The 72,089-nt window shown below is 33.5% G+C and overlaps 1 long non-coding RNA gene across 1 annotated transcript; it reads left to right on the forward strand.

Moving 5' to 3' along the window:
• Positions 1-6,393: 6,393 nt before the first annotated feature.
• LOC137210859 (uncharacterized) lies at positions 6,394-41,019 on the forward strand. Its single transcript, XR_010936753.1, has 3 exons — positions 6,394-6,508; positions 18,992-19,033; positions 40,856-41,019. It is a non-coding gene; the product is annotated as an uncharacterized lncRNA (long non-coding RNA).
• The last annotated feature ends 31,070 nt before the right edge of the window (positions 41,020-72,089 follow it).

Below are 72,089 nucleotides of genomic sequence, written 5' to 3' on the forward strand. Positions count from 1 at the left end.
CCCCACTTCTGTATAGTATTCACCTCTTATGATGATAGCAAGTTGGGGGAGGGATCACAGAAATAACTACTGAAATATGAAGTTACTGAAATATACTATTTCAAAGCAATCTTTCTTAGGACTTTGAAAAACTATATTATGGAATATTATATTCCATATAATATTATTATATTATTATTTTTGACCGATGGATGCTGAAGAAACAGATACAGAAGGTTAGAACAATGGTTAAATAGTTAGGTGGTAGAGAAACATTGAATAAACTCTTTTGTGATTTCTTGGAAAGCAGTTCATGTACCTAATGAAATCTTAGCTCTATGAAGAAGGTTAAAGACAAAATATTGGTAAAGATATGGGTTATTATGAGCTATCTGTGGCTACAATAAAGGGGCAAGGATAGAAAGCAGTTGCTGATTTACAAACAGAAAAGGAGGCAATTTGAAAAAAAAAAAAACAGCCCAGTAACTTGGGGACTTACAGGATTGGAAGAGGCAACCATCTCCTCCCGAAAAGTAAAAGATAAATGTGAAAAGCCATTTGAGCAATGCTGTATGAGTATGACCCAGTGCTGGAATGAACCATAAATGTGACCATGATTTATACTGGGACTACATCTGAATTGAATAAGGTGTCCCTAAGTAGGTATCTGCAAAGTTAATACTTTCAACTGAGTGAAATTGCTCAGGAAAAAAGAAACTTCAGAGATGGCTGTCTCACCAAAATCTGATCATATCCACGTACCTGCAATTAAGTTGAGAGAGCAAAAGCAGAGTGAAACAACAATAAAAAAAACAATTATCTATCTACCTATCTGCATATTTGAAAAGAGTGAACCTTAATGTGTACAAATTAAGAAAAATAATGAACAAGTGAAGGGGACCCCAACATGGAATACAGACTATAGCAAAATAATTTAACTGCATTACAAAATTCTGACATAAACATTGAAATTGATGGGCAAAAATGATACTGCACTAACTGTAGACGCTAAGACTAAACACAAAATGAAATATATATAAACACTGAACCCTAGGTGGTAAGTTCTTTCCTATGTGGATATGGGTTAACAATTCTAAAACCACTAAACATGTATATTGGAATTGAAGAAATAAGTGAATGGACGACAGATGGTAGAATCCAAATTTCTCACTATTTGAAGGGGAGGTTATAGATAAGCAAGGGGCAACAGCTGGAATGAAGCATGTCCTACTGTATAAATTTCAGAAACCTCAGCATGAGCTCATATTTAGCTCAGTATACATACAAATATATGGAGAAATAGATTAGCATATACAAATAAATTTCCTAGCTCTGTCCGCTAAAGGGCCTAAAAGTACTGACACCCTGGTAACAACAGCACATCAGTTCCCAGATCTTGGCTTCTAACGACATTTTTCAATAAAAGGAATATAGACTCCTAGGTGAAATAGCAGATTCTATGGTTAAGGTAAGGAATGTAAAAAATGGGCCTGGAGCATCTTGCAATAAAGAAGTAAAGAAATGGTAACAAAACAAATAAAAGCAAAATATATTACAATAATGGGGTATAACAATCACAAGAACTAACTGAGAGCTCTAAATCTGGAACAATTTGAGCAACAAAGAAAATTATATAGTATTAAATTATAACCTAAAGTATAAGATAAATATTCTTTAGTCCATACTGATATAAATGACTAATTGAATAAATAAATAAATAAGGAACAAATGACAAATTTCCAGCAGAAAAGAATTCTGAAAATTTTCTGAAGTTACTAACCTTTCAGGAGATGGAGCATAATTCCCCATCCCTTAAGTGTCAGATAAGCAAAGTTACTTTCTTCTAAAAGAGCTTTACAATTGAGTAACCTGACAAACACTATCCCAGCCATGTAATAAAGGTCAGCACCAGCAGTGATGTTATGTTGATAGCATAGCATATACCCTTGATGTGAATTAATAAGAATGGAACTTAACCTCTGTGGTCTTCATCCCCAAACCACAGCCACTGCATAACAATAGAAAAATATCAGATCAACCCAAAGTGAATGGCATTCTAAAAAATACCTAACAAGTACTCCTGAAAATGGTCAAGGTTATCAAACGCAAGGGAGGTCTGGGATTTCCCTGGCAGTTCAGTGGTTAAGACTCTGCGCTTCCATTGCTGAGGGCATGGATTCCAGTCAGGGAACTAAGATCCCGCAAAAAAAAAAAAAAAAAAAAAGTAAGGGAAGTCTGAAAAACTTTACCCTTTAAAGAATCCTAAGGAAACATGACAACTAAATATAATGTGTACCCTGGATGATATTCTGGAACAGCAAAATGACGTTAGGTAGAAACTAAGGAAATACAAATAAAGGTTGAACTTTAGATAACAATTAACATATCAATACTGGTTCATTAGTTGTGGCAAATGCCCCACAGTAATAAGGAAATCTGACCACGTGTATATAAGAACTGTCTACAATATTCTTCCAACTTGCCTGTAAATCTAAAACAATTTTAAAATAAAGGTTTATTACATGTTAAAAAACAAAACAAAAATAACTATGGATTTGAATGAAGACACATAGAACTTACAAGAATTCCAGGTTTACCATTCTAAAACAAATAGGTCAATGTATACAGTTTTTAAAATACTACTTTTTAACCAATCAAAACTAACATGGATAAAATTAAACACAAAGAGAATCATGTTTGATTTGTGTGTTTTGTTATGTATCTCTTAAAAGTTTACTCATTTGCATTGGGCACATGAGAGCACCACAATAACAGGAAAGAGATCACTTAATCAATAGCACATCAATATATTTACAATTATGCCGTGGTCACTAAGTTTAGAAGGTAATAAGACAGTCTCCGTTATTGCAAATATAGTTCATTTGTAAAAGCTATACCATTTAAGGAAACTTTGTTTCCCATTTAATGGTTTAATGATGAATAAATACTAACAGAAAGTAAATCTAGAACACAGAGGCTGCCAATATAGCATTCAATGCATGAGAAGTTTTTCCCCCTTCACTGCATTTACCTTACTATTTATCTGAAATCTTCTAGGGGAAAGGTTCTCAAGTGGATTCTTAAGATACAGGCTGTCATTGTTTGCAAGATCTCAATGCTACCGCCTGTAAAATTGTATACACAAACTGGTGGGAGTAATAGCCAGATAACTGCCATGCTGTTTATGAGAGGAGGTTAAGGAGCTGGCCACTGAGGAAATACAGAGAAGAGAAGCCATGAGCCAATCACTCTGAATGATAATTTTTAGAAAAGAAGTGACCTTTAAAATTAACTATATTAGGGATTATGTAAGGTATTCAAACAGCATATCATATCTTCTGACCCTGCAAACACAATTTGGGGGGGTCATGTAAAACTCAGAATACAGATAAAGGTAAAGGCTATGTACTTTCTATTTATTCTAATTTTTATTGCATTATTCCTATATGCCCTGTATAAAAAAAGCATTTCTCTACCCATGGAGTGTTCAAAATAATGAGATTCCTGGAGAGAGGAATATCTTGTATATTTTTGCTGAGCCTACAATTCAGGCCATACTCCAGTAGCTGCTGGTTCAGCACGATTCTGCCCTTTAGGATAAGAAACTTGTGAAGCAGGCTTCACTGGGTTATACGTCTTTTGCTTGGGGAAAGAAAAAAAAGAGGACAGTTTGTCCTTGGGAGTTATACTCTTGCCTATACAATAGGATGGGTTCTTAGTCACTGGATACTGAATTTGTAAAAGTCATATTGACAATAATAGTGCATATTATGTTTCAAGCTCATTTAATACGACATCTTCATGTCTTGATAAGGCATGTGTTACTATTTTTTCTATTTGCAAAAGATGAAACTGATGCACAGAGAGTTTAGAGTAATTATCCACAGTTACTCAACTATGAAGTGGCTGGGCACATATTAAAGTCCTATGAGCCTGATTTAACAGTCCGTGCTCATAAACCTGTATAATCATCAACATTAAAAAAATTCTAAATATTTTGTTATGAATAGCTAGGTTGTATTCCTGACAACTAAAAGATTTCTACTACTTCTCTGACTTCAACCAAATGAAACAAAATAATAAACCATGGCTACCAGGGACAAAAGCATTAGTACACTGAGATCAATTTAGTGTAAAATTTTTACCATCTTCAGGACTAATGTAGCACCAAGAAGACAGGACATCTGGAGAACTTAGGTGAGCGTAGTTCTGGTAGAGAGACCTAACTGTCAAGTCTGATGATTCAGCCCAACATCATAAGATTCAGAATGGAACTATTTCAACGCTTTGTCATGCAAGGGTGAAACAATTTACATTAGGAGAGGGAAGCACAAAAAGTTTAATTTTAGTGTAATCATCATCAACATCATCAACATCATTTAGTGTTTGATTCCCTTCTCTGGTCCTCCAGCTTGTACACACTTGTACTTCCTTCCCTTCTTCAGAGGCACAATACTTACATGGTCTATACTTTTCCTAAACTGTATGAATATTTATATCAAGCATATGATATAAAACAAAGGCCTGAATGAAAATTTAGCTACCAACTATTGTGAGAGGAAAGATACTCAGATGTCTTTCTGTTAAAACACAAGTTGATTCCCCAGATCTGCTCAAAATAACAAATGACAAGGCTGAAATCCATATGAAACTGAGCCCTGTGAGGCCTTCCTGGTGACAAGATCCCTCTTTGCCCCCTGTTTTTTGTTTGTAGGAAAAAGACTTTAGTCTCTTAGGTGTTCCCTGAGTTCCAAAGAGCAGACTCCAGCAGTTATTAATTAGAGACGTGATGAAATGCAGAAACAAAGGAAAAGCAATTAAGCAAGATAGCTTGAACAATAAATAGTTCTGCAATAAAATAGAGTCCTAGTTCCTCCTCAAGGGATATACATAACAGTCTGACTCCTATCTTTGAGCTGTTCTGTAGAAATTAAGACACCCCCCAGGTGGAGGATGGTGACTACATGCTGACCACAAGCACATAGACTCCAGATTGGTTGAAACCAGAAGGTTGATGATTAAGATTACTAAAACACCACCCTGTTAACTCACCACCAACCAATCAGAAGAAAGTCATGCACCCTGCAACCCTAACCCCTAATGCTACCTTTAAAAACCCTTCCCTAAAAGCCATCAATACGTTTGAGTCTTTTGAGCACAAGCTGCTCATTTTCTTTGCTTTGCACCCTGCAAATAAAAGCTGTACTTTCCTTTATCACAACCTGGTGTCAGTAGATTGGTTTTGCTGCACTGTAGGTGAGCAGACCTAAATTCGTTTCTGTAACCTGCACACTGTGTCTCTGGTAAGAAGCATACATTGGCCGTGATTAAATGTGAAAGAGTCCTTACTCTTCTCTCTTCCCCATTTCATCTGGTATGTATTAGCAGATGGCAAAACTGTGAGCTGTCTTCAACTTGGAAATTGAGTTGAGTTTGGCCGAGACAGCTCAACATTCCTCTGAGCTTGACTAAACTTTACACTAGTTTTTTTACTGACTCTAGGCCCCTGACCACCTTTTCTTATATACTTTTGGAAATTTGCAATTGTAAATTCTTTCTCTGTCCCTTTGAGATGTAAATCTTCTCTCAAACTCTTGCCAGTTTTACAACCCAGGAATATCTTTCTTAAGGAACTGGGAGTCATCCCTTTACATTATAATCATTAGGAAAAATAGCGGTCCAGTCTCTAGGTCTCTATGCCAATTAGCAAACACGCATGGTCTAATCGCATTGACCAACCTCACCCCTAATATCCTCTCGTACATTTGCACTAGCTGACTCCAGCACTTAAAAATTTTAGTCCCTTCTGTTTCATTGGAGTTGAGTTCAATCCCTCTCCCTTATTGCAATAGTCTTGAGTAAAGTTTTTCCTCCTGTTTAACTTGTCTGGTGCAAATTTTTTTGATAGATTTTGTTACAAATGCATAATATTTAGATAAGTGATTTATGGATAGCTTAATCTAGATACATTTCCCATATTATTACTCTTTCTTTTTTGACAAATGACTCCTCTTTAAGGTCTTTAGTGGACATCCACAAATTCTAAACTATTTAAAATCTATTTTTAATCACCATTTTAAACGTGTTTTTATTTGTTGTTGCTGTTGTTTCTCTTTATATATTCATCATATATCACAAAAAATTAGGAGAATATAAAAAACACACAAAACTCTGTTCTTATTTCTTTCTTTGTCAGTGTTGAGGTTGCTGAGTCACAGACTACATTCTTAAGCAGGAAGTTGTACATTCAGCTGCAAGCAAAAGTACACCTCATTCAAATTCCTCTAACCCACAGAGGCTTTTGTTAGTCATGCTGTAAGTCCAGATATAAGCCTTTTTAGGGCTTTTGACTGCTCAAAGATTTTATTAACACCTCATCTTCCTGTTTTCCTTCTTAACTGCTCTGGCATGTGTTTCTGTTCTGATGGCTATGACATGACTTCTGTCAATTCAGTTATTATATCCACATTTGAAAAGTAGAAGTGCAAGGTACAGCAACAAAGGTTGAAGCGTGGAAGGACTCCTTACAGTAAGTTTCTCCCTTTAGTAAACTTTCCTGGAAGTTAAGAGCAACTTCAGTTTATACCTTATTAGCCAGAATTAGGCCAAAAGACAAGCCCTAGCTACAAGGTATTCTAAGAAGTAAGTCTATATGTTCAATATCTATGGTAGATGAAGTTAAGAGAGAAAGACTATGAAGGACTTTGGAATAGTCAATATACAAAATCAGCTTTAATACTTTTGTGTTTTATCAGTGTTATGCTATATAATCTGCGTTAAAGTATGCATGTTTAATTTATTTATTTGTGTGTATGTTTCTCTCTCTCCTTCCCTCCCTCTCTCTCTCTCTCACTCACACACACACAATCACAATCACAAGTAAGCATCACTTTTCTATAGTGGCGATACTCTAGGAGGAGTATGTACAAAGCACTTGAAGAGGAAGCAAGGATTCATTCTTCCTAGACAAGACAGAAAGCACCTGAAAGGAAAGGTCATATTTGACTAGGCCTTGGAGGAGACATGTTCAGGAGCTGCAGAGAGAAGGGCAGATTAAAGGACATTGCAAGAAGGAGAATAGTGCATGGTATGTTCTGGGAGATGTAAGTAATTTAAGCTTTCCAGAGGTGACATTTTTCACACTTTTTAATGTAACACTTTTTAGAAGTGAGTCTTTTTTTTTTTTTTTTTGTATTTTAATTCATCTAATGAACCCTTGGCAAGATGAGGATGCAAAGATGCAAACAGTACTGAACTTTACCCTCAAGGAATTTGTAGTTTCACATAAGTTATGGCAGTAATTGTGAAACAAAACAGATATTTTGAAATTTTACTTAAGTGACCTCTGGTTTAAAAATATACAAACCTCATTGAGAAAATTATCCTAATGATAGTCTATATTTATTATTTTGTAACAAGGTAACAGAATGTTGTAATCTCCAGGTATCTTTTAAAAGAGTTGTTTGAAAAGGGATTTAGGATCATAAGATGTTAAAATTGTATGTGGTATTTTTGTATATATGGGTAAACTCAGTCTTGTTGTTGTCGTTTGTTTTATTTTCCAGATCTATTAAGATATAATTGACATACAGCACTGTGTAAGTTTAAGGCGTACAGAATAATGACTTCATTTACCTACATCATGAAATGGTTATGAATGTGCATATTTTTAATATAGATTTTGAGGCATTTTCACAAATGTATGCACTCATGTAACCATCACTCAATAAAGACATAGAACATTCCATCACCACAGAAAGCTCCCTCAGGTCCTTAGGCAGCAAATCCCCCCTAACTGGTTACTCCAGTCTACAGCTGATTTGACTTTTATCATTACAGATTATTTTTTCTGTTCTAGAAAGTCAAATGCATAGAATCATATACTATGCACTCTTTTGTGTCTCACTACTTTTACTATGGTGATCTTGAGATCCCCCCCCATAATGCTAGACTATTAGTAATTGGTAACTTTTTATTGCCCAACAGTATCCTTTTGAAAGAATTGTCCTAACCTGTGTACCCACGCATTCATAGGTGGATATATTGGTCATTTTCAGTACACAGTTACCATGAGTACATTTGCTATCAATACTCATACATGAGTTTGGTAAATATCTAGGACATGGAATTGCTATGTTATAGGTTAAGAACTTTTTAGTTTTATAAATAACTTCCAAGTTGTTTTCTAAACTGGTTGCACTGTTTACTCTCCCTTACATAGGGCACCAAAAGTATAGTTGTACACATCATAGTCAACTCTTGGTATTTCAGATCTTCAAACTTTAGGTATTTTAGAACATATATGATATATCTCATTGTGCTTTTTTTTTTTTTAACATCTTTATTGGAGTATAATTGCTTTACAATGTTATGTTAGTTTCTGCTGTATAACAAAGTGAATCAGCTATACATATACATATATCCCCATATCCCCTCCCTCTTGCATCTCCCTCCCACCTTCCCTATCCCACCCCTCTACGTGGTCACATAGCTGATCTCAGGAGCTAATTTCCCTGTGTGATGCAGCTGCTTCCCACTAGCTATCTATTTTACACTTGGTAATATATATAAGTCCTTGCCACTCTCTCACTTCGTCCCAGCTTACCCTTTCCCTGCCCGTGTCCTCAAGTCCATTCTCTACATCTGCATATTTGTTCCTGTCCTGCCCCTAGGTTCTTCAGAACCTTTTTTTTTTTTTTTTTCTAGATTCCATATATATGTGTTAGCATACGGTATTTGTTTTTCTCTGACTTACTTCACTCTGTATGACAGACTCTAGGTCCATCCACCTCACTACAAATAACTCAATTTTGTTTCTCTTTATGGCTGATTAATATTCCATTGTATATATGTGCCACATCTTCTTTATCCATTCATCTGTTGATGGACACTTAGGGTGCTTCCATGTCCTGGCTATTGTAAATAGTGCTGCAAAGAACATTGTGGTACATGACTCTATTTGAATTATGGTTTTCTCAGCATATATACCCAGTAGTGGGATTGCTGGGTTATATGGTAGTTCTAATTTTAGTTTTCTAAGGAACCTCCATACTGTTCTCCATAGTGGCTGTATCAATTTACATTCCCAACAACAGAGCAAGAGGGTTCCCTTTTCTCCACACCCTCGCCAGCATTTACTGTTTGTAGATTTTTTTTTTTTTTTTTTTTTTGCGGTGCATGGGCTTCTCACTGCTGTGGCCTCTCCCGTTGCGGAGCACAGGCTCCAGACGCGCAGGCTCAGCAGCCACGGCTCACGGGCCCAGCCGCTTCGCGGCATGTGGGATCTTCCCAGACCGGGGCACGAACCCGTGTCCCCTGCATCGGCAGGCGGACCCTCAACCACTGCGCCACCAGGGAAGCCCTGTTTGTAGATTTTTTGATGATGGCCATTCTGACTGGTGTGAGGGGATACCTCATTGTGGTTTTGATATGTATTTCTCTAATGATTAGCAATGTTGAGCATCCTTTCATGTGTTTGTTGGCAATCTGTATATCTTCTTTGGAGAAATGTCTATTTAGGTCTTCTGCCCATTTTTGGATTGGGTTGTTTGTTTTCTTGATATTAAGCTGCATGACCTGCTTGTAAATTTTGGAGATTAATCCTTTGTCAGTTGCTTTGTTTGCAAATATTTTCTCCCATTCTGAGGGTTGGCTTTTTGTCTTGTTTATAGTTTCCTTTGCTGTGCAAAAGCTTTTAAGTTTCATTAGGTCCCATTTGTTTATTTTGTTTTTATTTCCATTTCTCTAGGAGGTGGGTCAAAAAGGATCTTGCTGTGATTTATGTCATAGAGTGCTCTGCCTATGTTTCCCTCTAAGAGTTTGATAGTCTCTGGCCTTACATTTAGGTCCTTAATCCATTTTTTTTTTTTCTTTTTGCGGTACGCGGGCCTCTCACTGTTGTGGCCTCTCCCGTTGCGGAGCACAGACTCCGGACGCGCAGGCTCAGTGGCCATGGTTCACGGGCCTAGCCGCTCCGCGGCATGTGGGATCTTCCCGGACCGGGGCAAGAACCCGTGTCCCCTGCATCGGCAGGCGGACTCTCAACCACTGCGCCACCAGGGAAGCCCTAGAGTTAGTTTTAACATCATTTAAGCTGAGGTCTCTAACTTTGTTATTTTAAGTGTTTTGATTTTTCATGTAAATTTAAAAATCAGCTTGTTGATTTCAGCCCACCCCCCCAAAAAAAATTCTGCTTAAGATTTTGAATGAGATTGTGTTGAATTTATACGTTAATTTAAGGATAATAAACTTCTAAACCATTGACTTTTCTGATGTATAAACATTTTGTAGCTCTCCCTTTATTTATATATTCTTTAATTTCCCTCAGCAATATAATTTTATTGTAATGATATTACACTGATTTTGCTAAGTATATTCTTGAGCACTTTTATGTTATTGTATTTTTTTAATTTATTTTTTCAATTGTTTATTGCTGGTGTACAAAAATATATTTTTTGTACATTGACCTTGCCTCTATTACTCAACTAAATTTTATTATTTTGCTAGTAGTTTATTATTTCCTATCTTTATGGAATTTATTTATTTATTGTTTTTATGTTTTTATCTTGTTTCATGGGCTGTGATATTGAGTATGATATTGAGTATAAGTGGTAAAAGCAGAGTTTCTTTTTTTCCAGAAATTAGGAAAAAAGCATTTAGGCTCTCACCGTTATGTGTGCCATTAGCTATTGCATTTTTGTAGATGCATTTTATCAGGTTAGAGAAAAAACTTTTTTTTTTTTTTTCTTTTGATTCTGAAGTATTTATTGTCCTGATGGCACAGGGTGTTCACTGGGCAGCTTGGCTGCAGCCCAACTCCTCCCCTCCCCCCATGTGCTTTTACACATGTGTGTAAAGGAGAACCTTTTATTGTAAAGAGATTTTCAGTCTCTCGGGGAATAGGACCGGGGTTTTCTGGGGCCTCAGTCTTGGGCACTGGCTTTCAGAGTGGCTTTGTACTTCCCTGTCATTTCCTTGGGCAATGGCACCAGGCCCGGGCAGGGCACCTGCCCCTCCATGTCACAGATACACTCCCACAGCCAATAATTTTGGGGGCCAAAATGGGCTGAGTGAGAAAGCTGTTTTTTTCTCCTGCTCCTCTTTCTCGAGGGTTTCCTAATTCTTCCCCAGAATCTTTTTGATGTGCTCCACGATCTCCTTATTGCCCTTGGTCTCCTAGTTAGCAGAGAGTTTTTATCACAGAGGGATGTGGAATTGTGCCAAATACATTCTCTCTTTTGAGTAAATGTTCATATGATTTTTTTCCTTTATCTTATACATGTGATTTCTATTTTGTTTCTTTAAAGTTTTCACAAATTTTCATTCCTAAGACGAACCCTACTTTTTCATGATGCATTATTCTTTTTGATATATATTATTGTTTGTTTTGTTGAAATTTTTTGTATTTATGTCTTTTGTAGATAATGTTCTGAATTCATCTTTATTCTTATGCACTTGTCATCCGCTGATAACAGTATGACACTGACCTTATATTATTATTTCTAACATGATCCATCCCTCGTGTTTCTGTTCTGTCCTCCTCTGAAATAATTTATTTAAGATTAGGGTCAGTGCTTTACTTTTCAAAAGACAGATTTTTTCAAATTAGATATCCATCAAATGCATATGATTGGATGAGTTTTATTATTCCTTGGTCAATACCACGCTTTAATATATCTTAAGTAATTTCTTTCTAATTGATGGGTGAAAGATTAGACAACATATTTAAATATTTGCAAGATTAACACTTTTTATATATGTTTATTGCCTTCTGTGCTTCTATTTTATTCTTTTCAATCCTTTGCTTATTTTTATTGTGCTAATTATGATTTTTATAATTGTAATACAGAAACTTTGTATTCATATAGCCATATATCTTTTATCATGTGTCCTACTAATATTCTCCATAAATCTGTATGTAATATTTCACTTAATGCTATGTTTAGGAAAAAAGAAATTTCAAATTTATTTGTAGTCAAGCATGTCACTGTTACTAAAATTATTTTTGTAAAATTTAACTCCTTTTAAAAAGACTTTTAAAACATTAATATTGTAATATTTAAATATTTCATTTATTTGTGCATTATAAATTTGCACTATACACATGTATTCATGTTTATATTGAATCTATTTTCTTATGCTAAATATAAATATGTATTCACATATATTTTGATTAATTTTAGAACTAGTGAGACTATTGACAGCACTGAATATACTATAGAAATTTATAATTTTCACCTTAATTCCAAATATCTTAACTCTTTGCAAGTTTCTTATTCTTTTATATTTTTCTGAGACTTGTATTCACTGTCTCTACTCCTAAGAAAACCAAACATTCTACTACTCTTTCATCAGATTAGGGACTGGATTATTGTTATTTTAGTGTCTTATTATTTCTAGGACATGTTCAGAAGACTAAATGCTTAGTAATTATTAGCTAAGCTGCTTGATTTTTCTTAGGGATAAATTTTTATCCCATACAGAGAATCAAAATTTATTTTATTTGGTGCAGGTCTCAATGGCATTTCTGACTAATATAATAAAACTACCTATTTTATGCTGAAGCATGTTCACTTTGTAAACTTAAGCACATTTAGTGAGACTCATTTTATGACATTTAATGAAGAAGTCATTTTAAAATTTACCTTTAGAAAATTCATCTTATATAGTCTTGACCAGTCTTACTTTCACTTACCTCATATCTTGGGAAGAGCATATCATACATAAGTAGATACACACAGACACCCCTACTAAGGAGAAAATATGTTGCAATTTTAAAATAAATATTTGAAGATTATTTTTAAAACTTTGAAATTATGGTACTCATTAAGGTCTGCTTTTGTAAAAAGGCAGAAAAGAATTTTTTTTTGCAAAAGGAGTTCAGTATACTGGACATTTTATGAATTGATTAAAATATATGTGTGTGTGTGTATATTGTTTCTCATGATTTATTTATAACATTACTTGGAAATAAATTAAATTTGGGGAAGTTGCTTCAGGACAAGAATTTAGGGTTAGAGAATCTTTAATTTTTTTTTTCAAGTTGGAGACAGAATTATAAGTTACAGATGTTTATAAAATTGAAGAAAATTGTATAATGTATGACAAAACAGTGTGAGTCTGCTTCATCTTTGCCAAGGACAAGACTTTCCCCAACAAACTAATTACTAGCTCAGGCTGGTTATTTCCTCTTCCAGGGTAATTAATATTGCCTCCGTTCTGTCATGACAATCCACTGCAGCCTACAAAGGAGCTGAGCATCTCTTCTCTAATATCCCTAGGATACACTTCAAAACTTTGGAGGAAATAATTTTTATTTATCATTTTTTCTTTTTGAATTAATATGTCTATATCTTTGAATAGTCTCAGCTCATCCTCTTTACAGGTAACATCTCTAAGGGGTTTGAGTGTGTGTGAACCAAATTGGAGGAGGGTATAAAACAACTCAAATAAGAATTATTTCAAATTTAAAGTTAATTAAATCTCTGCATTGAGAATAATCAAGAACTTCTGTTTCCATTGGATGGAACATTTTATTTGCACACTCTTTCCCAATATTCTGAGATTTTTCATTAGTCACAGAGCTAACATATCTGACAACCAAGTGGCTGATATTTTTAAAATGATATTATAAAAGTGTTAAAGGAAACTTAGAAGAATCCCAAAGTCTAAACTTTTTCACAATGAGCTGTATATCAAATAATGTTTAATTATCTCATTTCTTATTATTTTAATTACTTTTTTCTTTGTCACTGTTCTTAGTGACTACACCCTCTAATGGAATATAGCTCTTAATAAGTAAACCTAGGGCTTCCCTGGTGGCGCAGTGGTTGAGAGTCCACCTGCCGATGCAGGGGACATGGGTTCGTGCCCCAGTCCGGGAGGATCCCACATGCCGTGGAGTAGCTGGGCCTGCGAGCCATGGCCGCTGAGCCTGCGCATCCAGAGCCTGTGCTCCGCAAAGGGAGAGGCCACAACAGTGAGAAGACCGCGTAGCGCAAAAAAAAAAAAAAAAAAAAAAAGTAAACCTAAATCAATAGAAAAGACCAAGTACCACTGACATAAATCTACTAGTGGTGTTCCTGATATGTTTTTCTGGTTAATTAACAGACTGTAATACCAAATTTGTTCATAAGCATTCAAAAACAAAAAGGAAAAAGTTAGTGAAATTAATGAAACCTGGTCAGTAAAATGAGTAAGGTATGTTTAATAAAACCAAAAAGATATCAAAGACTAATGAGTATATCACAAATTCAAGATCTAATTTATTTACTCATATAGAGTTCAATCGATACGTTGTGATTCTTCTAAATAGATAACTAGCAAATTGTATGGCTGTATAACAACAGCTCAATATGATCCAACCTTTAAAGATCATAAGTAATAAACATATACCGCTTAATGGTACTTTGTATCAGCTTTTATAATTAATTCTAATTCACATATGCATATTTAGAATAGTATCATCTGTTAACAATATGTTTTAAAATATTAAAAACTACCAAATTTCAACATCAGAAGTGATACCTAGAAATCTTAAGGGCCAGATGATAGGGTGTTAGAAATGACCTGGGTCAAGGTGCACATGCCAGGTGATTGTTCAATTGTTGTCAGTATACTTGAGTACCAGTTGTGTGTATTTCTTTTAATGACTTACAAAAATTACATTCTTCCTGTCATCAACTAATATGGAACATAACTTTAAAAAAATATTTTTACAATAGATATATATTTTCCCTAAAAACTATCTGCTTAGTCATAAGAGAAGTAAAGGTCCACAAAATAAAAATTGTATTACTTTAAATTTGTGATAACTAACATCATATAACTTCACAGAATAAAAAAATACAAGAATGTTCACTTATTTTCTGAAATTAAACAATACAAAACATATTTTCCATGGCATTGTATGTTAAATGTCATAAATTTAGTTTTACACAAATTTCCTAACAAAAAATTAAAATATAGAGCTATCTCAAATTATAAAATTACAAATAAAAACCTAACCTCAAATAAAGAAGAGTTACAATATTAAAGACAGAGTTACAATATTAAAAAGACAAAGTTACAATATTAAAACACTTTAGCTGTCACTCAAAATCAAATGCACTATACCTCAAAGACTTAGAAAATACTGTGTGACTTAGAATTTCTAAGCCAAGAGTTAACTGTTCCTGTCTCAAACTTTCATGACTCTTTATTCTAGCATTCCTTATTCTATCATTGCATATAATTTAAAAAATTATCCCTAACTTCTTCTTTCAGAATTTTGTTATCAAAGATGATATTATAACTTAAATTTACTCTACATTAAAACTGTTGAAATACTACCACAGGTCCTGCATAATGATTATTCCATCTGCCAACTGTCATTTTTCTTTTGATCTATGTGTTGTTATATACAAACTGTGTTATAAATTTCCACACACTTGGAAATTTTCCAGGTATCTTGCTTTTATCTAGTCTCTAATTTTACTGTGGTCAGAAGATATATACTCTATGTTCTAAATTATTTTAAATTCATGGAAACTTGTTTCATTGGTTAGAATATGTTTTATCTTGTTGTGTCTTATGTGCATTTGAATGGGCTGTGTATTCTCTTGCTGTTGAACAGAATGTTCTAAAAATGTCAATTAGGTTAAGTTGATTGATAATTTGTGCTAGTATTCTATATGCTTACTGATTTTCTTGTCTAATTGTTTTAATAAAAGCTGAGAGAAGAATGGAGAGATCTTCAACTATAATTGAGCATTTATCTATTGCTTTTTTTCAGTTATACCAGATTTTGTTTTGTGTATTTTGAGACTGCAATTGGGTGCATATACATTTAGGACTGTAGTGTCTTCTTGATAAATTGATCTTTTATTACAGTGCAATGTCCCTCTTTATCCCTGCTATTATTCTTTGAGTTCTACTTTGTCTGATATTAACATAATTATTAAGGCTTTCTTTGTATTAATGTTGCATAGGATATATTTTCTCCTATTTTAACCTATCTGAATCTGTTTATTTAAATTTTGTTTCTGTAGACACCATATAGTAACTTAGGTTTCCTTTTCAATCCAGTCTGACAGTCTGTTTTTTACTTGGGTTATTTGTATCATTTATATTAACTTCAATTTTTGGTGCATTTAAGTTCAGATTCATCATCTTAGTATGTTCTCTTTAAAATATTTTCCTCTTTTCCTGCCTCCTTTTGGATTAACTTTTTAAAAAATAATTTGGTATTCCACTATATGTACATAATTGACTTCTTAGCTGTTCTTCATTGTTTGATCTTATTTTTCCTGTGGTGAGGCTAGACTTTACAACATGTGTCTTTAATTTATTATAAAATACCTTCAAGTAACATTATACCATTTGCATAAATTGGAAAAATATGTGAATGCTTTTTTTTCTCCCATAAAATCACCAAAATCACAGGCAACAAAAGCAAAAATAGACAAATGAACTACAAACTTAAAACTCTGAGCATCAAAGAAACAATCAACAGATTGAAAAAGTAACCTATGAAATGGAAGAAAATATTTTCAAATTATATATCTGATAAGGGGCTTTTATTCAAAATAGAGAAAAAACTCCTACAACTCAACAATGATAATAAGCATAATAGTAATAACAATCCAATTTAAAATGGGCAAAGGACTTTGGCATGTCTCTAAAGAAGACAAACAAATGGAAAATAGGTATGTAAAAAGATGTTCAGCATCACTAACAATCAGTGAAATACAAGTCCAAAGCACAATGAGATATCATCTCACATCTGTTATGATAATGATTATTTAGAAAACAAAAAGGATAGCAAGTATTTGTAAGGATGTGGAGAAATTGGAATCTAAGTACTTTGCTGGTAGGAATGTGGAATGGTGAATCTGCAATGGAAAAGAGTATGGAGGTTCCTCAAAAAATTAAAAATAGAACTATCATATGATCCAGCAATCCCACTTCTGCATATATATCCAAAAGAATTGAAATTAGGATCTCAGAGATATATTTGCACTCCCATGCTCATTGCAGCATCATTCACAAAAGCCAAGATATGAAAACAACTTAACATCCATCCACATATAAATGGATAACGAAAATGTGGCGTATGCATACAATGGAATATTATTGAGCCTTTAAAAAAAGGAAATCCTGCCCTATGCAACAGTGTGGATGAACCTTGAGAGTATTAGGCTAAGTCAAAGGAGCCAGTTCCTGAAAGATGAATACTGTATGATTCCACTTATACTATCTAAAGTTCTCAAACTCACAGACACAGAAAGTAGGATGGTTGCCAGGGCCTGGGGAAAGAGGGAGTGGAAAGTTGTTCAATGATTATGGAATTTCAATTTTGCAAGATGAAAAGGTTCTAGAGATCTGCTGTACAACAATGTGAATATTGTTAACACTACTAAACTGTATACTTTAAAATTATTAAGATGGTACATTTTATATTTTTTACCACAATAAAAAATAATAATAGCAGAAACCCAGAATATATAGAATCTCTTTGTACTATCTTCTCAAAATTTCTGAGTCTAAATATACTCTAAAATAAATATTTAAGTTAAACAATTAAAATTAAAATCTAGATTTGAAGGTAAGTGCAAAAGAAAATACAGACAACTTTTTTTTTAACAAACGTGGAAAAGCATTTTTAAAATGACTTCTTGTAAATGATTATCTAATCATTCTCTATAAGCATTTCAATAAAACCATTCATATTTTTTTTAAGAGTTAATTTGGTAGCAGACATGGAAACGGTGTCTAGAGAAGGCAGAGGGGACCTGTATTGTTCAACATAGGACAACACAGGTGCTCTGAATAGTAAATTAGTAGGATAGCAATGGAAGAGAACTGTGTGGAAGAAATAGGAGAAAGGAGTTGAGATGAGGAAGATAAAGTTAAAGGACCAAGTAGGGGTCATATTGTGAATGGTTAAGAATGGCATGCCAAGTGTTTGGACTTTATTTTGTAGTATATGGGGCACTGTTAGGGAATATTTGTAGGAGATATTGTATATAATCTCCCAAGTTCATTTCACCCTCCCCCACTGTGTAGCAATAAATATGTCTGGGGGAAAAAAACACCAGCTCCAGAAGCGGGTACAAATCAGCCTTCAGCAATCATGGTCATCTCATGTCTTTTACTCTTTTGATACATAGATGGAAAAGCCCAAGCAAATTTGATTCTGTGAAAGGAAGAAGAGGTTTATCAGTGGCTTCAGGATGGAAAGCATACTTACTATTAAGATAGAACACTTTAGATGAATCAGGAATCTTGGAACCCTGGCTGGTACCGCAGCCATCTAAAACCACAAGGGGAAGAATCCAGACTAAGAAAATAGAGCCAAGAGAGCTACCGTGATGAAGTTGTGCATAAATTTCAAACTACCACTGTACTTTCAGTGCTGTGAGCCAGTGGGATTCCTTATTGCCTGATCTAATATGAATCACATTTCTATTTCTTGGAGCTCAAAACACCCTACCTAATAAATGTTTTAGCAAGGAAAAAAAAAACAATAAATGATCATTTTTATAGCGTCAATCATCTTTTAAATATATTTTAAATTAGTAATTGAAGGTTACTATTATATTAGTATTCTATGCTGCATAACAAATTATCACAAACAGAAGTTTAAATAGCCTAAATTTATTATCTCACAGTTCTAAAGGTCGGAATTCTGGGCACAGCTTAAATGAGTTCTCTGCTTTAGAGGGCTCACAAATCCAGGTACATTCAACAACACAGATGACCTTACAAAGAAAGCAGTGCTGGGTAAAGGATGCAAAATAGTACCTATTGTACAATTCTATTAATATGAATTTCAAGAATAGTCAAAACTAATTGGTAGTGCTAGAAATTAGAACGTGACTCTTATCTAGTATGAAGATTGATGTGAAGCAGGGAGGCACGAAGGAAATTTTGCAGTGTCTGGATTTTTAAAAATTTAAATTTGATAAGGTTTTGTTAATAATTTTTGCATGTCTGTTCATGAGAAATATTGGGATGTCATTTTCTTTTCCAGTGATGACATTGTGAACTCTGGGTTTTGATGGCTGCGTCAAAGGTATGTATGAATGTTTGTGTGAGAATGTTTTCTCCTTCTCCAATGTTTGACAGATGTTACCTATAGTCATTAATAGCAAATCTGTTATCTTTAACAAAGAGCTATTTAAATTTCCCATCTGTGCGTGTGTATGGGTGTGTGTGTGTGTGTGTGTGTGTGTGTGTGTATGTACCTTGTTTAAAGAGTAATGAGCAAGCTTTCATAACTTGTATTCATCTAATTCCAAACAGAATTTTACAAACATAATAAAATTTACAGGACTGACCCATACTTGTACTGTTCTCTCTATTTTGTTTATAGTAACCTTAGTAGATTAAAAACTGTATTCTAGATATAATACTACTACATTCTAACTTTTTAAAAAAATTATTATTTAGGAAATGCAAGAGTGAAGTAATTGAGAAAAATTTTTGGAATTTTTCCTTCATTCCCATCCAAAAGAATGTTAGGCGGTCACTAATGAATTTTATGAAATTCATGGTACTATTTACATATTTATTTTAAAGAAAAATGGAAAAATATATGACTTTGTCAAAATCATCCATTCTGTCTGGCTATGTAGTATATAGATGGTTGAACAAATACAATGTCTTATATGCAGAAATTTACAGTAAGCAAATTATTCCAAGAATCTTCTTAGCTAGATAAGATGATAAATATTAGAGTATAGTAATTTGCACAATTTTTTCAGTAATTTACCAAATGGGTGATGTAACAAAACCTACATTTTTACTATTCTATATGTAAATGTGTATAACATCAGGGCACGTCAGTGCCTGGTTTATTTTTGACAAGGAAAGAGAGTTCTCATTTCTAACTTCAGTGATAAAGCTGGACTTCACATATTAATTAGTCAACAGTTTAGACTAACCCATTTTCTTTTAAAATATGTAACAAATATCTTTAAGAAATTTCCTTTGCATATTTGCAAATATTTGCAAATTTCCTGGCATATTTGCCTTCATCAGCAACATTATAAGACAATGCTTTATTACATAAAATGTTCTAATACTGGAAATTTTAAATGCAGTGATTTTTTTGTTAAAGGAGTTTTTGGTGCTGCCTACCCCCCTATAGCATCTCTTAATCCACATTAAAATATTCTGATTAAGAATAGAGTGGAGTCTGGTTTTCAACTATATCCTCTCTCCATTTGCAATATAAGGAGACAGGGAACATTCATAGATCAGTTCCTTACTGTTAAAGAAAGGGGTTGATAAAAATACTTGTTTTATATATAAAATTGCAGTAGAATCAACTAATGAAACCTTGTGCAAAATGTAGGCTTGCCATTCACATAGAAAGTCCCTGAACTTGTGCAAAATGCTAGTTCTGAAATAAAAACAGCAAAACAGCAAAAATACATTATGAAACATGACATTTTTGTGTCTGTTGCTTTATGATCAATTTAATCCTTATAGAAACTCTTTTAATATATCCTACCAAGTATTATTATTACCTTTGTGAAAGGACCTACAGGCCTCACTTCCTTTTGCTCTTTTATTTTCATTAAAAATTAAGAATCTATCCTGAAAATAAGAATTGTTAGTTATTACTCATTGTTGGCTGAACACTCCAGCAATTTAAGAATCATAGACAATTCTAAGCAATGATTCTTTGTTATAATAAGAAATAAACACAAATAGGGAAGAATTTGTATTGTCAAAGTGGATATTACTTATTAGAACATAAACTACTCTATATGTTTGTCACAATTACGGCTTTTTGGCTTATAATCCACAAACTAAAATTGCTGAAATTGGCCTTGACAGGCCCAGCTAATTGGCTCCCAAGGAGCCGTTATGTTCTACCTGGTGAACAGTCCATGAAGTACACAGCCACTTGTCCAAACAACGCACAGAACTAATTACAAAGCAGCAGGAGATATCACATGATAATAGGCCATGCACTGTTACAAGTACATAATAATTCCATACCCAAATTGTCAATTACAGTACTCTTGCTACCTTGAAGAAATGGTATTGTGCAGGAATGATTACTTGGGGACCCTCTCTGAGTAGAAGCCATGCTATTTTTATTGTCTTAAATGACTAATTCTTCTTATTTTCCCTAGGACATTAGAAACCCTATCTAGTCACCAAAAACAAAACAAAAATTAAATAAATCAAAAAGAAATAAAGAAAAGTATCTTTCTGCTCTGCAGTCAGAAAACGAAATATGATTCAAAAGTTATTTATTTAAAAAGTATAGTGTTATTTCTCAATTTTATTCTTTGCAATTTACCATGCTACAATGTTTTATTAAATTCTTTAATTAATAACCAATTTTAGGAAATAGTTAAGTTATGGTTAATTATAAATTTAATTTAATAAATATTTATATACTTACTATACCAATACACACATAACAAAGAATATCCTTACTATCATCCTTTCAGAATGATCAGTTTATATTCATACAAAAGTGCTCTGCTTTAGCTGAGCGAATCATTTGAAAGTAATTAGCTCAAAAAAATAAATTTTAAGCTCAATTTATTCCAGACTAAGTCTGAGAATTTTCTCTGCTTACTTAATTACCTTCTTTCAACAATTCATTTTATAATCAGGTTCAGTCTTATCCCAGAGTTGTTTGATCTTGGTTTGGGGTCATTAACTCTGATCTGTTCTTGTCTTTAAGTGAAAACATGAAAATTCTTGTAATTAGGCACCCTTCTAAGGTTTTTATTTCTTCCTTTCACTTGTTCTTCTTGAAAAATAAAATTTAGAGGGCTTCCCTGGTGGCGCAGTGGTTGAGAGTCCACCTGCCGATGCAGGGGACACGGGTTCGTGCCCCGGTCCGGGAAGATCCCACATGCCACGGAGAGGCTGGGCCCGTGAGCCATGGCCACTGAGCCTGTGCGTCCGGAGCGGGAGAGGCCACAGCAGTGAGAGGCCCGCATACCGCAAAAAAATAAAATAAAATTTAATATTTTTTATTTAATCTTAATTTAAGCCACATATATTTCAAAACATAGTTTTTTAATCTTTACCCACTAAAATGGAGTATAATTCTTTAATTCTTATCTAGTTTATTAATATTAGAATTTCTCCTTAACTCAATGCCTGGAATTCTTTGGGGGAATAGAAATGAAGACAAAGTGAGAATTAATATCCATATGAAGGGTCATCTCACAGATGTTGTATATAATGAAATGAAAGATTTATGCCCCAAACGGGATTGAATAAGAACGTTCAGTCCTCTGTAGCTGTTTAGAACATTCAAAAGGAATTTGAAATCTAAGCAAGCCAGTATATATCAGTTTATTTTATGAATCATTTTACCTTACAAATGTGATTTCTGCTAAAAATCCCTTATCTGTTAATTACTATTTATCTTAAACAATTCAGAATTTGCCCATATAAAATGAGCATATGACATGAGGCTTGAAGTTACACCTCTCCTTGTTGGATCGACTTAAAGAAATTCATTTTTAAAAACTTGTTTCTGCGATTGTGATTTGGATTCCTAAAGTCCCCATACCCTAAGCACAGATATTTTCTATGACTTTTTCATTATCATGAATGTTCTTGAAGCAGAAATACTATTCAACTTGAGGCCATATTGTCACAGACCTTAAGCCATAATTCAAAATTATTCATTATATTAGTTAACGTGTTGAGAAAATTTCACAAGAGTCAGGGAGATATATGATTTATTGTTCAATCCTTATTTCTGTTGCTTATTTGAACAACAGTTGGAGGTTATCCAAACCCTCTCAATCTGTGTCTTTTCAACTTTACCTAAGGAAGGGATGTGCTTTGGACCTGGAAATAATTGGGTCTTACGTATTTAAACCAATAAAAAGTTATTAGTCCTTCATGCAAATTTTATTTTGATAGAGGCCTTTTGTGTAATATAGCTAACTACATCTAATTGTTACATCTTAAAGATGTTTAATTTCTACCACATCTTAAAAGTGAAAAGGCAATCCAAGGAATAAGAGGAAATATTTGCAGAACATATATCTGATAAGGAGCTAATACCCAAAACATATAAAAACCTCCTACAGCTCAACAACAACAACACAAAACCCCAAAACTATGATTATATAATGCACAAAGGACATGAACACATATTTCTCCAAAGAAGACATATAAATGGCCAACAAGTATATGAAAAGATGCTCAACATCATTAATTCTCACAGAAATGCAAGTCAAAATCACATTGAGATATCACCTCACATAAAGACACTAAGTATTGGTGAAGATATAAAGGAGTTGGAACCCTTGTACACTGTTGATGGGAATGTGAAGTGGTACAACTGTTATGGAAATCCCCCCCCCAAAATAAAAAGATTGAACTACCATATAACCCAGCAATCTCACTACTCGGCATATATTCAAAGGAACTGAAATTGGTATCTTGAAGAAATATCTGCACTTCCATGTTCATTGCAGCATTATTCACAAATAGCCAAGATATAGAAACAACTCAAATGTCCATCAAGAGATGAATGAATAAAGAAAATGTGGTATATTTATACAATGGACTATTATTAAACCTTAACAAAGAAGGAAATCTTGACATTTATGACAACATGATGAACCCTGAAGACATGCTAAGTGAAATATGCCAGTCACAAGAAGAACAAATAGTCAAATTCATCCAAATCATAAAGGCAGAGAATGGTGATTGCCAGGGGCTGGGGGGTAGGTGAAAATGGTGAGTTGTTCAAAGGGTATAAAATTTTAGTTATGCAAGGTGAATTAAGTTCTAGAAATCTGTTGTACAACATAGTTCTATGTTAACAATACTGTATTGTGTACCTAAAATTTTGTTAGAAGGCTAGATCACATTTGATGTGTTCTTACAAAACAGCAAAACAAAAACCAAAACACCCGAAAGGCACAGGAAACTTGTAGAGGTGATGGATATGTGTATAACCTTGATTGTGGTGATGGTTTCACAGGTATATGCATATATCCAAACTCGTCAAACTGCACACATAAAATATGTGCAATTTTAAAAATATCAATTATGCCTCAATAAAACTGTTTAAAAAAAGCAGCAGCAAACATGGTTTAGCTCATGAGCCAGTTGGTTATTCTTTCTTTCTTTCTTTCTTTCTTTCTTTCTATCTATCTATCTATCTACCATCTATCTACCTATCTTATTTGATTAGAATTATGAACCCAAAATAAGTGATCAAAGCTTTATGGAAAGGTAAAGATATAAAGAAAATGTTTCTTTATAGAAATACACCCACTAGTTTTTAGTTCTGTTTTTGATTTCTTTTACTAAAAGATTTTTTGATAATAATACTCCATGGATTTGAGATATTTTATTCTTTACATTGCTTAGTTTGAGAGTTATTAGTACAGCTTTTTTTCATTGAAAGATATAGGAAGCATTTGTATTTGATTTATAAATTTATATAAATGTGGGTTACCATCTACGCAGATACTACATGAATGATCTAATATGGATCATTTTTATTTAATGATCACAAAGTTCAGTTGTCATTCAGGAAAACTGTAAAATAATGGAGATATTTCATTCGTGAAATGCTATTAACTTTTTATCCTTAGCCAGGCTTTTTTGAAGTTCTTTTACTTGTTACTAGTGTAAGATAATTCAATTTGAATACTCTAAAAAGAGCTTTCACAATTTATTTTTACCTTGTAACACTGACTATAATTATGAGTTATACAGTTATGAGTATGCAGTTCTAATCTTTAAATTACAACTGCACAAAATACACATGAGAATATTTTTAGTTTTTATTGCAAAATATTTCATGCAATAAAATAAGAAGAGGTAGTTGAAGATGTGTTTTAATGTGTGGTTAACAATATAATAATGTCATTTTTGGCTATCATAAGCAAAAAAAAAACTTAAGGGAAGAGTCAATTAGAAACCAAGTGTAGAAATTTATATCAATTGTTACCTCACAGTCCCAAAATTTCACTTCTCTACTCACATCACTAACCTCACTCCAACTGATGCACTGATAGCAGATAACTATTATTAGTTATTTCAATATTTTAAATTCCTGTCCTTTATCGATAACTAAATCTACCTTTATCATTTCTCTTCAGGTACAATAGCAAATATCTGCTTCTCCGATTCAAGGTTAATATTTCCGTTCGTGCTATTGCTTTTATCCTCTCCCTAATGCATCCATAATCAGCAGCCACTCCTTCTGAACTGGTTTTTTAACTGAAATAGATATTAATGGTTTAGTTTTTCTCATTAAGGGAAACACCTTATAAAATAATCTTTTTCTGTTTAAATGTCAATGAAAAAAATACGTATGTGTGTGCATTTCTGTTTATGCATGTTTTACATGTGTTTTATCATGTATATATATATATATACGCAGAAATGTATACAAATATATGTGGGTATATATGTGTGTGTATATATATAAAAGTGTATATATATACACATATATATATGACTATATATATGTATATATATATATATATAGTCAAAAAGTTTGGAAACCACGTCTCTAATCAAGAGGTAGTGATTTTTATATTTCTTTTATGCTAATTTATTTGAAACTCATATGCATAAAATTATATACACAGAGAAACACATATTCAGAGATAAATAATAATCTCTCAATTTTCTTTAATATTTCCCAGAGATGTGGTATTTTGGAAAATGAAGTGATGTTAATTGATAGAGATCGATCATTTAGGAGCATACTGATTTATAAATCAATAACATCTTTCTTGGCTCTTTAATTGATATATATTTATATTCCAATCAGGATCATATTAAAAATGTCATAGTATAGGTATTTTCAGACTTTGAATATGATCTCACCATAATTGGAATTTTTTGTTAAACGGCCAGGTGCAAAACAAGATATTTTTTGTTCTCTATTATTATTGGGAGTTCATATTTTTTTGATATAAAATTTTCCCTTCTAAACTATGCAACTGATGATTCTGTAACATGAAATAAGAATATATTTTGGCTTACAATTTTTCTAAAAGTGATTTCTAGAGACATAAAAAAATCAGAGAATATATCTTTAATTATGCCAGCTTTAATTTATGTAGAGTATTTAATATGCAAAATTTAAAAGCAACAGTTTTTCATGTTTAAAAATTTAAGAATCCACTTGCCTTGTAAAATACCACAAAATAAATCTGAATGAGACTTGATGTTTACTTTTCTATTAAAATGTATTACCTGCTTTTGATTGATATCATGTTCTCTTCCTGAATATTTGGATATTTATTTGCTCTAAGGTTTATAGTATAAAATTGCCATCATATCATCATTTTCTTAAAAGTCTTATATCTATACTTGCACTTTAAATACTTGTTATAATTATCAATTAGTATTTTATTAAATAAGATTTATTTCTGAGGTATATTTAAGGATTCCTGAAATAAAGTAATGCTTAAACTTTGAAATAATTACCATAGCAATAGTAAAATGAATGTCATTTTGTTATAAATAGTGGGGACATTAATTTTCTCTGCTTCAGCTTCACCAAATTCAAGATCATACACGTGAAGGCACAGGAAAAATTAAAAGTATATATTTCCTGCCTCATCTGGGATAGTGAGATAGTTATTCTGATTCTTGGTTAATTACTTTTCCAAATAAAGACATCTAAATGACATTTATTAATTTATGCATTGTTGAGGAGCCATTTCTGTACAGTGTAAACCACCTTTGTAAAGAGTTTTTAGAATTGTATAAGTCATGCCATAAATTATCATTAATGACTATAATAAAATGTGTTTGTAAGAGAGGCACGTAGAATGTGGGCAATATAGGAGAATTACATAAATATTGTTATGAAAAAAAGGATACATAGTTATGAAACAAAATTTGCAATTAAATTTTATTGTTTTGAATGTCTGCATCACAGAAAACATTTTTACAATTAATTTTAAGTAAATACTTCCATACATGTAACATGCATATTAAAAGTACATAGCATCATTTGTAGAATTTTTGCAAATAAAATGCATTTGTGTAAACACTGGCTAAATAAAGGAATAAAAGGGAAACAATAACCAGAAATCTACCTTCTAATTCTTTGCACTTACTTTTCTTCTCCCCAAAGATAACCACTATATGGATTTCGTGATGAATAATATTCTACTATATAATTATATGAGCATTTATTATTTTTAATTTGATGCATATGTAGATTGTTTTCACTTCTTGATGATTAATTTATCCTGCAATAAATCTTCTTTGCATGGCTGCAGAGATATGTCTGCCTATGTACCAATTTCTTTTGAATATGCACCTTCAAGTGGAATACTTAAGAGTGGGATAGGGTATGCATATGTAAAACTTTAGTAAAAACTGTCAGCATTAGTTCAAAACATTTGCAGCAACTTAGATTCCAATCAACAATATATGAGTGTTCTAGTTCATTTATATCTTTGCCAACACTTGATATTGTGTGTGTTTATATCTCTTACCTATTCTGGTGGATATGCAGTGATATATCATTATAATTTTTAATTTTTAGTGTTTTTCTGATCATTAATTAAGTTGATGAACTTTTCCTAAGAATTAATTGGTCACTTGGATATGTAATTTTGTGAAGTGACCTGTGCCTATTTTAATAATTTATTCATCTTATTTTAAATTACACTTCTAGATTATATGTGTGTGCTTGTATATACACACATGTATGTTTGTATATGTGTATATACATATATGCATGCATGTATCATTGATACAATATTTTGTTGGTTAATAAATATAACTAGCGTCTTCTTCTACTCATTTGCTTATGTTTCCATTCACTTAATAATATGCCTTGATAAACAAAAATCTTAATTTTAATATAATATAGTTTATCCTTTTTTCTTCATGTTGATCACTTTTTGTATCTTTTTAAAGAAATATTTGCCTATATCAAGGTCATGAAGTTTTTAAATTATGTTTTCTTCTAAAACCTTTACTGGTTTAGCATTTGAATTTAGTTATATTTCCCACCTTGGATTTATTTCTGAGTATAGTATGAGCTAAGGAATAAAAATTCTTCCCATAAGTTTATTTTATTGCCTCTTCATCATTTACTGAAACTATCATACTCTTCCCTATGCACTTCATTATCACACAGGTAATAAATATTCCACATGAATGAGGTTATTTTGTTCCAATGGTGATTTACCTGTTTGCCTGTTTATACCACCCTCTTGTTTCTTTTGATATATAGCATGACATATAGGAGTACAAATATTTCAACTTAATTCTTCTTTTTCAAATTTGCTTGGCTATTACTGGTTCCTTGCATTTCTGTACATATGTTAAAATCAGCCTTTCATTTTCACAAAAAATTTTGGGATTTTTATTAAGAAAAGATGGAACCTATATATTGCTTCAGGGAGAACTGACTTGAAGTAATATGAATATGACATGTTATTAGCTTTATTTATGAGTATTTGATACTTTTGATATAGTTTTTAATGCTGTCATCATGATCGTTACATAAAAATAAAACTTGTGTTTGTATATTGATCTATAATCTAACCAATGTGCTAAATTGATATATTGGTCCTATAGTTTATCTGTAATCTTTTCAGATAGTCTGTATATAAAATCAAGATGTATAAAGACTTATAGCTTTATTATCTCCATTCCAATTTTTATGTATTTCATTACTTTTGCTCATTTTCTCACACTGCCTTGGATCTGTAATAAAGTGTTAGGCAGAAGTGAGCATTACACCCAGTTTCCGAACTAAAAGGGAAGTTCTTTTTATTTCACTGAAAAGTATGGTATTTGTTGTAATTTTTTGTAGACATACTTTACCAAATTAAAGGTGGGTTTTTGTATTCCTTTTTTTGGGGGGTGGGGGAAGTTTAATGTGAAATAATAGTGTGTTTTATCAAATGCTTTCAGCATCAAACACCATTTATCTATCTTCCACCCTGTTCATACAGAGAATTAAAGTAATGTTTTTAATTTCTGGATGCTAAACCAACTTGCATTCCTAAAATCAACCATATATTGAGCACAATGCATTATCATTTTAATACATTGCCTAGATTCAAAATATTAATATTTGTTTAGTACTGCTGCACCGATGCTCACAAAATATTAGCCAGTGATATTCATCTGTGTTCTTAAAAGGTTTTGGCAGAAAGCAAATGATGGCCTCTTAAAACACAGTGGTAATTTTTATTTATTTTATATACTCCATGGAATAACTTATATGTTTTAAATTTTTGTATTCATTCAAAAGTAAAGACTTGTCTTTGTGTTGTTTCCTTTTTTAAGTAGGATTACAGTCAATTTTCTTTCTTTTTAAAAAAACTTTATTTACCCTATTTATTTTTATTTTTGGCTGTGTTGGGTCTTTGTTGCTGTGCACAGGCTTTTCTCTAGTTGCGGCGAGTGGGGGCTACTCTTCGTCGTGGTGCGCATGCTTCTCATTGTGGTGGCTTCTCTTGTTGCAGAGCACGGGCTCTAGGAGCACGGGCTTCAGTAGTTGCAGCACGTGGGCTCAGTAGTTGTGGTTTGCGAACTCTGGAGCGCAGGCTCAGTATGTGTGGCGCACGGGCTTAGCTGCTCTGTGGCATGTGGGATCTTCCCAGATCAGAGATCGAACCCGTGTCCCCTGTATTGGCAGGCGGATTCTTAACCACTGTGCCACCAGGGAAGCCCTCAATTTTCTTTTTAACTTTTAGTGACGTATTTATAATGATGTTCCCTTTGCTATCTTGATATTGGTAATCTGCACTCACTTCACATTTTTCTTTTTTTTTCAAATTTGTAAGGGGTTGATCAGGTTTTTGTTTTAGGCTTTCAAAATTTTACCAATTGGATTATTGATGTTTTTTACTGTCTAATTTCTTTGCCAAATTGTTACTGGATTTATTGAGAGATGTACTGATAAAAGCTCCCTATCTGAATGTGGATTTGTCTAGTTCTCGTTTTACAGGTATCCCCTTCATTTAAAAAGTTCAGTTTACATTTCTTTGCTTTTACAAAAGACCTTCGTTAGTACCTGTTTTCATTAACCAAAAGAAATCTGAAGGGGATTTTTTGCTTTTATGAAAAAAAGGTAATTGCTTCTTTGCTTTACACCATTTTGGCTTATGAAAGTTTTTAGAGGACTGCTCTACTTTTGGATATTGGGGAAAACCTGTATTTCTCTCAGTTTTTGTTTCATATATGTTGATATCATATTATCAGGTTCATATAATTCTAAAATTGTTATATATTTTCATTGAATGACCATTTTATCATTTTGAAGTATCCCTCTTTGGCTCCGTGTTTCTGTGACATAAATTTTTCCTTTTTTTCTTATTTCAGTATTGAAAGTATCTATTTCATGTAGCATACAGTTGGATTTTGTTTTCATCTAATCTGACAGTATTTTTTAAATTACAGTATATGATCCATTCTTTTTCAAGTGTGATTAAAAATGTTTGAGCTTCATATCTACCATTTACTTTCTAGGGTTCTTTTTTTTTTTCCTTTTTATTTGTTTTGATCTTTTTCTCTGTATTTTATTTTTTGTTCTCTCAATTAAGACTTTTGTTTAAATTAATAAAGTATTTTTATTACTCCATTTCCCTTTTTGGTTAATTATACATTCTTTTTACAATTCATTAAGTAAAAATGCTAGGGATTATAAAGTTCACCCCAATGTTCATTGCAGTATTATTTACAACAGCCAAGACATGGAAGCAACCTAAATGTCCATCAACAGAGGAATGGATAAAGATGATGTGATACATATATATAATGGAATATTACTCAGCCATAAAAAGGAATGAAATTGGGTCATTTGTAGAGACATGGATGGACCTAGACACTGTTATACAGAAGTAAGTGAAAGAGAAGTAAGTAAGAAACAGAAGTGAAATGAAAGAAGTGAAGTAAGTAAGAAAGAGAAAAACAAATATCATATATTAATGCATATATGTGGAATCTAGAAAAATGGTATAGATGATCTAATTTGCAAAGCAGAAATAGAGCCACAGATGTAGAGAACAAACGTATGGATACCAACGGGGAAAGGGGGGATGGGATGAATTGGGAGATTGCGATTGAAATATATACACTATTGATACTGTATATAAAATGGATGATCAGCTATACATATACATATATCAGCTCTTTTTTGGATTTCCTTCCCATTTGGGTCACCACAGAGCACTGAGCAGAGTTCCCTGTGCTATATGGTGACCCAAATGGGTAGGAAATCCAAAAAAGAGATGATATATGTATATGTATAGCTGATTCACTTTGCTGTACAGCAGAAACTAATACAACACTGTAAAGCAACTATACACCAATAAAAATTTTTAAAAAATGTATCCTAGACTTATTAAAGTCTTATTAAAAGTAACACATTTATGCTTTTCAGGAAAACACAGGAATATTCAAATTAACTTCCATTCTCCTTTCATGGTTTTTGTGTTATTTTCTCATGTATTTAAAGCCCCAGAATATTACAGTAAATATTCTTTTAAAGGTACTTGAATATGTACTTTCTCCTGTAATATTACCTTCACCTTATGTTTCTGTGTTTTCATCTGGCACAGTTATTCTATCTGAAGAACTCTTTCTAATATTACTTTTAATCTATGTGTTCCAACAATATATTTGTGATGTTTACCTGGAAATGCCTGTGTTTTATTTTATTTTATTTTATTGGAGTATAGTTGATTTACAATGTTGTGTTAGTTTTAGGTGTACAGCAAAGTGATTCAGTTATACATATATATATATATATATATATATATTCATTCTTTTTCAGATTCTTTTCCCCTGTAGGTTATTACAAAATATTGAGCAGAGTTCCCTGTGCTATAAGTAGGTCTTGTTGGTTATCTAATTTATATGTAGTGGTGTTAAGGCAAGTTTGTGTGCCCAACGCACAGTGAGGTCAAATAAACTGAAACGTTGGCGTTTGGAGCAGAGAAAGGTTTATTGCAAGACCGTGCAAGGAGACAAGGTAGCTCATGCCCCATAAAGCCTTGAGCTCCCCAAAGGGTTTTGGCAAAGCACTTTTAAAAGCCAGATGAGGGAGGGGGGTCACAGGGTCTGGGAACAGCTTGTGCCCAATTCTCTGATTGGTTGATGGTGAGGTAGCAGGGTGGTGTCACAGGGTTAACATTATCAGTCCTTAGGCTCCAGGAGGCCTGGGGCTATGTGTTCATGGTCATCAGGTAGTTAACATCTCCCATTTGTTGGAGAGGGGGAGGTTTTTTACATCTGCAAAACAATTTAGGAAGTTTGCATCAAATACTATTATCTAGATACTTCAGAGAGGAGCTAAAGCAGAGGATATGGGGAAGGCCTCCCCTCCAATGCCACATGGGGTCCTGCTCCATTACAATAGTGTGTATGTTAATCCCAAACTCCTAATTTATCCTTCCCCTTCCAAGTTTCCCCTTTGGTAACCATAAATTTGTTTTCTAAATCTGTGAGTCTGCTTCTGTTTTGTAAGTAAGTTCATTTATATCATTTTTAATTAGATTCCACATATGAGTGACATCATATGATATTTGTCTTTCTATGTCTGACTTACTTCACTTCTTTGAAAGATGTATAAAGGAATATACAGTTTTATCTTGGGGCTCATTTTCTTTCAGCTCTTTAATAATATAATTTCATTGTCTTCTGGCTTCCATTATTTTTCTTGAAAATTAAGCAACCAACCTTAGTTTTCTTCATTTGAAGAAACTCTTTTTCTCTGTTTACTTTGTTTTTTGGCTTTTGACAGTTTTACCCTGATGTGTCTTGGTATGTTCATCTTTTTATTTACTTTTCCTAGGTTTATAGTGCCTCTTGAATCTGTGGTGTGATGTTTTCTGTTTTGGAAAATTATTAGCAACTGTTTCTTTAACTATTGTGTCTGTGCTAGCTTTTTCTGTAACTCAAATTATACATCTCATATATACATGCATATATGACTTTATGTTTTTTTGGATTTTCCATATTTTTTCTCTCTTTATTAAAAAAAGGGTGGGGTTGGGATTCCATGCTATTTAATTATTATCTATAGTAAATACGTGTGGTTTTACAATTATTTGTAATGTCTGATTTTGACTGACCAGTTTGTTCACTGCATTCATTAGGAAACATTATGTAGTTTTTCCTTATGCCAGTATGCAATATGATAAAGCCTAGCAGTGGATGTTTTCTGTAACTCCAGAAACTCAAGGAGGATGAAAGATTTGTTTAACATTGTACAGTCTCCACATAGTGCAGTTACTGGTTTGCATTAATGCTTGAGACAAATTTTCTAAAAGAATGAATAACTAATAAAACTTTTCTGTTAGCACCATGTTCATATTGAAGTGGCTTCATTGTGTTTTTCCATTAATGTTATGTACAAAATTGAACCAAAGAAAGATTTTTTTAACATAAAATAGTAAATAAGCAATTAAATTATTTTTTTGAATGGTATTTTAGTATTATGTTTTGGAATACACATGTATATTTTGTTTTCTCTAAAAGTAATAGATCATTAGGTAAGAATATATTCATTTTGAAGAATTCTATTTTAGCAGACAATCTCTTCCTGTATCAGTTACCCATTATACATAACAAACCATCCTAAAATGAAATGCCTTAAAAACACTTTTTTTTTTTTTTTTAAATGATCCTTATTCCTTGGGTAAAGAATTGGGGCAGGGCTCAGCAGAGAAAACTTTTCTGTGCTCTATATAGAATTGCCTTGGGCAGCTCAGCTGGGATTGTGAGATCTAATATGGCCTTAGTGACATAGCTGTCCCTACAGTAGGCATGGGTGAAATTCTGAGCTCTCTTTTATGTTTTTTTATCCTACAGGGTTCTTTTTCCTTCATGATATTTCAAACTCCAGAGTCTCATCAGCAGTATTTCTAAACATTTATATAGTGGCTAGGATTTTAAGAGGGCAAAAATGGAAGTCATAAGGTCTCTTAAATTGTTGCCTTCCAAGTGGTCAAGGCTATTTCTGGTACATTCTTTTGGTAAAAACACGTCCTAAAGTCATATTCAAGATGAAGAGGAGTAGACTTCATTTGTTGATGGAAGAAGTGACAAAGTCATATTGCAAAGCAGTTTGCAAAATATGACAGATTCTTGCAGTCATCTTTGGAAACAAACTTTGAACACTGCTTTAAAATTTACATATATTATCATGCTTCTCTGACTTAAAAAATTCACACATGCACACAATACATATATATGTATGTATGTATATATACCCATAGGTATGTTTATATGGATATATTACATGTATATACACACACAATTTTCATTATTCTTGGCAGTTATTTTCCATAAAGTTGTTGTAACACTGAATTAGTGAATACTGAAACATTGCTTTATGATAAATACAGGGTTAGGTTCCTAGGATCCTCTGGTCAAAATATTTTCATGAAACAATCAATATACAACCTTGCTTTGTATGTGTTTCTGTTAAAAGGCAATTTATTCACTATACACTGTTGATTAACATGAAACTCACATTTAATACCACTATAACTTATGCGTGAATGAAACTTGTATAACCAGAACTAACCAGATTTATTTTCTCTATAAGGTACATTATAGTCTTCTTATACTTAGAACACTAGGTACTTCAGCACTACCATTGAGGACCATTTTAAACAGTGAAATCGCTAACACACACACACACACACACACACACACACACACACACACAGACTTGGTAACCATGTTACCATAAAAATTTTCAGATGTGTTCGGAATATTATTTAACTAGAATTAATTTGTCTATGATGGAGAATACTTATAACAGTATACTGATTCATATGATTTGTGATATTGTGTGATGTGAACTATATGTTAGATAGTTACAAAGAATTTACTAAAAAAACTAAAGCCAGTAGTCCTGATTTCAAGTTTTAGCCTTACGATTGTATCTTACTTGTGATATTTTTGCAATAAAAACCTGCACTGTTATGGTCAATTCCCCTTTATAACATTCCTTCAAAGTAATTATTTGTTCTGTCCTTAAACAAGTTCAGTGTTGTGAACCTTAGTGACTGCTAAGTCTTCCTTGAATAAGCATAAGAGGAAATTTTTTGTTATGCAATTATATTTAAAACAGTGTATCTTATATCAATTTTTGATAGCTAATTATGTTGACTCACAGCTTAATATCAGTCAAAACCCCCAAATATTTCTCTTAGTATATCTATTTTTTAGTACTGGAAAACATTTAAAATTATTTTTAATTGCATATATAGTAATCATTTTATTAAACTGTTATATAACCAGAGTTTGGTCAAATAGAGCTAAAAATAATATTAAAAAAAAAGAAGTCACTTGCTTTATGATCACAATTTTCAAATGGTGTAGGGAAAAATATTTAAACATGTAAAGCCACAAAAAACGAAAGATTTCTGATGCACCTTATCTCTGGAAGAAATCTGAGGATGAAACAAAGGTAAAACCCAGAAAACAAACAGACCTAGGATCTATGGATCAGTGGATACAATATAGAATATAAAAGGAAAAAATCCCCTGGATGTCAGCACACACTTTCAAACACTATGTGTAATCTGCTTTCTTTTGATTCATCAATTTTAGAAATTACCAATTAACTTTATATTATGATAGATGGGTATTTTTTTAAAAAGATCATCATTGAATTCTGTCTGGATTTTGATGCATCATTACTGTTTTCTACCTTTTATTAGCTATTGAGCATCTCAATGCTATTGTATTCCTATTCATTTTATGGTACCTGTACTTCCCCTTGGATACTTTTTATTAGAAAGGTGCTTTGACATTTTATGAAGATATCTCAGTGCAATAAAGGATTAATATCCAAACTATATAAGGAACTCCTACAACTCAACAGCAAAAAAAAACTCAGTTTAAAAATGGGCAAAGAATCTAAATAGACATTTCTCCAAAGATGAGTTACATCAACTTCAGGTAAACGTTCCCAAAGACGAACAATCAAAGCATCTTTTATTTGCATTCTGCCCTTTGTATTGCCTCCTCCCGAACAGGCTGAGTCAAGAAACTACTCATTCATGAAACTCTAGGAATTCTTCATATTCTGGGACATAGATATCTCTAAAAGTACATCAAGACTTTAACAGGTGTGTGCAGTAGGGATAATATGATGGGATATATTTTCAGAATCTCCTAATTTTCTTAAAACTGAAGTACCTAAAATGCACTTATGATGGAGGCATCATGCTGGACCTGTTGTTCCAATTCCTCTTTTACAATCACCCTCTATTAGTTTATAATAAAAGAGGATATCTTTTACCCACCCCAATCTTACCCTGTTGCATTTCCCCATGAATAAACAGAATTAAAATAGTTTTTAAATTTCTAGCATTAAAATATATTATATTAATATTTTAAATATGTCAACAGTTACATTCATGTAACCATTCATATTACAAAATTTCAGGTACCTTAGTTTTTCAAAATGTTCCAGGGACAGGTGAGGAAAATATTGGAATACCACTTCTATAGCTTCGATTATCCTACTTCAGTGAAGTAGGAAACAAAGTGGTTGTGGAGCAAGGAGGTGATAGGAAATTTTGAAGGTTTGAAAAGAGAAGTGAAACTGTAGTTGCATAAAAAGGGAATGTGAAAGAATTTAGGAGATAAAGACTGGCATCTCTGCTGGTCCTAAGTGTCTACCTGAGGTTGGTTCAGGAAATCAATAAATAGAGAACTGGCTTTATACAGATTTGGGGTTTTACTATTGAAGTGAATAGTAATAGCAATATGTAAGTTGAAAACAAATGTCACATGATGATTCTAAATATAATGATGTTAAAAAGTGACTAGATTAAATCATTCTTATGGAAGTTGTTTGTAAAATATCTATCATGATGTAAAATTAAGATACTAGCATTACTAATTAGGTTTACTTATAACGGTTAATAATATCAACTTCAAATAAAAACTACAAAATATAAAATTCCTTAAATAAATTTGTAAACACTGCATATGGCTATTTGTAAGAAAAAACTAAGAAATCATAGACTTACTCCTTCATTTCAGCTATTATATACTTTGCTGTGGATTCTATATAATTATAAGGATGAGGAAAATTTCAACAGTCAGCAGTGGGAAATGTTGAGACAAAGGGTTGTATAGGAATCCTAATAGAAACTCAAGTTGATTGAAGAGAGAAATCTGAAAGACTTGGAAGAATTTGTTTTATTTTTTAATTAATTAATTATTATTATTATTATTTTGCGGTATGTGGGCCTCTCACTGTTGTGGCCTTTCCCGTTGCGGAGCACAGGCTCTGGACGCACAGGCTCAGCAGCCATGGCTCACAGGCCCAGCCGCTCCGGGGCATGTGGGATCTTCCCGGACCGGGGCACGAACGAATGTCCCCTGCATCGGCAGGCGGAATCTCAACCACTGCACCACCAGGGAAGCCCTAATTTATTTTTTATTGGAGTATAGTTGCTTTACAATGTTGTGTTAGTTTCTGTTGTATAGCAAAGTGAATCAGCTATATGTATACATATATCCCCTCCTTTTTGGATTTCCTTCCCATTTAGGTCACCACAGAGGATTGAGTAGAGTTCCCTGTGCTACACAGCAGGTTCTTATTAGTTATCTACTTTATACATAGTAGTGTATATGTCAATCCCAATCTCCCAATTCATCCCACCCCCTTTTCCCCCCTGGTGTCCACACATTTGTTCTCTATGTCTGTGTCTCTATTTCTGCTTTGCTGATAGGTTCATCTGTACCATTTCTAGATTCCACATATATACATTAATATACAATATTTGTTTTTCTCTTTCTGACTTACTTCACTCTATATGACAGTCTCTAGGTCCATCCACATCTCTGCAAATGGCAGAATTTTGTTACTTTTTATGGCTGAGTAATATTCCAATGTTTTAAAACACATAATAAAACAGAAGAAAAGCAAATACAACCCTCCCCACAAAAGAACACAAAAATAAAACTTACTATATTACTTGACAGGATTGACTATATATAAAATTATACTGAGCACTTTTTGAACAATTGTTCATAATTGAGCAATGTTATCATAAAATATAAAACAATGAAAGAAATTTAGGCAATTTTAAACAGCCTATATAGTACAATAAGGAAAATATAAAGTACTACTTACTGAGTGATAATATTAAAAGAAATAATTTTCTTTTCAAACAAAAATGTTGACGTAACTATAGGCAGGGGAAGGGCTAAAAATATAAGAAAGCTATAATCCCCATCTTCTATAACAGGAAGTCAAATGACAATGTATAACATGGTAAGTGAAGATACAACAGTGAATGAGAACAGTTGAAACAATGAAAAGTACTGCCCCTGGAAAAGTGAGATGGTGTTTAGAGAAAAAGAGGCCAAGGAAATTCTGTTATTGATTTTTTTATAAGCTCATAGCACTATGTGACTTTAAAACTTTGTGCATTTGATTTCCATTTTCCTGATGATTAGTGATATTGAGCATCTTTTCTTGTGCCTGTTGGCCATCTGTATAACTTCGTTAGAAAAATGCCTATTCAGGTCCTCTGCCCATTTTTTAATTGGGTTTTTTTTTGATATTGATTTGCATGGGTTCTTCATATATTTTGGATATTAACCCCTTAGACATATCATTTGGAAATATCTTCTCCCATTCAGTAAGTTGCCTTCCTGTTTTGTCGATGGTTTCCTTCACTGTGCAAAAGCTTTTAAGCTTGATTAGGTCCCGTTTGTTTATTTTTGCTTTTGTTGTCCTTGCCTTGTCTAAAAGTATATTGCTAAGACCTATGCCAAAGAGTGTACTGCCTATTTTCTATTAGGAGTTCTATGGTTTCAGGTCTTACATTTAGGACTTTAATTCATTTTGAGTTTATTTTTGTATATGGTGTGAGAAAATGATCTAATTCCATTCTTTTACTTGTAGCTGTCAAATTTTCCCAACACCACTTATTGAAGAGACTATCTTTTTCTTATTGTATATTCTTGCCTCATTTGTTGTAGATTAATTGACCATGTGTGCATGGGCTTACTCCTGGGCTCTCTATTTCAATCCATTGATCTACGTGTCTGTTTTTGTGCCAGTAAATAAGTCAGACAGAGAAAAACATATACTGTATTTTTTCAGTTATATGTGGAATATTAAAAATAAAACAAAAGAATGAATATAACAAAACAGAAACAGACTCACAGATACAGAGAACAAATTCCAGTGGGAATAGGGGTGGGGGGATGGGTAAAATAGGTGCAGGGTACAAACTACTAGGTATAAAATAAATAAGTTACAAGGATGTAATGTACAGCACAGGGATTATAGCAAATATTTTATAATAACTTTGTATGGAATATAATCTCTAAAAATAATGAATCACTATGTTGTACACCTGAAACTAATATAATATTGTAAGTCAATTATACTTAAATAAGAGGAAAAAACTGCATGCATTTATTACTCAGATATAAAAAAACTTTAAAAATATAACTGAGAAAAAAATCCTTCAAAATATCAAATAAGTTGAACAGATAAAGTGAGATGAACTTCACATATAAAAGTAGTGAAAACACAAACCTATGTATATGTTCATTTACAGTGAAAATACCTGTGCCTATACAGGAAATCAATTTTGATGGCACGTCTGATGGTTCACAGTCCACATGAAAAGGCTAATAAAGAATAATGGATTCGATAATGGAAACTATCCGAATATTTGTCTCCCTGAAGTCTTTACAAACTTATAGATATAACACATACTTATCAGAGAAGATATAAAAATAAACTTTTTAATTTGTCGTTTGAAAATCATTCTTATAAACATGATTTCATACACTTTCGGAATAATATAGCATTCAGTTTTAAATTGTGATGAAAGGGAATAGAATGTGTTGCACTTCCTCTCCCTCAAGCAATTGAGGCAGATTATGACTACTCTTTTGGAAGTGATTAAGAAAAGCAGAATGAGTCACAAATGCTGGAAGTCAAACAGAACTGAGATGGTAAATTATTCCAGAGCAGATGTTTAAAGGAAAAGAAACCAACATTTGAGAGGAAAGAATGGGTATTAGAGAACTGGAATAGTTGTTTCAATGACCTTTCTTGTAGTCTACTTTTCACAGACACAACTTGCCGAATCACTGACTGAAAACAGTTGCTTTGAGTGGAGACATTTTAACAATCCTAACTACTGTTAATTCTAACGACTGAAAATATTTCTGCAGGCAGGTATTCTGTAATGATAATAACCACAAAATTATCATCAACAACTACTAGTACTATTTATTGACACCTACACCCAGAAGTACTTCTCATAAATAAGATTGAAATATTAAAAAATGATATCCCTAATTTTGTATATGAAGAAATAGAATTAGAGATATTATATGAGTCGTCCATGATTTTACAAATCACTTGAATAATCTCTGGAGACAGAAAATTCAGTTCTCTTTTTTCCCAAGATCCAAGCTTTCCACAGCACTATGATGCTTTATATAGTTAGGATAGTTCTGGTTTTGTTTGTTTATTTTGAGGCAGAATATTGTCAATAAAAATGTGTAAGTAAAAATCAAATTTTATTAATTATGAATACATGTTTGGGAGTAATGCAATGCCACCTAACTCACCTACCCATTGAAAACAAAACAAAACAACAAATTTGTGAGTATCTACTGTGGAAGGCAAAATAACGGGCTCCCCAATATATTCATGTCCTACTTCTCAATACATATGAATTTGTAAAGTTACATGACAATGGAGAGTTAAGGTTGCAGATGAATTAAGGTTGCTAATTAGCTGACCCTGAAATGGGGAGATGATCCTGGATCATCCAGCTGAGCCTAATATGATAACAAGGGTCCTTGTAAGAGGGAGAGGGAGGCAAAAGAGAAAGAACCAGAGAGACAGTATTGTGATGAACATTCAATGTTGCTGGCTTTGTAGATGCAGGAATGGGGCCGTGAACCAAGCAATGTGGGCAGCCTCTCAAAGCTGGAAAAGTCTAAGAGGTGGATTCTCCCCAGAGCCTCTAGAGAAAATGCAGCTCTGTCTGTGGACACCTTGGTTTCACCTTTTTAGACCCATTTTGCACTTTTGACCTCCAGAACTATAAGGTAATACATTTGTGTTATTTTAAGCCACTAACTTTGTCACAGTTTTTTTGTTTTGTTTTGTTTTGTTTTTACAGCAGATATAGAAAATGATTATAACTACTGCAGAGGAGGCAAACTTTACCTCTACCCATCTTAGGTTTTCAACTGGTACTCTAGCAAAAAGATTAACAAGAGAAAAACAGTTTATTAACATGTGCAGTACACATCATGCAGAAGAAACATAGACAAAAAGGTAAATGAAAAGTGGACTCATAAGTCCGTTTTATATAGCATCTTCAACAAAGAACAATAAATTTGTAGAGAAACAACAGGACAAGGGAAAGCAGGCTTCCAAGGGTGGCTATCTCTGAGAAGGTACAAATATGGGAGGAAACTAATGGATAAGGCTTGTTTGCAGATTCCTTGGCGCCATCTCTGGGGCTAATCGGAGTCTGTCTCCAGTAGAAGGTAAATTTATACCCTGCCTTAGGCAAAAAAGGGGAGGGTAGAAAGAGTTTTTCTTGCATTTGCTGCTTCTTAATTGCATTCAGCTCAAAGTATTTTTTAATGTCAAAGAGGCATATTTTAGGGTAACATATTCTAGCTGACTTCACTAGTATATCCTGGTATCTTCTCTAGGTGTTAGTAATAGACTATTAAAACAGAAGAGGCTACTTGCCCTGTAAGAGTTGAAATTTTAGAAGTTATTAAAAGAAAACTAAAGAAACAAGCAAAGAAAACAAAACAAAAACAAAATTAAGTTGATAATATCTATGAAGGGAAAAGCATGACGTTGGGAGAAAAAGAAAAGAAAGACCTAATCAAATAGGTCTGCAGTTTTCAAAGGGCTAGAATCTGTCAGAAAACAACACAGGCACTGGTAACTATAAAAATTAGGAGTTAGATACACTCAGAACATTGTAAAAGAACATTTCCAAGATAGAACAGTAAGTTCACAAATTGTGAAGAGCATTTTCTAAAGTTCTCAGAGTATAGAATTATAGCATTTTGACAAGAAAGAGCTTACCAACTGGAAGGGTGTAAATGTTGATTTTGGAAAAGCAGTTGAATGCAGATTACACAGAAACTTGTAGGCCACCGTAGGTAGTTTAGAATTTATAAAAAGCACAGTAAAAACTATCATCCAACTTAAAAGAGGTAGTGACATTATCAAATATAAACATTTTTAAGATGATTTCCTGCTAATGGGTAATGCTGGATGGAACATGAATAAAAGCAGTGTTGGAGGAGTATGGTGGTTTTGATTAGTTTAATTGCAGTAATATAGAGAGGATTAAATTAAAATGAGATAGGGCAAGAAGAACTGCTAATAGTACTAATGGAATAAATGGGGAGGTGAAAAATGGAAAAATTATGAGTGACTATTAGGTTTCTAATTTAATTGGATAAATGCCAATGCAATTTACTAGGATGAGAGAGATTTGCTAAGAAACACTTTTGGGAAAAAAGTATGAAGTTCCATTTTAATAAATTAAGTTTAAGAGGACTAAGATAAATCTAGATAAAAATATTAAGTAAATTATTCAAAGCATGGATATACACACACACATCTATAGGTATATGTATCAATATATATATACAGACATACACACATACATGAAACATGCATACATATATGCTTGACCTTTTGTATAAAATTTAATGAGTTAGTCCACTGCCTTTTATTTGGGATTTTTAAAATGTAAAATACTTTAGCAATGTTACTGATATTAATTATTAATATAATTTGTTGAGTATATTAATAATGGATTCTTAAGGTTATAGTTAATGAGCTATTGTCATGATGTTGGTGAATACAATGGATCATCTATGGGGAAAATGGATACAACTCTAAGTGAAGTCTAAGTTAACATTTATTGTTACAGGAATCTAAAACAACAGTTCTTAGAACCAAACACAAAACAAAAACCAAACAACATTTTTGATATCATAGGAAAGTTTTTCTTGCTGTTTCTTAAAGAGATTATAAATATATATATATATATAATTAGATGTTAAGACAGACAAAAAATTAAATTTAAATTAAATTATATGGTAACTGGTATGTAAATATTCATTAATATGCTTCCTTTTCAATCCAAAAAAACACTAATTGTTAAGTGCTTTGAAATCTCAAAAGCATTTGTGTCCTGTCAAGTTTTCTGCTATTGACATGTGGCATATGTGTTAATCAAATTTCATCAAGGCTAAATTAAAGATATTTACGGCTTATGATGATAATTATATCTGTGGAAATACCGACCAGAAGCCAGGGAGATGATCAGTGTAGATTTGTATGTAAAACCACAAGAATAGATGAGAGGACTCACAAAGTGTAAAGAGAAAAGAAAGGAAAACTCAGGAATGGATCCTATGGAGCTTCATGTTAAGATACTAGGTAAAGCAGATACTAGGTGGGAGGAAAACCCCAAGAATCTAGGGGTATTTCATCTAAGATATGATCACGAGAGTCATTAACTGTCTCAGATAACAGGTTGAGTATGATGAGGACAGAAATCTATATCAAAACATAAATCCCAGATTTCATTCCCTATGATGCAAAGACTGAGGAACTTCCCATAAGTGACAATAGGAAAAGCCAGATTGTTGATTGAATGCAGGGCCTGGGCTTCCCCAGTTTAGAGCAGTAGGTGAAAGCTCTTTTGAGACTGGCTTCCAGTGCAGACAGCAATTAGGCGTTTGCCTAGCCTAAAGAGAGGATGCAGAGACACCTGTGCAAATGGAAACCAGGACTGATGAGTGACTTTTTAAATAATCATTAATTTATCAGTCTCATTTCTGAATTCCATAACAATTTTCTCTAGGAGGGAATAATTTATGGCTTAAGATAATATTCTTAACCTAGAAAAATGGAAGAAAAATTTCAATAGTTCTTCACTAAATATAGGCTTAAATTATATCCCTATTTAAAAATTCAGTATTCACAATTCCATCCTGGCTTTCACTGAAAACGTATTCTCCTATTATCCTTTACATGGATTTTGTAGCTATCAACTAACTACAAAATCATGTGTATTCTTAATCAAGCTTGACATCCTCATTTTCTTTGCTAACTACCTGAACACTAGTCATTTTAATAAACCTTTTAAGTTGCAGTGTAACCTTCATGCAGAAAAAATCACACTAATGATAAATGAGCTCAGTGAATTATCTCAAAGTGAACCCATCATTGTAAACAACACACAGGATCAACAAATAGAATATCACCTGCATAACACAAAAGCCTCTTTATGCCCCTTTCCCATCACTATGTCCTGCCTCTTCTCTGACAAACCCAGTATTAAATTCTAATGCATGTTTACAAGTTTTGAGCTTTATATAAATGGAATAATAGAATATGTAATATTTTGTATCTACCTTCCTTCAACCATTAAGTTGGTGAGTTTCATCTGTGTCATGTCAAGTAGCAGTGTTTTCACTTATTTTTATTGCTGTACAGTTTTTTCATCTTATGATTATACACATTCTACTTAAATTTGTACAACTGCAAATAATGCTGCTATTAATATTTGTGTACATTATGAAAGTGTATGTATACATTTAAACTAAGATACAAATATCTGAATGACCAGACATTAAAAGATTCGGGAGAAGGTATCCCTGGCTGGAAACCATAAAATCAAGAAGGTCTGAATATAAGGATAGTTGGATATAATCATAAAACAGAGCGCACACCTAATCACAATGGGGAGAGTGATAGGAAATAAAATCATAAAAGAATACAGGACCCAGATCTTGTATGTCTCGCTATTTATGACAATTGAGTTTGAATTTCAATGAGAGATGCTGAAAGATTTTTAAACCACTTTACTGAAGTATAATTGACATATAAAAATTAAAATTAATTTTAAAAAAGCTGTAGTTATATGATGTGATATGTCCAGGTGAAAAATGTTCATGATTTGTTTTGCATTGTTACAGTGGAGATGAGGATAAACTGAATTGGTTCGTGAGTTATTGTTGATATATTAGTTGGTAGGGGAAACATCTGAAGAAGGAAAGAAGAATCAGAGACAACTCTGAAGTTCTAAATTGAGCAACTAGGCAGATGTGGCCCCTACTTTCCAAAGACTGGAGGAGGTTCGGAATTGGTGATGGGCCAAGAGGGAAATCAAAACAATTTTTTTGGATCACTTTGATATGAGGAATAATGCCAAAGGCAGAGAAACTGCTCATAAATATTAGTTTCTCTTGTCTGCCTTTGGACCTTTAAAAATAAAACTTCCTCATTCCAAACCACTTTAACTTATCTAGGAGACAACTTGTTATTTAAATCAACAGAAGACAATAGATAAGAAAGAAAGTTATATATACTACTCATCAGGGAAATAATAGTACTGTGTTAGACATTTTATAAATATACTGTTAAATTTTTAAAACAATTCTGGAGTGTAGCTAATGATGAGGGATAATGATATGTTATTGTTAAAAGAAGTTTAAGTAATTCTCCATGACATGTTTTCCCCATAAAATGTGATGTCAGGATCATATATAGTTTTTGCAATCTAAATTACTGTATATGAATTTTCCTTGTCTCTCCAAGGTTATTCTCCCAAGGACATGAGGGTACTCTTCCATAAAAATGTTCCAGTGTGATTACTCTGACAAAGAGATGTGACCATAATTGTAAACTAGCCATGGAGAAAGGGGTTTGGTGCCAAGACAATCATGGATATTGTAATAAGGGTGGAGCACAATCTTTGCAGGAAGTACACTATCTATTACATTCCATTTTATAGCAAAGAAAGGTAGAATCACAATTCAAATATTTTGATTTTTTTCCCTTAGAAATGAATCAGCTTGCCAGAATGAAAGTTAAGAGCAGATGTCTAGTCTAGGACATTTTCCAATTTCCATTAAAATAATGAGGCGTTTTACGAAAACTTTATATAGAGGTTTTTAAGTGGTCAGCAATAATGTGAAAATTTGCTTGACATGCATCCAAAGTGTAATAAAATGCTAACTATGGGACACTCCCCATTTAAGGATATGAGGTTACAGTGTCATAAAGGAGACAATTTTGGGTTGCAATTAAGATGGGATTGCACTGAATATAATTACTCTGCTTTTCTTTTTGCTTTTACTACTTCACATGAGTATAATATTATTATTGACTTAATATGTTTACATATTTTGTTTAGTTTTACATTTTTCCAATCGATCAAGTTTTCATCGTTTATTTAACTGCTCATACATTTGAATAAAATGACACTGTTACCAAATATTTCTAGCAATAATTTGAACGTAATGATTTGGAAACCTCATCTTTGTTCTTTGAAATAGCTTTTTAATGTCATTGGATTGATCTAATTTTGTATATGTGTTTAAAATATAATAATTATGGAGATAAAATAGATAAATTTCATGTCATAGTATTAAATAAATCAGTTTTCATCTGAATAAAGAACTAGAATTTAACAAACTTGGTTTAAACTGTAAGACTGAGAAGCATTTCCAATGTAGTGTTAATGATTAGACATTTTTATGGTTAAAAAATAGTATAGAATTCCATTAATAGTGTAACTATGTGTGTGGTACACCTGTGTTTTTTTATGTGTGTCCATAGTTTTAGGGTTTACAGATCACTCTTACCTATTGATGGAGTAAGATTTTGATCTATTAACTTTAGTTCTATTATTAAGCTTTTCATTCTCATTAATTCTTTTCACTCAATGCCACTCCCACCCCCAAGCACTAGACTTTCTAGACTTTGGTTTTCATGGTTTAGCAAAGTAACTTGAGAATAAAAGAAGTGAGTTCTTGACCTTTAGTATTCCACAGTTAATAATTAGGAAAATTAAGAATCTGGAGGAGGATATAGAGATGGAGATAAAGATAGAGATAGATGAGATTGCATTGAATGTAATACACACACACACACACACACACACACACACACACTGAGACAGTTCTTACCCCTTCTTCTTACTAAGAGATTTTAAATAAAAAAGATATCTTAATGAGACGAAGATGTCAGATAGGCTATCAGAACAGATGCTGGAGTAGGCCTCAAAAGGAGGTCTGCTGTTTCTCTACCTTCAAACTGAGCTCCTGAAGGACAGGCTGGAGGCAGGACAAATAAAAGTCTAGCTGTTTAGGAAATCTGCTTAACGAGGCTATGACGGCCTCATTTTCCAAGTAAGATATGAGAAAACCTCACAAAGAATAAACGTCACAGAGAAGAAACAGTGTCCAGGCTAGTGTACAAACAGTATGAGTTGCATGCAGTGGTTATGTATAATGTATAAGCAGATGGAATGAAGGCAGACACATATAGTTGTGCAAGGAAAAAGGAGCAAAATAATCTTTCCCTTAGGCTAAGATATTATGGCACTGAGAGCCAGGAAGGAGAGGACTTAGAACAAGCAGAATATGTCAGTGCATGCTGGAATAAAAGAAATGAGCAGACAACGTAGGAATGCAAACATCTGAGCTGATGACTGCATGAAGGACCAAGGAGGAAGAAGGGCAACTCAGTGGATATTAACTTGGATGGACAACAACCAAAAACAAGAGACCAGATGACATTTTCCCCTCACTTTGCTGTGGCATTTCAACAACAATCATGTAGGTGCACCCTCTAGAATAAAGTTAAGGGACGGAAACATACACACACACACACACACACAAAACAATGAAGAAAACCTTGAATATATGACTCTATGCTGAATTGTGTAAGTTTCATTTTATTCTATAACAAACCAGATAGAAGTATAGTATGTGATTAAAATTATCTCCCCCCAGCCACCCCACAAATCTGAATTAGTTATCAAGAGAATATGACCCTCTGAGTTACATTAAGTATTTAACTGAAGAATAGAGAGGTTAAGTGACTTGAAATACTAACAACCCTAGACATTAACAAATGTGATTTTTAAACTTCTTTTAACCATAAATCTAGGGCAAGGTTCAGTACTGCAATAAATTCCCTCAGTGATGGAGATAAACAATGACCAAGAATGATCAAGTACAACATGGAGAGAAATTCTCTCTCTAAGATTTCGAGATTTCAACTGCTCAAGGAAGGCTCAATGCCTGGGTTTAATTGAATTTGTTTATGCTGGCAGTGACATATATCTAGTAATTTTTATTCTTTCCCATTCTTCTGAAGTTGTCAGAAACTATGAACTGTTAGCTATGTAGTGTACAATGGAAATGAATTGCTTACTTCTATTTTAAGTATAGAAACTGAAATATTGCATTAAGGAAAGGTTACCAGATGTCTGGAATGTATATCTGTATTCTGATTTATGAACAATGACTAAGGCAATTTAAAAAGCATGGTAGATCTAGCTTCTCATGATGTTTTTCTATGTAACTGAGAATCACTTCTTTCATTCACTACAAATTTAAGGAGGAATGAGCATTAAGATCTCATATTTTTTCTGGCTTGACTATATGAACATTAATGTTTTATTTAGACTGTGTGTTTATTAAAGCATGAAGAAAAAAGACTTACAGTGTCATGAGGTAGTTTTAGTTATTTGTAGTTTGAGAAGAGATTTGGACTATAAAAGCCAAATATTAAGCAATAAAAACAAAATAAAATGTGTAAATATCTATAAGGTAATTAAATTTTGAATTCCCAAGTTACATAACTTTACTCAAGACCAGTAAGTTTTACACAAAGGCTATTTCAAAACCAAAGAGAGAATAGAGAAAAGATTTATTTCTCTTTTGGCTACCAGCATGGTCCAATCACATCCAAGGGGTTCTTGGATAGAATGTGGAGATTTCATGAATTTGAATGGGAAAAAATTGCATCTTTATTTTTATCACCCTTTCACTGAAATTTAACATTTCTTTCAATTATGAATCTTGATTGTGAACCACATTATAAGAGTAACTATGACGTTTTTAGAAACAGATGTCACAAATATTTACGTATCACATTCACTTGCATATTTCCCTAACGATTATTTATGCTCATCACTTATTTGAAATTATGGCATTTTATTAACATGATATTATATCAAGTTATTAAATGGTTAATACAGAAGCACATGAATTTCCATATAAGAAAATTTTAATAACACATGTTAATAGAATTGGTTCCCTTTATAACCCCATCTAGGGGTTATAAAGAAAACATTATTCTGAAAAGAAATCCGTAAGCTTGCAACACACACGAAAAAGGTTAAAACTCTAGTTAGGCGTGAGATAGGGGAGAGGAGAGAGGACGGGGAAAGGGGAAGGATGGGACGAGGGAGGAAGCTCAGGAGTGGGAGAGGAGAGGGGAAGGGCAGTGGCAACAGTATGGAAAATGGAACTATTTATTCTTGTGGTCTTACTTTCCCTTACCTTACTTAGTACTGGCAGAAAAAAATATCCATGAATAATAGAACAGCTCTGAACTTTCTGCACCTGTAAACAGATAATAGGAAACTTTCTCATTTCTGAACTTCACATGAAAGCCTTCCATGGAGCTGCACCACATGACATTTCTACATTGAGTGTGTTTCTGACATAGGAAGTGGTAACTGGAAATCTGAAATATTTATTTCGGCTCTCAAATTCTGTGCCCAAGGAGGGAATCCTAATCTACTCATCAGTATTTATGGATAGTATATTCATCCACTCTCCGCACTGGAGGCTCTGCCCTGAGAATTGTTTTGATTTGTTCTTTTCTCTTTCTTCTCTCTTCTTCCCTCCCACCCTAGGTTTTCTCTCCCACCTCCTCTTCCTCTTATTTACACTGCTTTCATGTGCTTCCTCTCTCTCTCTCTCTTTCTTCCTCTCCCTTCTTACCTCCCTTCCTCCCTCCATCCCTCCATTCATCTATCCCTGGTCCCGTCCTAGTCCTAGTCCCCTTCCTTCCTTCTTTCCTTTTTGTCCCATGTATTATAGCCAATTTATTCTCAACATAATCTGAGATAACTTACTTATCCGGAAAAACATTTTTAAAAGTTAATTTTTTTTTTTTTTTTTTTCGGTTCGCGGGCCTCTCACTGCTGTGGCCTCTCCCGTTGCGGAGCACAGGCTCTGGATGCGCAGGCTCAGTGGCCATGGCTCACGGGCCCAGCCGCTCCGCGGCACGTGGGATCTTCCCAGACAGGGGCATGAACCCGTGTCCCCTGCACCGGCAGGCAGACTCTCAACCACTGCGCCACCAGGGAAGCCCTAAAAGTTAATATCTTTAAAACATCATACTTTATAAATTTTATGGTTTTCTCAAGAATATCTTTTTATCTGAAAAGAGTCATAAATAGATGTGGATATTGAAAGCAGGGCCTCCAAATGTGAAGTATTTTTCTTGAAAACCATCTCTAGAACAAATATGTTATATGCATACTACTAATGCATTCACATATAAAGGCTTCAATTGTTTATATAGATTCTTTACCCATTTTATGAGTATGGGGCTCACAGTAAAATCTAAGGTTTTTGTTCTAATTATATACATTTGAAGGAAATATGGCAGAAACCATACTTATCTCTCAAGGTAACTATCTGAAATTTGAAGCATGACCAGCATAATTATTTTTATTGTACATATGGTTCATTGATCTGCCACTGTTAAATTCTTAAATCATATGTCAGAAAGGCATTTCCATGCTTATAATAAAAAATACAATAACTATAACAGAAATGTTACCATAAAATGATTGAGGTATTTATGACATTCATGATCCTCCTTAAAAAAAAAAACTCCACCTCCCTAATTTTTAAATACAGGCTTTAATATATAAATAACTTTTCACTATTATGTTGATATTTTGAATTTTTATTAAATTTTTATTAAAATTTTGTGAATTTTTCTTTCTTATTATGAAGTTTGAAACATGTCCACATATTTTTCCATGTGTTAATAAAAAGTATTTGATTTCTGCCTGATTTCCCACAGCATCATTTGGGAAATAATTTCAGCCCTTTTAATCAAAATATTTAATACAGTCATTTTATTTCATAGGGACTTTTTTCCAAAAGTATAGCTATTTTGTGAATATATTAAGTCTGAAATCATACACATTTCTATGAATGTGCATTCTTAGTCTTAATCAGCAACGCATGTGATTTCTATAAGTAGCATCCATTACATCCCTCCATTATCAAAACATGATGCTCACCAACAGCTGAAGACTCTTCTTGTATGTCTTTTTCTCTTGCTGAAAACATTGTTTCCATTCCTTCCTTCTCTCTCCCTGGTATTTACCATTTACTATGTTTCTCTTTCTGATGTAGTTATTTGCCCTGAGTGATGAGCGAGCAAAATGCTTTCTTTGTGACTCTTTCTTCTCTACCAAAAAATAATTTCAAATATTGAACTTGATTATTCTGTGAATAGACTTTCTTGAATTCCGCTCAATGGATATTATGTGGATACCTATTAGGTCCCTGGTTCTGTATTTGACACGTGTGTTTTTTTAAAAACTTTTTTTTGTTATTTTTATTTTTTACTTTTTAAATTAATTTTATTGAACTATAGTTGTTTTACAATGTTGTATTGGTTTCTGCTGTACAGCAAAGTGAATCAGTTATATATATATATATATATATATATATATATATATATATATATATATATATATATATATATATCTCCACTCTTTTTTAGATTCTTTTCCCATATAGGTCATTACAGAGTATTGAGTAGAGTTCCCTGTGCTATGCAATAGTTTCTTACTAGTTATCTATTTTATATATAGTAGTGTGTATATGTCAATCCCAGTCTCCTAGTTTATCCCTCCCTCCCCGCCGCTTTCCCCTTTGGTAACCATAAGTTTGTTTTCTATATCTATGACTCTATTTCTGTTTTATAAATAACTTCATTTGTGCCATTTTTTTTAGAGCCCACATATAAGTGATATCATATATAATACTAAATTATCCTCCAAAAGCTTGCACATATGGGGTATGTGTTTGGGGGGAAAGCAAACACATAGACACAGAAATATTACTTCATCTAAAAAATCCTTTTACTGGGCTTCCCTGGTGGCGCAGTGGTTAAGAGTCTGCCTGCCGATGCAGGGGGCACGGGTTCGTGCCCCTTTCCGGGAAGATCCCACGTGCCGCGGAGCGGCTGTGCCCGTAAGCCATGGCCGCTGGGCCTGCGCGTCCGGAGCCTGTGCTCCGCAACGGGAGAGGCCACGTCAGTGAGAGGCCCAAGTACCGCAAAAAAAAAAAAAAAAAAAAAAAAAACTTTTACTGAGGAACATACATGAAATCCAACATGAGGATATTTCAAACCTCACTGATACCTAAGGAAAAAGACTAAACTAACCTAATGAAAATGAGGAACAAAAGTTCATTGCAAATAGTGAAAAAAATGTTTAACATTTATTGTGAACAGCAAAATTAAAAATTATTGTAAAAAACAATTGAATTCATCCTGCGTTTAACAAAATACGTTATATTTGTATATGTGTTGATTCTTGCATCAGAGTCTGAATCAAGTGGTTATTATCTGTTTGCATTTTCTTAACATTACAGTGTAAAACCATGTTATCAAGTCTTGCATTTAATGTTTGACTTTTTCATCAGAATCATAAAGGGAAGTATTGTTTTCATAAGTAATCAAGAGATACCTCAATTGTCTAAAGAATCTTTTTTATCCTTTCCTTTCTTGCATCTACCTGTCATTTTCTCCAACTTTTGTTTTTCTTTCTTTTACTGTGATTTTTAACATTTCTCCAGGGTCATTATCATATACTTATTGAAATTCTACTTTTTGGTTTTATTTGCAATTTTACTTTGCAATTGATATATGCTGTATACTTATTGCAAATTCCACAATCATCAAGAAACCGATTCACAAACAGATTGATGTTAAAAGTAAAGAACAGAAACCAGACTTGAAAAAAAGACTTCTTAGAGTGGACTAATTTAATAAGTTTTCATTTAATGATACTTGCTTGTCATGATTCATTTTGCTTCTATACACAGTAAGAACTCAAATAAGGAATGCTTGTATAATTAGGATGCCTATAGCTAGAGAGAATAAGAAAGTAGTAGAGTGAGGCAAGAGCAGGACAGGACATTCAAGACAGACGTGGCAAAATAAGAAAAGGCACACATAGTGTAACGTGTTTGTAAAGCAAATTATGTAAATGATGTTACATAATGGTTATGTATGTAGTAGCAGAGACGAACGTGCAAGGTACTAGGTATGTACTAGAGGCAAGTCTAAAATACTAAAAAGAATGTATTTTATCACAAAGGGGTTGAAAAACTACTGGAAAGATCCCACTTGGGAATGTATTGGTCAGGTTGTGTTTAAGTTAGAGACTTTGCCAGCAACAAGATGAACTGGAGGAAAAGAGACAAGCTAGGAAGTTAAGGAATCATTAAGGAGGGGTGTTTTGTTAGTTGGCATTCCATGACACATAAAATTATCCATCAAAAGCGGTCAGGACAAAGACAAAAAGATTAATGTATTATGCAACAAAGAGGCAAAATAAGCAAAACATTAATTGACTATATGTCCAAGGTTTTAAAAAAGGCAAATAATTAATTTCTGACTTGGGATATTAAAAGATCACGAAGACAGAGGGTGAAAAATAAATACTGGAATTGAAGGAACAGATTTTGTACAAGCATATGTAGAATCTAAAATGCCTTTGCCAAATACAGATGAGGCTATACTTCAGGAAAATGGGCCATGAGTCTGAAGCACATTTGTGAAAACTGTCCTGGGGATTTGTGTGTTTGCCGGTCTTTGTCTGACAGGTGTTATTGGAAATGAAATGAAGGAGAGCAATACTAAATGTGATTTTTTAAAGTGGGTTAAACTGGATATATATATAAAACAATAAAAAGTAAATAACAAAATCGTTAGGGAACTGTTGACTGAAACCATCCAGCTTGGCCAGGTCCACTTGCTTGAGTTGTCTCACAACAGGAGGTGTGATAAGGAACATGGTGTTGCCTCCAAAAACTAACTGGAAGAATTCAGGAGGGGCCAAAAGAGACAGGAGATGACCAACCTCCCAGAGTCTTTCTCTCTGGAATCCATCTTGGCTGAGAGACACACATGCCACCAGGAAGGACCCTGAGTCATACAATAGGCCAAGCGAGATGACTGGCCAGAGACAACCGGGAAACTAACCCCATAACCATGAAACCTGAGACAGTGAGCCATCTGGCAGAGCAGTTCTCCTGGGTTCCCTTAGCCTACTGCTTTCCACCCAGGCACCCCTTCCCAAAAAAGTGTCTTGCTTTGTCAGCTTGTGTGTCTCCTCAGACAATTCCAAGTGTTAGACAAGAGCCCACTCTCAGGCCCTGGAAGGGGTTCCCCTTCATGCAACAAAAAAATAAAATAAAAATAAAACTTTAGAGAAAGATAATTAGATTTTATATAGAAATTTCAGATGGAGATCTGAAAAGATGGTGATGACCCAAAAATGTTCCCTGCAAAGTATGTCAATCTAAGCTGGATGTAGGGATTGGTTAATACTTAAATGCAAGTATCAGATGAAGCAATGAAAATACATTTCTTAGGGAAATTGTACAGAAAAGAGAGATGGTAGGATTTTAGAGAGAAAAATGAAAGGGATGACAACCAAAGAATGGTGCTAAATAAGGTTCTGGTAAATGATCTAGAAGGAAGGTGTAAAAAGCAGGACTAGGACCAGTAAGATATATTTGGGAAGAATCAAAAGGAGTAAAGAATTCAATAAAAAAAGCTGTGATGAACAACATAAAACACTTTCTAGATTCTCCTGTAAGAAAAAGTTGAGAAGGTATCTAATGGAATGACAAATCATGAGAATAATTGTAACTTCATTGTGAAGATGAGGGAAGAGCTCAGAATGAAGTATGTTAAGAGGTGAGGGTAGATAATAAAATGGCACCTTCTATTTCATGGGAAGCTATAGCAGGGTGCAGAGATAGGGGGTAGTTTGTTGTTTTTCTTGTCAAAAAGGCCTGAGCATCTTTCAAGATTGGCTTAAACAGTGAAACAGCAACAGATCGAATGTATTGAAAAAGGTCTTAAATGGAATAGATATGGATTGTACTAGGAAAACCAGTGGAGGAGCTGAAAGAAGACAGAGTTCTCAGAACTATGCAGGTGCAAGTACGGTTGTGAGTGTGTGTTTATAGAATTTATTTTTAGTGCAAAAATACTGAAACTGTTGCAGGTCCTGCCCAATAACTAGTTTTCTTGAAGAAAGCAAGAAATGGTTACACAGGGAAGTGCTGATATCAGCAGAAGAATGGAGATGTAAAAACATCATTGAAATACATGAAGGGGCAAAATGATTGAGGATTAGAGCCAATTGCCCTACACAGATAAGAAACCATTTATCTGAAGTCATCCAGCAGTACTGGAGTCCCTAATACTTATTAACTTATTGGCCATAGAACTGAAAAAAGCAGACTGTAAGATTGACTAAACTTTAAAATTTTTTAGGGATATTTTCCCCTTTTTTGTTAACCAAACATATGATATATGCCTAATTTTGGCATATACCAGTTGCAAATAATGAATCCAGTAAAGGACTGCCCTGAGTGGTAAATCAATCCTTGGCTTCATTTTTCTTAGACTCACTTTGCCTTCAGAGCAAGTGCAGGTACTGACACCAGCAGTGAGGACCAGGAAACAGAAGTAAATCCAAGAAAATAGGTCAAATGCAGTTGCTATGCTCTCAGTGGGTACTTCTCTATCAGAAAGCATGCTTCAAATATGCTATCTAAAAACAGTACAATTATATAGAGTACAGGAACCATCCTGAGGGTGAAAATTCCTGCTGTTTTTTCAGGAAACAGAATAGAAACACAGAAGAATCCAGAAGCAGTTTTCTGAAAATAGTGTCTTCTGAGGACTTGGCCTTTACAGTGAATATCATTTTCTGAACAGAATAGTGCAAATAACCAGGAGGCCCTCATAGTTGATTCCAGGAGTGCAAAAGGAAGATACGAGATTACAGAATCAATGTTGATAAACACAAAAGCTAAAGACAGAACCATCCAACTCATGCCCCTAACCTCTTTCTCCCTCCCTCTCTCTCTCTCCCTCCCTCTCACACACACACACACACACAAAAGAGGTGCAGTTGGAGAGAATACCCGATTTTTCATATGAGATCATCTTCCACCTATTTGATCAGGGAAGCAGCTATCCCTCTCCATCAATCAGTAGCCTTTGAAATTTTCCTTTCTATGACCATGGGAATAGTTTTCCCAGAAGCTGTCTGAGTGTTTTATTTAGAATTACTGGCAGACGCTTCTCAAGAGCGAATAACCACCTGACTCTAATATATGCACACTGTTGACAGAAATGGCAACAATCATGGAAGCCATCAACACCATACGATGACAGTTAATACAAATTACATAGTCCGAAACCCATGTGTTCCCTTCTCCACCACAACGTTCATGCCTGGCAACCCTTTTTATTTATGACACTGCTTTTAACACAGGTTTTCTATCTATCATATCCAGAACAGAACTCTAACACTATGTTCAGCTGCTAAAAATGAGTATGGTTCTACTGGTTATTTCCAGTCAGCATCTGTTCTGATTGTTTGGTGCGTACAGCATACTGGTACTGTATGTGTTTAGTTTAAATTCCCTATTACCAGTATATGTACTTGCAAGTTCTGTATCTGACTATTCAACCAAACTTGGATCAAAAATATATATTTTTTTATTTTTTATTTTATTTTATTTTTATTTATTTTTTTTTGGTGGTACGCGGGCCTCTCGCTGTTGTGGCCTCTCCCGTTGCAAAGCACAGGCTCCGGACGCGCAGGCTCAGCAGCCATGGCTCACGAGCCTAGCCACTCCGCGGCACGTGGGATCTTCCCAGACCGGGGCATGAACCCATGTCCCCTGCATCGGCAGGCAGACTTTCAACCACTGTGCACCAGGGAAGCCCAAAAATATATATATATATATTTTTAAATTCCAGAAAGTTCCAAAAAAGGAAAACTTGAATTTGCCAAATGCTGGCAAATATTTACATAGCATTTACATTGTATTAGCTAGTATAAGTAATCTAGAGGTGATTTAAAATATATAGGAGGATGTGTGTAGGTTACATGCACATACTACACCATTTCATATAAGTGACTTGAGCATCCTCAGATTTTGGTATAAGCAGGGTATTCGGGAACCAATACCCCAACCGATATCCATGGGCAACTGTACTTAACAGTTTCCTTTCACTCAACTGACCAACTTTTCTAGAATGTACTTTAAAACTTCAATTTATGGTCAACAAATGTTCCTCTGAATATTAATCTTTGTTTTTATTAACAGACTACTATCACCTATGGTTGTTATTTTTCTTATCACTTGACTGTATTATTTTTCTTTCATGCTACCTATAACTTAGGGTATGGAGATGGCATTGGTATCACCCTTGCTTCCAAACACCATTTTCAAAATATTATTTTTCTATCACTTGGTAAAAATGCTGGTTTCTCTAAGTATTGTGTTGTATCTATTGCATTCCCATGGCCTTCATATGAGGACCATTAATTTACCTTCTGTTAACCTCTTATCATCCCTTAACAGCTTAAACTCCTGTATCACATTCCTCTACTGTATTAAAACTCTCATTAACATGTATTATTTAAACATCCATGTGAATGGTCCATCCATCACAATCCTTCCCTTCCACTTTACTTCCACAACCCATATCCAGTCTCAAACTTGAATTTTTCATCATCCAAAGTGAGTAATCTCTTAAATCACAAACTCAAAACAAACTTTTCAATTGCAACCTCTTAACTTGCTTATCCAAGTACCTTCTCTCCATTGCTCTTTTTTTAAATCAGGTTTTCCATCCTCTAACACAATCACACATTATCCATTATCAACTTCATTTATTTCTCTATTTTCTTCAGATCTCACTTTACTGATATACTCTGAATAGGGTGGGTTCTCTGAAAAAATATTACATTTTTATCATCTAAGTTTATATCAGCTCTATTTAAAGGCGACCATCTGTTTTATCCATATGCAAGAAGTAAGGTGCTTCTAAAGAAAACAAAATCACATGAATTGGAATAGAACTATGATTTAAATTGCTCATTATCAGTCTCAATCAGGCCCCTAGCTTTTTGGAAATATTACTATGGTGATAAGTCCAGGAGCATAGAGTAAAATTTTGGATGTCATCTGGTACAAGAATTTTGGTCAAAGTAAGGTCAGATGCTCTAGCGAAGGACTTGACATTCCATATTGGGAGAGTGAAGAGGCTTCATGCACCACTCCAGTGGGAGAAAATCCATAGATCTAAAAACGCTGAGGGTTCTTGCATTGCAGTCGGGAACTTTCTGAGATTGGTTTTCCTTTTCATATTTCCTCTTCATTTTGTCACTTTAATTGACCACATGTGTAATAAGTAGAAAACACTTTCCTCAAATGTCCACATCCTAATCTCTGGAACCTGAGAATACATTACCTCATCTGGCAACAGGGACTGCAGATGAAATTAAGTTATGAACACTGAGGTTGTGAAATTATTTTGCATTACCCAAAGGAGTTAAATCTAGGCAAATGGGTTATTAAATTTGTAGAACATTCTTTGGCTGAGTTCAGAGTCACAGGGAGATGTGACCACTGAAGAATGGCCAGAGGGATGCAATACCATTGAAGATGTAGGAAGAAATGTGGGTGATCTCTAGAATCTAGAAAGGCAAGGGCCCTGGATTCTCCAAAAAGGAACCCAGGTAGGTATGCCAAAACCTTAATTTTAGCCCACTAAGACACTTATCCAACTTTTATAGAACTGTAAGATAATAAATTTGCAGCTTTTTAAGCTACTAAGTAGATGGTAGTTTGGTACAACAGATCTGGAAAACTATTACATATAAAAATGAATTAAACCCCAAATACTGATTTTTAGGTCTGATTATCAATGTTATGTTGGCTCAATCACTACCACATATCTGACTATAGAATTTTTATGAAGATGCAAGTTAGCCAACCCTCATGGGATACTGATCAGATATAGTATCTAAATCACTTCCACTTCAACTTTGCAATCAAAACTTTACCATGATCCTTGAATGATAACATACTTTCATTGCTATGGTTTTGTGAAATGTCTTAATATCTGTTAAAGAAATTTAACTACTTATACCTTTTATATTGTAATTGACCTAGCTATTTCTGAATTTTTATTCTTCCAAATATATTTTAGGAAAAGTTTATAAAGTTTCTAAGTACATATACAAATGGAATTTTTATTTAATAGGATTGAATTAAAAAATTAATTGGATAAAACAGAATGAGTATACAGGCATACCTCGGAAATAGTGCAGATTTGGTTCTAGACCACCGCAATAAAGCAAATGTGGAAATAAAGCAAGTCATATGAATTTTTTGGTTTCCCAGTGCATATAAAAGTTATGTTTACACTACACTGTGGCCTGTTATGTATGCAATAGCATTGTGTCCAGAAAACAATGTACACACCTTAATTTAAAAATACAAAACTGACACCAAATGTCAGAGCATTAAAAATGTTTTCTGCTTTATTTCAACCTTCCAAGCCTCATGCTAATTTCTATCATAGCTGACCATATTTTGAACCTAAAGAGGAATTTTTCAAAATAGTATTCCAACTTTGGTAGACTGGCAGAATACAAAGCCACCACAATATCTAATGTTTAAAAATTATATTGTATTGGGTTTTTCATGATAAAGTAAAATAATATTGAATTTTAAATTGATCTTGGAGATGTTATCCTTTTGAACTCTAATTAATTTTAAAGACATTGATTCTGTACCTGGTTTTACAGATACTCTTCAAATAATGACAAATTATCTCTTTCTTCCTCATGCTAAAACCCTTACTATTTTTGTTTTTCTTTCCTTACAGCATTGGCCAGGACCTTTAATATTACAGTATTAGCCACAACCTTTAAGCATTGGTCAGGACCATGTTAAGTAATCATGATAGTGGTAATCTTTACCTCATTCTTAAACTTAAAAAGAATACACTTTAAAGGTCTTGAGATACGGGTACGGTACTAACCTAGATTATCTGTTAGCCCTAAATGTGATCACAAGTGTCCTTATAAAGCCAGAGGGAGCCAGAAGGAGACTCAAGTACAGAAGAGAAGAAGGTGATTAGATGTTGGAAGCTGAGATTAATGAACTATGGAAACCAAGGGTAATCATCATTTAGATCCATCACACCTGTAACCTGCCTTCAATGATCAATCGCACATTATTTTTTACAAATGCTTGCATGTCCTCCAAGTGTCACTTAGCCTAAACAATAAAACATCTGCCTGAGTTGTTTTCCAGGAACTTAGAATCAGCTGTGTTGAGTTTGAGCTTGAGACAATTAAGACTGGTTAAGATCACCGACCGGGGACTTCCCTGGTGGTGCAGTGGTTAAGAACCCACCTGCGAATGCAGGGGACATGTTCGAACCCTGGTCCAGAAAGATCTCACATGCCATGGAGCAACTAAGCCCATGTGCCACAACTACTGAAGCCCAGGCGCCCTATAGCCTTAGAGCCTGTGCTCTGCAGCAAGAGAAGCCACTGCAATGAGAAGCCCGTGCACCACAACTAGAGAAAGCCTGCGTACAGCAACGAACACCAACGCAGCCAAAAATAAATTAAAAAAAAAAAAAAAAGACCACCGACCCTCCAATGGGGCATATGTTAGTGGCCACTCAATGACCTTTTGACATCAGAGGGCCAAAAACTCCACCCTCAGAGCATGCTAAAGCTGCCATTTTCTGAGCATGCATCCCATGAAGAAGCCTGTAGCTTAGTTTCTTCGGTGCATAACAATGATTATATCACCCTTTGTCTTGTCGCCAACTACCTTTCCCCAATGCTCTCCATGCCTCAGTTTTATTGCATAAATATGGTGAGCCCCTTTTCTTTGGGGAGGCAGATTTGAGACTTGTTCTCCTGTCTCCTGTCTTGGCTGCCTTGTAAATAAAATCTTTCTCTGCTGCAAACCTTGATGTCTCAGCATTTGGCCTGCTGTGCATTAGGCAAACAAACTTGGTTCAGTAACACTATAAAGAAGGAGACAGGGACCACAAGTCAGAGAATACAGTCAGCTAAAATGGAATGAATTATTGCTCAGAGCCTCCAGAAGGAATCAACATGTTGACACTTTGATTTTAGTCCAGGGAAACTAATTTTGAACTTCTGGTCCACCAAAATGTAAGAAAATGAATTTGTGTTTTTTAAAGCTACTACGTTTGTGGTAATTTGTTACAACAGCAATAGGAAATTAATATAGGTACCACTCACTGTAAGGAAACAAAAGACCAAACAAACAAAAAATGGCCAGGCGCAGAACTGTACAAAATTGCAGGTATGTTGTGCCGAAGAGTACAGACTGAAGTCAAGTTAGAGAATCCAAATGGAACAATGAAAAATGGAAATCCAGATTTCCAGTATTTCAGACTGGTGCAAGCTACACAGAGAAAGCATTTGCAGTAGATTGAAATGGGTAAGTCAAAAATAACCCCGGAGCTGAGGGACAGAAAGCCACAGGGGCATAAAATGCCCCTGAGGTTTGTTTTCTCTTAAATCTAGTGCCTTAGTCAGATACATCTGAGAATACTTGTGAAAAGCTAAGTGGAGATCATCATCTGGTTCTTCAGGTTTCAATTAAACTGAACATATTTGTATTTCAAATATATTAAACGTATAATTAAATCATTATAACATAATTAAAATATTGAAAAACTAGGTAAAAAGAATACTAATCATTATAAAACAATATTATTTTAACTATTAGAAGTGGAATATTAAACATAATCTATAGCAATGAAAAAAGGAATTGAAAAACATTAAAGCAACATGAATTTTGAGATGAAAGAATTGGAGGCGTGAAGATAGATCATTAGTCTCCAGCCTTTATCTCTACTCTCTATAGTAAATATGCATAAATTACTCTTCAGGAAAAACAAAAACCAACCAACCAAACAAAAAACGTTGCAATTAATGAGAACTCTCTCCAAGGAATGCCCTGGCTAAGCATTTGGAAACTGACACTTGGACTTCTACTAGGTCCATGAAATCTGAATGCTAATGACTATGCACATGTTTACGTGTGTATGTATGTGTGTATGTTTAACCTGAAGGCTAATTGTCCTCCTCAGCTTCTCAAAGATGAATAAATAAAGCCATTCCAATACCTAGCAGAAACTTTCTACAATTTTTTTTATAAAAAATGATTTCAGCTTATGAGATTTTAAGCTATGATTTTAAAATCAGGTTAGATGTTTAGAATCATGACACTAAATCTGTAAAAGTTTAAACTGATAATTTTCAGGAACAGAACACATAATGTACACATCTAAAATCAAATATTCACATTTGGAAACAGAATTTTTTGTAGCTAGACAATCTTCAGCTGCAGATACAAGCACTTACATGTTCTAAAGTCTGAGGAAATTGATTACTTTAGCTATTTTACTGAGTGAAAAGTGAAACAATCATAGTCCAACTGATAAAGGAGTAGTCTAAATCAATCTTTAAAATGTTCAGAATACACTTCCAAGAAATAATTTCAAACTCCAAAAAGATGAGGTAAAGAGTGGCCTTTTTGAGGTCTCAATTGAATGACCAAGGTGCTCAGTGAGGTCTCTCCTCTCTGGTTGGGTGGGGACCTCAAAGATTCCCAGCATCTCACAACTCCTTGTCATTCACCTCTTGTCTCTGTAGGAAGAAATCTCTCCTCAGCTATGTGTAAGAATATGATTTTACCTTTTTTTTTTTTTTAAATTGTTCTTTAGCAGATCTGATTCTTTGGCTTATAGCCTTCATGTTTATGTTTGTTTTTGATGCTTGGTGCCGGAGCATTTAAAAGTCACCTGATTTAAGAGTTTCATTTTGCAGGTGATGTCATTTGTTGCTCAGATAATTTCAGTGACTTCTATAAGGACACTAATCAAAGACCTTAGCCTAAGAGAATCTAAATCTAACTTCAGAGGGAGAGAAAGAAGAAATTACATGATACTCTCTAGAGTAGTAAATAAACTACTACAATTTACTCTAACACAACCAGGGCATTTGGATTTTTTTTTTAATGAACACTATGTTCTCTTAAAATCTCAATCATTGATACTTTAATTATAATTATTTAATCCACAAGAGTAAATATAATAAAGTAAATTATAAATACTTTGCATCTCAAGCTGTCTTCAACATTTCAATGTTGTTTGCAGACAGTAAAATAATCATGGAACTCTTAAATTAAAATCTAAGTGTGAAATCTGTCACTCGGTTACACATTGTAAATAGAATTACCAAACTAAATTTTAAGAATTATAGCTAATTATCTTAATCATACTATTTTAATCCTAAGTACAGATATCATCCCTAACCAAAACCATATATTATTAATGTGTGTATGACTTACACCATCATCTCTGTATTTTATTCTAAACCTCTCCAGGGTTAAAAGACCCTGAACCTTAAGGCTATAAATACAACATTCTAAGTAAACTGGAATTGATACAAGTGATTTGAGGTTAACAGCTCGGGTTAGTGAGGCTACTTTTTTTGCCAGATAATGTTCATATTCCTGTGTTCAAGTTGTATCAATACTTAAGTCTTACGTTTGAGCTGGGAGAGAAAGATGTCTAAGCCTCTCCCACACATGCACACATACTGAAAAAACTTAATCTTTATCACCTGGGCACATTTTATATTTTCCAGTGTTAGAATTTTAAGTTTCCTATTTGGCTCCAATAAGAGTTTGGTACCATTTCATTAGATTTTACATCTTTACATAATTCTGTGGCAATCCTTTTTTTTTAATGATTTGATTGAGCACTATTCCCTCTTTATTTTCCATCAGTATAGATCACAACTCCTACTGGTATTAAAATGTCATCTGGATGATTTCTGGTATTTACCAGGGATTTGTCTGGATCTGAAGTTACATATCTGTGTCACTAGAATAAAATATTTTATAAAGCCACTTCCTAAATATGAATTGTTTCTTATTTTGATGAGATTTGTTATCAACCTATTTACATTTCATCTATACTAGTTTCAAGGAGGAAAATGGATATATAGTTAGTTGAATTGTGTCTACACAACTATATGTTCATATATTCCATTATTTTGTCTTAAGAATTTCAAGGTTAACAGTTAAAGGAATGAAACTATAGGAATTAAAGAAAAAATTCTGACAAAGGTTATCCTTTCCAAAAGTTCTCAAAATAGTAATTTATATTAGCATACCAAAAAATATTGTACTCTGGAGATTTAATAACTAATAATCCTTTATCCTCTTACTAGTCACAAAGAGTAGAGAGATAGTGGGTCAGGTTAATAGAAATGTCTGCTTTGCGTTGAGCGGTGAAGGGGAGGTAAAATTTTACCTCCCTCTTTGGGTGTTGGGCTGGAACCAAGAATTAAACTGACATAAGACAGATTAACAAGAGAAAAGCATACCAATTTAGGTTTTACATGACAGTAGAGCTCTCTTAATGAAGGCTGAAAGAAATGGCAAAAACCTAAATATTTTTAAGCAAAGGTGGAACAGACAGAGACAATTGTAGAAATGTAACTAAACTACGTGGAGCCTAAAGGAAGAGATTAATTATTTTAACAAGTTCTCTGATTTTCTCTCAAGTCTGACTCCCTGTTAAAGAAAGTTTCTTTTCTCCATCTTTCTCATGGAGTTTTTAATCTCCTCTTTTCAGGAAGAAAAGAGGAGATTAGAATGTTCTTCTAGCATCTGCTATTTCTCAAGTGCCTTTAGCTCAAAATAATCCTTATGCCAAAGTGGCATATTTTTGGGTGGCGTATTCTGCCACCCTTCATAGGCTAATTGGAGAAAGTGGTTCCAAATTTGAGCATCTGAATATACACCTCCATCTTGAAGTTTGGAACAGCCCATCCTAGAAAAATATTGGTGTAAAAGACTAGATACATTTATGCAGGTTTGCTTTCTCACAGTAGTGTGGAGTAGAGGAAAAACAGAAAAGAACTCCTGTGAGTTTGCCATTTTTTCTGAGATTATTCTTTTATCATCCAACTCTCCTTTATTATATCTTATGCAATCAGTGACAACCTATTTTCTGACTTCACTCTAACTTCTTCCTTAGCTTTCCCAAAGCTTCATGTTTCCGCCCCAATGGAGACTGAGGATAGAAACTTGTATGATTGTGGGTAAGTTAATTTATTTTTCTATGCCTCGATTTTTATCTGTAAAGTGAGAAAATTAGTACCTCCCACCTCATAACGTTGGAATAAAAAGTAAATGAAGTAAATTATGTAGAAATTTGAAACACTGAATGAAACAAGGTAAGTACTCAATACATTAGCATTATTACAATTATCATTTCTTACTCTATTTTAACCTTCCAATTAAAAGGATTGAACTCTCTCTATTTGTTAAATTCCACCTAAATAAAAGCAATAAACATATCATATTTTTATATTAGTAAACATGACTTTTAGATGAAAATGGGCTTCAGTAAATGCTTAAGTGCTTAAACAATTTCAGACCAAGAAAATGACTACCAATGAAACTTCATTGCAAATCTCCACCAATATCCACCTGAAACTGATTTCTATATTTTAAAGAACAGGTACCATTAGAAATGAAAAAACTAATTCAACTTCTTATTTGAGATATGAAGGGAAAAAAAAAAAATATATATATATAAACACTCACTAGGAGATATTACACTGCCCAGACTGAATAAGTATCACAAATTTTAGAGCTTACACCTGAAAACAACTTTTCTGGACAGATAGAAAGCATTAATGAGCTTTTACTTACCATCTTAGTTTAAAACATGAAAACGTTTTCAACAATAACCTCAGTCCATGGCATATTACAAAGATTCTGGCAAGGTTATAAGCAAAGCAGAGAGGTTACATTTTCTGTGCCAGCTGTTTAGTTAGTGGACTACATTGTCCATATGGTCATAATTTCTCAGAACTATTTTTCCAACTACCTGGCTTCATGAAAATTATATCTTAAAATAAAATTAAAACAAGAGAAATCTCTTCAAAAAGTGCAATACAAATTTGCAAATCATCTATGTTCTCCTCCCTCTACTGCCCTATGCATTTGCCCTCTCTTTGGGGTCATTTTCATACCAACTACGCCCTCTAGGATTCATTTGATATCCTGTTTCTCTCCAGATGAGCCATTCTATGTTTTTGTATGGCTTCTTAGCATCTCTTCTGTGATCAAGAATTAGAAGTCTTTCTGCATGTAATAAATATGTCAGTTCTATATAAAATTGTAGTAGTTACATTGCATGTGTACCATTTTTCAAGTATGTTGCTAATCCTATTTTATATATTTTCTTATGTAATTATCACAACACAAGTGCAAAGATATATTATTTTTAACCATACGAAACTGCCATTTGCTAAATCGAAAATTAGTTAATATTGGCAGTTCATGTGTTTCACTTAATATTCTTAGGACAATTTCAAAGATATGGAAGCAGATGCTTACAGCTAAATTACTCAAAGTCACTCTACTAAGCCTTTCATCCTAAATATAGATAAAAGTTCATGGTCTCTAGATCATTATGAGCAATGCCCAACTATTCCCAGTTTAATCGCATGAAATATTTTGTTACCTGGAATATCTAAGTATTTGGTAAATTTTTATAGGGATACTCATTGAAGTATAGTCTTTGTGGTAGACAGAATAATAGTTTCCTTAAGATGTCCAAATCCTAGTCTCCAGAACTTGTGAATATGTTATCTTACATAGAAAATGGGACTTTGTAGGTATTATTAAAGTAAGGGTCTTCAATGGGGAAATTACCCTGGATTATCTGGGTGTGCCCAGTGTAATCATAAGGGTGTTTGTTAGAGGGAAGCAAGGGCACAAAAGACAGTGAAAAGGTTATTTAATAATAGACACAGAGAGAAAGAGAGATGTTGGAAGATGCTACAGTGCTGGCTTTGAAGATGGAGGATGAAGCTACAAGCCAAGGAAGGCAAGTGGCCTCTAGAAACTAGAAATGATATGGAGACTGATTCTCTGTTAGATTCTACAGGAGTAATAGCTCTGACCTCCAGAACTGCAAGAGAATACATTTGTGTTGTTTCAAACAGTTTGTGGTAATTTGTTACAGCTGCAGTAAGAAATTTATACAGTCTGCTTATTCTGAATTTATATAATGATTTATAGGCACATTGAGATATTAAATTTCATCACTTGAATTCGATAGCCCACTATATGACACTATGACACAGATTCCTATAAAAAGATATATAATAATAAATTTGAAGGTTAGACTAAGTGTTCAAGTTAATAACATAAATTACTTTTAGTTCAATTTATCCTGCTTCATAGATTTACAATTAAAGTAATCAAATAAAACTTTCAAACTAAAGCCACCATTTCTAGGCTTCAGTGCAGACCAGCTTGAATAGATATAAATAAGAGACTATTCAAGCAATAAATTTATTGGTATAGTTCTTGTCTGTGTACTTTGAAGGCTTGTACTGGAAGATGTGAAATATCTGGGTCTGATAAAGTGGCTTGTATAAATAGTGGAAATAAATTATGGCGAGAAAGAATTAATCTCCCACAGATTGACATAACCTTAGATGCAAGTGATATTTCTCTTTTATTTATATGCAAATTAGATGTTCCACTTGAATTTTAAGAATTTCTTAGTTATCTAATTGGCATTTCTTATGTTATCCGTTGATATCTGAGTAAGAAAAGAAAAACATACTTTATTTATTCATTCATTTTAATATTGATCAATTTTGCACATACAGAAATTTGCTTAGGAGCAGTTTTACTGCTTAACAACCTTTCTCAGTTTCTTCTTCAACATCTCAACATCCTGACATTTTATCAATCTATTTAACTTAGTCTTCCATTAAATATTCTTTATATTGTCAAATGTATTCCCTCTCTACTGTATCTCTCACTTTAATGCCCTTAAAATATGGTGAAATTATGACACGTTGTACATTTTCTCATCAATTTTCATCTTTCTTTTTAGACATTTTCTGAATAAAAACATTTTTTTGGCATGCCATGCTCAAGCTGAACTTAGAAAATCACTAAAGCTCTAACAGGAAATAACAGTAGAAACAGTCTAAATATTCTTGAGAGCAAATAAATGGATTACAAATGCCATGAAGCTAAAATAAAACAGAATTCAAAACCTTGTTAGTGATAAGGTATAGGTTTCTGGGAGCAAATTTATTTGAAAATTCATATATAACTGGTTGGGGTCTGAATTCAGCATAAACTAATTGGCTTACAAAAGAAAACTAGAAGAATATCCCCATGGGAATCATGGAATTCATACTGTTGCTTTTTTTTTTTTTTTGCGGTACGCGGGCCTCTCACTGTTGTGGCCTCTTCCGCTGCGGAGCACAGGCTCCAGACGCACAGGCTCAGCGGCCATGGCTCACGGGCCCCCGGATCGGGGCACGAACCCGTGTCCCCTGCATTGGCAGGTGGACTCTCAACCACTGCGCCACCGGGGAAGCCACATACTGTTGCTTTTGACTTAGCTTTGATCTATAAAAATATAAATATAAATATATATATATATACACACATATATATATATACACACACGCATATTTGAAACAAGATTCTCTTACTCACTTCCCCTCCAGCATGTTCAGAAAAGTCAACACTCAAATAATTCCCATGAATCATATCCGTGACGTGTTGCTTCTTCTTTACAAGCTGAAGATGCTGCTAATGATAAAAGTGTTCTTATGCCAGGTGCATCTTCATATTCATGACACATACTTTTCCTCTGGCTCACTTTATGTATAAGGATACAATGATGTGTCCATGGACTTGAAAACTCTGCATATTAATGCATTATATAACTTTTTTCTGTGAACTTCATCAGAGTTTATTTTTCCCTGGTATGATATTTTCACCAGTTGTACTCCTAAATTCTGCTTTTAATACTTATCAAGTTTCCCCAGTTTTCTATTTGTAACGTAAAGCCCCTAAAACAATTTGAGAAGCCCACTTAGTTTTTATGTTTTTCAGCACTCAGTTCTAAAACAACTTTTAAAAATATATTTATTGTAACATAAAACACGGAAAAATAAAATCAATGGAAACATATAGCTTAATCAAGTATTACAAGGCAATTATCACTAGGTCAAGGAAAAGAAATTTGGCAGCCACTTCACAGGTTCTCCTACACAAGCCATGCCAATCACAGACCCCTCTCTCCTTCCCTAAGTAACCATTATGCGCATAGTGACTTGCTTCTAGTGGGTAGAATAGAGTAAAAGTAATTAGCATATCCCTTATAAACATTTACTCTTAATAGTTGCATTTCACAAATATAAGTTAGGTCATAATTACCTATTTAAGGTATTCTGTACTTCCTCTGTTAATTTTTCTATAATCCCTCATTGCATCTCATTGGCTGAAATCCCTCTTTGATTTGAGTTGATCGTAAGTAAAGAACAGGTATATGTTTTTACTTATTGTAAACTTCCTTAAGTTATAATAAATTAACCTAAATATTGTTTTAAGAATTTAACTGTCAGAATAAGAAAATAATATGAACATTAGTGCCTTGTATAGATTACATTTTACTTATTGTTTTTTTAATAACTACCTAATTGTATTAAAGGCAGGGGGAAGTTTATTTGACGAGACACATAAATGTTGCCATAAAAACATTATTAGTACTCTCAATATTAGGGATACATGATTCAATTTTTTATGTAAGCCTATAAAATTTTCTTTCTACCTCAGTCCTATATATGTTTTAATGTACATGAAAAACAAAATTAATCAAATATTTGAAATATAATTGAAGACTGACATTATTTAAAACAGAAGTAATGCATTCATATTTGCCTCAAGACGATGTTTTTAATTTTTTTCTATGGTTATCTTGGTATGACTCAGAATTTTGAGGTCAAATCTTAATGTAGATCTTGACCTTGATACAGCTTTGGCAGATAAGACAGGCACAGAAATCATACTTCTTATTTTAACTTCCTATATTTATCATGGAAAACAAATTATTTTGTAGACAGAAAACATGCAACATGTTATACATTTCCTTGTTTTAAAAAGGTAGAAAATGTAGAGTTGTCAGCTCTATCAATTTATATAAGTATTACTTATCAATGAATTTAACAATGAATAAGTATATTGTATCTTTCAAGTAATTTGATAAATGGAAAAGACAGTGTTGCCTAATAGATAATTAAATGACCTATAACTTGAGTGGTGATCAATAGAATAATCTTAATAAGAAGGAGGATTTATTTTGGTGTTATCCAGGACTTTTCCCTAAGTACCATTCAATATTCTTACAATAAATTCCTGTCTTAAAAATAGGCATGCATACTAATACAAGTAGCTGAGAAAATTAATAAATACATTATATGACAGGACTGGAATTCAAAATGTTTGTTGCCAGAAACCAACAATAATACAAATTTTAAAATGTAACTTTTACTCTATATCAGTAGACATGCCTTAAAAATAATAAAATTAATGATAGCTATAACAACTATAAGAAAAAGGAAGAGCAAAGATTATCACAGAAGGAGAAAAAAGAGATGGAAAAATAAAGTTTGGAGTCCTAAGAGGGAGCTGGGCTATCATGGCTGACTTTGGAGAGAATTAGTACTTAAGCGTAAATGTCTCTATGACTAAGCCTCTGATAGGCATGGTTAAAACTGACATTATGATCTCTATTTGAGTGGATGCCTTTGTAGTTCCTCATAGAGTATTTACCAAAGTTGAATCACAAACTAAAGTTTTAGTTAGTATGAGGATAAACTAAAATACCTTATATGATATGTGTGTTCAGACTTGCCTGATGTGATCATAAACAGAGTAGATATACCCATAAACCCTTAGAATTAAGTGATTCCCAACATCGCTGGCTGTCAGCCTGGAGGACTTCATGACATACATCTGGATTACATGGAGAGCAGGGGAATAAAAGCCTGTAGATTTTGAGGCAAGTGGGATTTTAAAACCCACAATAAGTATAGTTGTATTTTCAGGTGGGTTCTTTCATTTAGCACTAATACTTTCATGTCAGTTACAGAAAGACTGAATTTACTTCTGGCCATATCAGCCCTAAAATATAGTAATTGTAGAGACTGTAGTTGTGTTTCCAATATCTATAATTATAGAACCCTTGGTATTTAGCTGGTTGCAAGACCATCTGGAATAGCTTTATATGTCTTAGTTTTCCTTAAAAGTAGATGATTTTTAACTAAATTCTGATTAATGGGATGGAGTGTGATTAGAGTGGTCAGGTAAAATGCAAGAATTCTGGATAGGTTGCCAAGGGGGTGCAGGGAGGGATGGATTGGGAGTTTGGGATTAGCAGATGCAAACTACTGTATACAGAATGTATAAACAAGGTCCTACTGTATAGCACAGGGGACTATATTCAATATCCTGTGGTAAACCATAATGGAAAAGAATATGAAAAATAATGTATATATATATATGTGTAACCAAATCACTTTGCTGTACAGTAGGAATTAACACAACATTGTAAATCAACTATACTTCAATAAAATCAATTAAAAAAATAATTTTGGATAAATGTTATATATATACTTAATCATATTTTAATATGAATGTGCTCCAATAATGCATGAGATATGTTTATACTAACATATTTGTTATTTATATAATTCAGCTGAGCATTCAGAAATTTTATTTACTTAATTTGGCAACCCGAGATTTGAGTAGAGATAATATATATAATCCCATGCTGTTTCCATCAAAGAAATGGAACGCCTATTCTCCAATCATTTTTTATCCAGTTTCCAGGAATATGGTCAGCGTAGTTCCATTTTGTAAAATGCAAATTGGTCATGACACTAAAACCAAAGCAGCAAGACAGAAGGAAACACGGTACTATACTGCATTTTGGTGCAGATATCTCTTACAAACCCTAACAAGGCTATTACAGGTTAAATCCAAGATATTACAATAGAAAAAATAAACTTCAATTCTGCCTAAGCCACTTTCAAATTTTGTTCTCTATTATGTACTGAAATTGTATCCTAGCTAATACACTATACGAACAGAAGTTATCCTGATCATCATTAATTAGTCCTAGATTATTTTCTTTTCCCCCTTTTCCCTTTTTCTTCTCCATTTGATATTTTTTGAGATAAATTGTACTGTTTGTCACAATTGCTAATAGACAAATTATG

This window comes from Pseudorca crassidens, chromosome 18 (assembly GCF_039906515.1).
Source record: "Pseudorca crassidens isolate mPseCra1 chromosome 18, mPseCra1.hap1, whole genome shotgun sequence".
Taxonomy (NCBI): domain Eukaryota; kingdom Metazoa; phylum Chordata; class Mammalia; order Artiodactyla; family Delphinidae; genus Pseudorca; species Pseudorca crassidens.